Source organism: Hyaena hyaena, unplaced genomic scaffold (genome assembly GCF_003009895.1).
Source record: "Hyaena hyaena isolate Hyena2069 unplaced genomic scaffold, ASM300989v1 scaffold_212, whole genome shotgun sequence".
Taxonomy (NCBI): Eukaryota; Metazoa; Chordata; class Mammalia; order Carnivora; family Hyaenidae; genus Hyaena; species Hyaena hyaena.
In genome coordinates, this window is record NW_024080845.1 from 1,698,857 (window position 1) to 1,769,543 (window position 70,687).

Consider the following 70,687-nt stretch of genomic DNA (forward strand, 5'->3'; position numbering starts at 1 on the left):
CGTTGGCAAATCCCAGGCATCCTGTCCATTAAGCAGAGCACCTTTCCCCAAACTGGATGGGCAGGGGGAACCTTGTGACTCTTCCCCTTTCTATCTTGGTCTGCCACCTGCTGGTGAGAACCAGAATTACAGCTGCTGGAGAGCCCTCCCCCTTACCTGCCCTTACCTTCCCCCTCCTCAGGAGGCAGAGAGGAGTGACTTCTGGGTGGGGAGAGGGTAGGGAGATATGAGCCCCAGACTCTGAGGCCGTGAGTAGCTTGCAGAGATCCCTAAAGGCTTGTCCCCCCCCCCCCAATGGTGAGAAAAATCAGTTCTCAAGTCTTCTTCTCTGTTTTACTCCCTGAATAACTGCGACTGGTCCCCTTTGTTCCATGGCTGTGTGCCTCCTGGTCCAGGCCGCCTCTCAGGATGATACAGCAGCCTCCTCACCTGGCCTCCTTTTCTCCACTCCCTTCTCCATACAGCAGCCAGGAGGAATTCTCAAACACTGCAGATCTGATCATGTCATTCCCCAGCTCCAACCTCTCCCTGTGTCTCCATAGCCCCTTGGACAAGGTCCTGGCCCCTTCCCCCAGCCCACAAGGCCCTTAATGCTGTGGCGCCTGCCTGCTCAGCTCTGTTACCCGTCCCTGCCTCTTTCAGGCCTCTCCACCTTGCAGGCCTTGTTCATGCTGCTCCCAGACGTGGCCTCCGTCCCCTTTGCCCGGGGAGCTCCTGCAAATTCCCAAGGCTCAGTGTGGATGCTGCTTCCTCCAGGACCCCTTCCTTGATCCCACAGTCTTTTGCCCAGCATAGCCCTCATCAAGTCATATTGCCTTTCGAGCTGGGTGGAGTCTGTGTCTGCTCTTCTTCACTGGGGTATCCCCAGTGCCTACCCAGTTCTTGATGTATAGAGTGAGTATTGACTTTTTCAACTCTCTACAGCCAAGTCTCTCTGCCTTCCCCAATCCTGAGCTGAACTGTGGGTCCCTGTAGTGGCCACAATGCCCTGGCAATGATGTTGAGAACCTCATGGGAGTTAGGCACTTTGTGGCCCTCACCCCAGGGGACCCTAGGGGGGCTGGTTCTAGATGCCATCTGCTTGGTGGGTTTGATGGTACAATTGATGGTCATTTGGGCTCCCTTTCATCATCTGGAGGATATGCCAGCCCAGACGTGCCTCTGGTTGAGGGGGAGGGGAGGCGAGAGGGGGCATGACCCGTAGTCTCAGCCTCACATCCTCCAGTGTGCAGCAGCACATGGCCTTTCCTCATGGGGAACTGACCCTCTTTGTGACAATTCCTGCAGGTGGGGTGTCTTGCCTCCTAGCCCAGGCCCAAACTCAGTCCCATCCAGCTGGCCTTGGCTGCTGCCTCTCTTGGGATAGGTCCCCCAAAGCCAACTCTGGGGTGAGGGTTCTCATGCAGGTGATTAAAATTTTTTTAAATGTTTATTTATTTAAGAGAGAAACAGACAGAGCGTGAGCAGGGGAGGGGCAGAGAGAGAGGGAGACACAGAATCCAAAGCAGGCTCCAGGCTCCCAGCTGTCAGCACGAAGCCTGATACGGGGCTCGAACTCATGAACTGCGAGATCACGACCTGAGCTGAAGTTGGGCGCTTAACTGACTGAGACACCCAGGTGCCCCTCAGGTAATTTATTAAGGATTGGCTTCTGGAGGACACAGGTAGGGGAGTGGGGGAGCATGACAGGCGAGGGGAGACAACCAAGCAAAGGGACACTTTCAGGCCAAGTCTCAGCTTCAGTTCGATCCCGTGGGGAGCCCTGGAGTGTAAATTGCACCTCGTGGTTGTCCTGCCCCGAGACAGGGAGGGAGCTGGGCTTTCCCACTCCCAGCTCGGCAGTCAAGCTGTGGACCATCCTGCGGTGAGGTGAACCCTCGCACTTCCTGGCCTCTCTGTTTTGCCCCAGTGAGCAAAGGTATGAACAGCCTGAGGGCAGTTGTCCAGAGAGGAGTGTGGACTGACTAGTGGCGACAGAAACTGGGAGAGGGGACCTGGGTGGACCACCAGCCATTCCACTGTGCTGCCCTTCCAAGCTCCGCCTCTCCAGGAGACGCTGTCCCCAGCTCTCTGATTCACTTCATTCTTCTTTAAAGTGCCATGCGACATATAGAAGGATTAGGAAGAACTTAACGGAGGACCATGGGGGAGAAGAAGGGGAGAAATGGTGGGGGAGAGGGAGAGAGGCAAACCATGAGAGACTCTTGAATGCTGAGAACAAACTGAGGACTGATGGGTGTGGGGGGGAGGAGGGATGGGCATGGAGGAGGGCACTTGTGGGGATGAGCACTGGGTGTTATATGGAAACCAACTTGACAATAAACTATTTATAAAAAAAAAAAATAAATAAAAAGATATTTTCATAAAAAAAATAAAAGTGCCATGCGAGACAGCTTCTAGAAAATACCACAGATCTTCTCTTACAGCCAGGTGGCCATCCCATGTCCTTTCATTTTAAAAAAAAATTTTATTTTTTAAAGTTTATTTATTTCGAGAGAGAGAGAACATAAGCCAGAGAGGAACAGATTGAGAGGGAGAGAGAGAGAGTCCCAAGCAGGCTCTGTTCTGTGCAGGGCTTGAACCCACGAACTGTGAGATCATGACCTGAGCTGAAGTCAAGACTCAGCCGTGTAACCGACCGGACCACCCACGCACCTCCCATATCCTTTTAAAATCGGTTCCAATGCCAAGAGCTCTGCCTAGCCCTGTTGCTGGCCATGAACTTACATAGAAGTCCTTAAAAGAACTGGTTCTTTTAATTTTATATTCTTGCTTGTTGTAAAGAAGATTCTAAAACATACAAAGGTGTCTATGGTAATAATGGACATTTCCTTTCAGCTTTCATTCCCAGAGGGGTATCTGGCCGGATGTTCTCCCACACATTCTATATACATCTTTTGACAACTTTTTTTTTTAAATATTTTTATTTATTTCTAGGAGAGAGAGAGAGAGAGTGTGAGCAGGGGAGGGTCAGAGAGAGAGGGAGATACAGACTCTGAAATAGGCTCCAGGCTCTGAGCTGGCAGTCAGCACAGAGCCCGACGCAGGGCTCGAACCCACGAACCGCGAGATCATGACCTAAGCGAAAGTCGGATGCTTAACCGACTAAGCCACCCAGGCGCCCCCCCCCCTTTTTTTTTTTAATATTTTTTTTCTTTGACAACTTTTGGTGATGTGGACATTTTATCGTATTTGATGCCCACGAGCCCCCGAGAGACTGATGGAATCCCCCATTTATCCAGGGGGAATTATGGCCCAGAGAGGTGAGACAACTGCTCGCCCAGCTAGCAGGTGGAGAGCCGGTGCTCAGACCCAGGCCGGGCTTTCCATCCGGCCACACTGCTTGCACTAGGTTAGACCGAGAAGTGGGTCAGCATAGAAAGCGGAGTGGCACAGTCAGGGTCCAGAGCCTGCGGAGACCCCCGTTCAGCTGGACTCGGTTAGCCCTGTGCTGGGGATGGAAGGGAGACCTGGTTCGGGGGGCCTTTGCTGGCACTGACGGTTGGGTGTGAACAAAATGGGAGGAATGGAGCAAATTCGTTCGCGTATGTGACGCTGCCAGGCATTCTCCACCATACAGATGGAAGGGTCTGGATAAGAGGTGGGGCGGGGGGCGCCTGGGTGGCTCAGCCAGTGGTGCGTCCGGCTCTGGATTTTGGCCCAGGTCAGCATCTGGAGGTTTGTGAGTTCGAGACCCGCACTGGGCTCTGTGCTGTGTGGAGCCTGCTTGGGATTCTCTCCCCACCCCACCCCCTCGCCCTCTCTGCCCCTCCCCTGCTCTTGCTCGCTCTGTCTCAAGACAGAACTTAAAAAAAAAAAAGTTAGGTGGGGCCACCGGCAAACTCCATTAATCCCCGAGAGTGATCTGCACTGGGGAAACGGGGGTAATGGGAGTGTGCGGTGGCTGGGGCAGGGGGGCGGCGGCTGGCTAGGTCCCCTCTTCTCACTTCCTGAGCCAAGCCTGCTCAAAGTTGTCCCATCAGGCTTTGAACACCGATCTTCACCCTACTGCCACTGCAGTCCAAGTCCCAGCCACCATGGCTCCGGGCCGAAGGTTCCCGTGCTCTGTCCCCTCCACCCCAGGCCCTCCCGGCACATTTGAAGCCCTGTCAGCCCCAGGGCCCCGCGGCAATGGTTTACACAGGACTTGAGCTGCTGCTGGTCTGCTGCGCGGGGCATTTGCACCTCTCTGCGAGTTTTGCAGTCTCCCTGGTACACACCGCAGGAGCCCAGGTACCAGTGCTTTCTGTTCCCATGACCCCCTCACTTGGCCCTTCTCGGAGACCTCAGGCAAGGTCTTTGTACATGTCCTTTGGGCCTTACTGTCTCAGGGGGCTCCAGTGGCTGGTATCACGTCTCTTCGCTAAGGACTCTCTGCAAAGCCACAGGCGGGTCCCCTTTCCTCTGTAGGGCAGGCACAAAGTGCTCAGGAACTCACGTCAGCCCTAGCACTAGCGGCGCCCTCCCCAGCAGGCACCGGCAGGATGGGCACCTGCGCACGGCAGCAACCTTGCCCTGGCCAACAGATCTCTGGTGTGTATATTCTACATGGGTTCCTGGGGATCCTTGTGGAACTGAGCTCTACTTACCCACGACTGTACCACGGCTCATAACACCGGCTCCCTTTACCGGCTACTTTCCCTCCCCTGTCTTACTTCCCCACCCCCATTGGTGTTTTCTAGAATCACTTCCCCAGGAGGTCTTCCCTGCAGCCTGCCTGTTCCTCCCAGCCTGCCTCAGCTGGTCCCCCCCCCCCGGCTCTCGATTCCTCTGTCTCTTGTTCAAGCAGCAGGTGAAGACATGCTCCGTGTCCGGTCTTCTGCTCTCTCTAGCCCTGTGGGTCTTACACCTGACGCTGAGAGCAAAGGGTTCATTTCCTTCAGCGAGATCCCTATGAAAGCAATCTCCTTTCCAGCTGCCTAACCTGGTGCCCAAAGCCGTCACTGACCTGTCCCAGCTTGTGGCCCAAGCAAACCTGGCCTGGGCCAGTTCGATCTCAGGGAGAAACACTGCACATCGGAAGGTCCGAATGTTCATTCAAAACCAGCAAAAATAAGATTTAATTGGGCACCTCAGGTATGGGCAGTCTGTCCTTCCTCAGGAGTGAAGACAGGCTCTGGAAAGATCCCTGAGTCTGGCCACCTGGGGTGGGCTGCCTCAGCCCATGAGAGGGGTCTGCTTCCACACAGGGGCGGTGCACAGTGCGTGGGCCCCCCACCCCAGCACTTTCCACAGGCCGCTTGGCCCCTTCTCGTCGCCGCAGCCAGTTCTGACTCCTAGAGTGGCCCAGAAACTTCTTCGGTCCGCAGCCACCCTATGGGATCTTCCGGGGAACACAGCCCTCCAGCTCCAGCAGCTCTGGCCAGCCGTCGTATTTATTTTTGCCTGGGCTGTTCTTTAAGAGCTAGAGAGAGAGAGAGAGAGAGAGAGAGAGAGAGAGAGAGGAGAGTGAGAGACATGGCCCACAGGGGAGGCTGCTAGGGATTCACACCTGGATTTTCATTGTGCTTTAAACCCTCACGCCTTCACTTACTTTGTCCTGTCTTCACCTCCCATGGGGAAGTGGTGGTGTTGGATATACCCAGCCCATTTCACAGGTGGGGAAGCTGAGGCTCAGAGGCACTACAACTTGCCCAAGGTTTTACAGAGGGGATCAGAGCTCAGTCACCCCTCGGCGCCCTGGAGAGGAGGTGGGGATTACCAAGCGTGGGAGGCGGGTTTGCAGAGTGTTTGCTCCTCTGCCAAATTCTCCACCAGCCCCTCTAGGACACCCCCAAACAATCAGAACAATGAGAAGAAGCATCCTAGCAATTTATGAACACTTACCCTATGCCAGGCGCAAAGTACCTTATGTATTTATTCCTAATGGCAGCCCTAGGAAGGGGGACCATTATCATCCCATTCTACAGATGGGGAGCCCGAGGCACAGAGGCCCAAAGTAACTGCCTATGGCCACTTAGCTGGTAAGTGGCAGAACTACTTTGTAATATTAATTAATAATAAATATAGAGAGAGTAAAATCAGTTAAGATTGTGTTTAAAGTGCCTTGGCTTAGTTTACAGAAGAAACAAATGTAAACGGCAAAGTCCACCAGCGGCATAATTGTGGCTCACCCTAGGAAATGAAAGTAATTCTAGATGCTGCTTCCCTAAAGCCCGGAGCCCCATGTGTGGGAACAAAGGATTGGATGGCTGCCTCCGATTCATTTCTGGGTGATGGGTCCCAGTCAGCCCATCATAAACATCAGGTAAAAGATGGTGTTGACTTTTCTCGACCCGGGTGATTCTCTGTTGCTGTCTTGGCCCGGTTTTGATGAGTTTGGAAGCTGTGCTCTATGAAGAGCAGCGCCTGCAGCCTGAAGCCTCTTCCCTGCGTCCTGCTCCGCCCCACCCCGCACCTCGCACAGGGACGCTCTGGAGTTCTGCGCCCCATGCCTGTGTTCTTCGCCCCGAGGCTATCAACAGAGGGCTCCCTCCTTTTCTCCTCCAGCACAAACTACCATGTACAATCATTTTTTAAAAGTAATCTAACGAGGGGCGCCTGGGTGGCTTAGTCGGTTAAGCGTCCGACTTTCGCTTGGGTCATGATCTCGCGGTTCGTGGGTTCGAGCCCCGCGTCGGGCTCTGTGCTGATTGCCAGCTCATAGCCTGGAGCCTGTTTCAGTCTGTGACTCCCTCTCTCTCTGACCCTCCCCTGCTCACACTGTCTCTCTCTCTCTCCTAGAAATAAATAAAAATATTAAAAAAATAAATAAATAAATAAAAGTAATCTAACGACCTGAATTCGTTCTCCTCGAAACTCACGCATACAAACAAGGCCAGCATTTTCCAGATGAGGCAACAACCCTTGCAGCCCATTGTGGTCCCCCGAGCTGGAGCTCAGCCTCCTGGAGGCTGTCCCTCCCTGCCACCCACGGCCCCTTCCCTGGGGGCTGCTGAGCCTCTTGTCTGATTATTGCCTGGGCCTCCTGCCTGCCTTCCCCGGGCTCAGCCACAGAGATCTTTGTGGAGCGGCTGACCTGGATGACAGGTGCCTCCACATCACAGAGTAGCTCAGACCTGAGCAAGCTGGTTAAAACCTCTCCATGCCTCTCGATCCTGGACTGTGAGATGGGAGCATAATTGTACGTGCTTCATGTGGGAATTAAAGAAGGCGCTGCAGGTAGCTTGTTTAGGTGAGCCGGCACAGAGCAGGTGCTTGCTGAATGCTAGCTAATCTTTCTTATATATCAATCTGTTCTTGTTGCTTTCCCGCTTAAGCCTTCAATGGCTCCCCATTGCCTTCAGGATAGAGTTCACTCTCCTTGCTAGTCCTTTATGGCTCTTAGCTGCCTTCTGGGCAGAACTGAATGTTGTCACTGCCAGGGACTGGGCTTCTTCATGCCCGGAAAGATCTGGCTAGTTCTCCCACATTTTGGAATTGCTCTGAGCTGGGGGTGCACAGATGGGGGACAGGGAGAGAAGGTGCAGCATTTCCCTGTGGGCTCCCAATGCTCCCTTAACTCCCCTTTCCTGCTCTGAGCACTCCTGAGACTCCACTGCTGGGGGCCTCTCACACTCTGCTTGGGGACACCCCTGGGTAGTGACCATGGAGCCACACGTCACGGACCACTCCTGACCCCTTCCAAAGCAGGGGAGCTCTCCTGTGTTGTCCTCTTGATGCAAGTTTACCCTCTCCACAGGGAGCTTAGAAGGGGACAGCTCCTTTGGTCCAAACCTCTCCCTTCAGGCGGGGAGCCTGAGGCGTGCGTCCGTGCGTGCGTGCGTGTGTGTGTGTGTGTGTGTGTGTGTGTGTGTGTAAGGGGTGGGGCTTAGGTTTCCATTGGGACCAGAAGCTAGGCATCCCCCTTCTCTGGGCTCCCCTTTCTGCCCATCATGCAGGCTTCATCTCTTCTTTTCTCTTTTTTCCATGCCTTACTTGCCTTCATCTTTCTTGTCTCCTTTTCCTTCTCCTTTTTGGTACTTATCCATTTATTATGACCCACCTCCTTGAAAAACAGTCAAGGCCACTTCCTGCTCGAGGATTACCCAGTCAGGCCACCCTGACCTCTAGGATTCCCACACTGTTCTTTCCAAGCTATCTCAGTCCTTGTTCATCCATCCCCAGCACCTTCCCCCCAAACCCCCCGCTTCACTGGGACGGGGGGCCCCAGGAACCCACCTGCTCAAAGGGGCTTTTATTCTTGAGGTCTTTGGACCCTACGAAGACCCAGCTATCTCTGAAGCCCAGCTGATTTGCGTAAGAACTGCCCAGGTCGGAGAGGAGCTTCCGGATCTCATTGTTCATTCTGCAGAGGAACAGAGAGCACAGTGAGGTGGAGGGGTGGGGGAAGGGCCAGGTTCTCAGGCCACTGGCCTACAGGCAGAGGGGTGTTCAGGAGGAACAGGGCTCAGTGGCCAGGACTTGGAGTGGCTGGAGAGGTGTTAGTACAACTTTGCTTCTGTTTACAAATATACATGTTTATTTGGAAAATACAGAACATCACAGAGGAACTAAAACTTTGAGTCTCACCCCACTTGACATAATCACTGTAAAATTCTAATGTATTTCTTTTATGTCTCCCCCCACCCCCCGCATATACTATGGGATCCTACCACTGCTTTTACACACTGCTGCTTCTTTTCCCTCTTCATGTTAAAAGGTGAACATTCTGCCATATCCTTAAATTATTTTCTACATCATTTTTGATGCAGTATATCCTCTTTTATGTATATATAATAATACGTCACCTACCAGCATGTGTCATAATTTCTGTAAGCAGTGGCCTTTATAGGACAGGGACAGTGTGTCCGGTTTTTACTGCTGTAACCGAGGCTGTGATGGACCTCTTAGAACATGTGCGCTGTCTGGTTACTTCCCTAGGAGAAGCTTCCCGAAGAGACAGCCAGCAGGAGGCGGGAGAAGACCCTTGGGGCTTGGAAGCACTGGCCTTGCTTCAACCCAAGGCCTGGCAGGTGGAGGTTACCACTTACTTGGTCCCTGGGTCATCGTAGGATGCCACCAGCACCAGCATGCCCACTGGAATTTCTTTAAGGAATTTCACCAGGAGCTTCACATCTGGGGGAGGGAGGAAAGCAGGGTGCCGGTCATTTAGGGGAAATGGCCAGAGGTCATTCTCATTCTCTGCTACTGCTCTGATGAACCAGGAGTGGCCAGCGGCAGGCTGACACTGAGCTCCGTCTGAAGCTCCGGGGCCAGTAGGAGGTGACATCCCCGTGGAGCTGCCCGCAGCCCTTGTCCGAGGGAGAGCAACGTGCACAGAGCAAGGGTATCCTCATTCAGGTGGTTAAGGGTGGATATTGGAATTTGAAAATTCCACAGGCAACTCAGATGTGCAGCTAGAAGTGAGAGACATTGTCCTAAGGGTCCTTGGGGACCTACTCCCAAGGTACGGAGCACAGTCATCTCTCAGGAGCTCTGGGCTCTTTGCATACCCCCTGCGGCCCCCCTCTACACTGGTTAACAACCTAACTTGTCGGTCCTGACTTTAGAGGACACACCCACTGGACCACAGGCAACTCAGGTCACTGAGAGAGAACATTAGCGTCTTACAAATCTCCAGCTTACACCAATGGTCAAGCTTCCCTTTGTGTCTTGAACACCTCACTGCAGTTGCAAAATCTCTGCATTTAACAGAGAACAGGCCTAGCACGTGGGGGAGGCATCAGCCCCCAGCTCGCTTTAAGGACATGGATTTGTTTCCTTTGAGCTTATCTGCACAAAAAGTGGTGACTTAGGACAGTGATATAGTTTCCTTTTTAAGATTTTTTAGGTTTAAAAAAGTGAGCTGAATCAAAGGAAATTACTAATAATTCAGATGGTACTCTGGACACGGCATAAAGTGTGCAGGTGGCTCTTGAATGATTGAGGAAGTGTGGGCAAGACTGGCCTAGTGGGAAAAGCAGGGGTTATAGCTGTCACACAAGGAAGATTAGTAGTCCTGCCCATAGAAATTTTGTAAAGAGTAAATGTGACAATGACTCTGGGCATACAGGAAGTGCACTATAATGGAACTGCAATTATTAGCAGCAACTGCAACATAATTTTGGGGGCCCTGTGCAAACCAAAAATGTGGAGCCTTTGGGGCACCTGGCTGGCTCAGTGGGTATCAAGCAGGTGACTCTTGATCTCTGGGTTGTGAGTTTGAGCCCCACACTGGGCATAGAGATTACTTAAAAATAAAATCTTAAAAAATATGAGGAGCCCTTTGTTAAAAAATTGTTAAGAATTTCAAGATGGCAAAGCCAGAACATCAAACCAAACCAGAGTTTGCTCTCAGCACAGAGCCCCGTAAGGCCACCCTACCCACAGGCCAATGCCCATGAACACAAGCCAGTTCTTGTATTCCCTGGGGATCCCTTGTCCCTAGGGGAGGAATCAAGTCCTGAAAGCCAAGGTCAGCTGCCAACCAGCTCAGTAACACAGAGGCCTGTGTAGTCCGTGACCACAACCTGTCCTCAAATGCTTCTGTTTCCGGGTCCCCATCAGTCGTGGTTACATCCAATTTGATAACAGGGCAATATAAAATTTAGCTTCTTTTAAATTATTTTTTCCTCTTTTCATTCTGACAATGACCTCCTTGCTTCTGAGTCCTGTGGATGGAGTGAGGGAGGAGGGAAGGGAAGGGAAGGGAGAACACTGAATGAGGCCCCCAGGTCCTTTCTCCAGCCAGTCCATGCCACCCCCTCCCCCCCACTGATCAGCACAGGTTCCCATTCAATCTCCGTGTCAGTCTCACGAAGTGGACACTGTGAATCCCCCCTATTTTATAGATGACAGAACTGAAGTATCACCTGACACAAGAAGTGTCACCTGACTCAGCCTGAAGTCTTTGATTCCAGAGACTGTACCTTTTCCATAAACCTGACCCTAGACCATCCTGAACACCTGTGTGGGGAGTGGTCCTGGACAGAGAACAAACGACACTCTCTGGCCCTCGGCCCATAGCCTGCCCCACATTCTTCTCACCCCTGTCTTTGCTCTGTCCTGCACCAGGAGAGGCCTTGCCTGCCTGCATGTGGACACTCCTAGTCTGCCTGTCCAAGCTCTGTCCACACCACCCTCCCCTCCAGCAACCACCATGCCCTGGCCACCCCTCAGTCCTAAGGGTGTGTCTGTGGCTTCTGCCCAAGGGGGTACACCTTGAAGAGGTCTGCGTGGGCCCTGATGCAGGCTTCCGGTCGGCACATCCTCTGGCCTACCTGTGAGGTGGGACTCAGGTGGAGGAGGGCCATCGTAGGACCCATGGGATCCTTTGAAGGCCTGGGCACAGGACAGGGTGCCAGCTCGTGTCTCTAAGTGTGGTCACCTTCCAAACATTCCCAGCTGTGACTTCGGGCACCAGACTCCCATGTGCCACATTTCAAGGCCTCCTTTGTTTGCAAGGCCAAGAGGACTCCCCACTTTCTTGCTGCCTGGCTTTGTCCACCCTGGGCTTGTGTGGTTAGGTGGGCATAGTAGGGTAGTGATGCCCGAGCCTGGAGCTGCCCGGGGGCTGCAGGCACAGGAGATGTGAGAATCTCACAGGAGATTCATCCCCTGTCCTTGGGATGAATGGAAATCCCTGCAGCCTTAAAATATAATACCCTTTACCTAGGAGAGCAAACTGGGCTGTATGTCTTTGTCCTTATGCACACATGCCTGGCCTCCACCTGCCAGCACTGGCAGATCTTTGCCTGAAGGTCTTCTTCCACCTCCAGACCTTCCTTTGTGCCCAGGCCAGAGTGTGGGAAGTGCCGGGGAATTAGGGGAGGGAGCACCCCAGCTCCCTTGCCCTTCTGAGACCTCTGTGAGCATGTATTGGACACTGGCTCCTGAGTCCCAATTGCCCGCAGTGTTCAGCTTGGTGACACATCGTACTGGCTCTCTTCCTTTCCCTGTCTCACTTCTCACTGGTATTTCCTGAGGTCGCCTCCTTCCAAATCAGCTGCTGCACTGGAACCCTTGTCTCAGGATCTGCACCCAGGAGAGCCCAACTAAGATGGTAGAAAGGAATTTCAAAGACAGCAGGATGGCCTTCCACCCTCACCATGCTTCTTTCTGGGTGTCTCCGGTGGAAACCAAAGCCCAGCTTCCTAATACCCCCCTGCTCTCTTGCCACAGGAAGGAACTCAGCGCACCGTGGGACCTCAGGGCCAGCAGAGAGATGCCTACCTCCGGAGTACATGTCGAAACATTTCTGTGTTAGCACCATTCCTGAGGTTCCTGGGGATGAGAGAACAAAACTGTGATTTCCTGGAATGTGTCATCGTGCCTATCATTTTGCAGAAAACGGCTATTCTTTAAGGTCTAAAAATAGACTAATAATGGAGTGGGGAAAAAAAAAGAATAATAATAAAGTCAGGTCCTGTAGAAAGCATGTAGCACTAAGTAGGTGCCCACTAACTTTTGGGCTGATCTTAGAGGTGCAAGAACATAATGGTTGGAGGATCTCTAGAATTGAACAGTATCCCGCCAATCTGGGTGTGTGTTTTGCCTTGCCTCTTCCTAATGCACCACTTAGTATTTTTACCTCAATTTTTGCATCTGAAAAACGGGCTGTAAGAACTAAGCGAGATGTATTTCAAATAGGTAGTAAGCACAAGATAAATTTCAGCTGCAGTAGTAATAGTAATAAAAATAACTACAGTCGTCATCATTATTCCTACCTAAACAGGAAATCTGCAATTTGAGTCCTCCGACTCTGAAAGGCAAAGGGATTAGTGGGCTGAACTGTACTCAGTGTTCTGAGTCTAGTAATCTGAATTGCATTTGTGGGTTTTGCAAAGGGTCCAAGTCCTACAGAAAACCAGGTGTTCTGGGAAAGTCGCAGTTCTCAAGTGCAGCCACTAGATGGGGGTGTTGCAGAGGGGATGGCAGATCTACATTTTCACCACTGGTCCCTTCCCCCTCTGCTAGCTTGTGGATCCGGGAAGAGGGTGGGGATGGGGGCCTGGGTAGTGGAGGCTCTCCTGCTGGGTGGGGAAGTGCACACTGCAGCCCTTACTGGATTCTCAGAGCCACTAGTGTAGGGTCCTTGGAAGGGGGGGGAGAGGGGTCTATGTACACATGAAACTGATCATGTGCATTTGTGGATTTTTCTGGAATTAGGGGGAGGAGGTGCAGTATGAAGTTTCTTAAAGGAATCTCTGCCCCCTAAAAGGTTGATAACCACCAATCTTTACCGATCTTTTTGTGGGCTTATTATACAGATGAGACCCTGAGGCCCTCAGAGTGATGCGTTAGACTTCCCCGCAGCTGGCCTGCAGTAGGTGCTACATAGATGTTTGGAGAGGTTTTCAGTCTAGGGAAGTAAGTAGTTCAGCTGAGTGATTAAGACCTGGAGTCAGCCAGATCCAGGTTCAAATCTCTTGGCTGTGTAACCTTGGGCAAGGTGCCTAACCTCCCTGAACTTCCATTTCTTACCTGGGACGTGGGTATATTGTCCATAGCTCCATTCTAGCATCGGGAGGAGGCTGAATGACACAGCACACCGGGAATGCTCGATGACTGAGCTATTGGTGTTACTGCTGCTTGTGCTTGTCTTTGTGCTTTGTGATGGGGGGGGGGGGGGCCGAGGCCTCAGTCTGAGCCGGTCTCGTGGGACGCTATTTACAGAGGCCTTCTCCCGCAGCGGCCCATTTCAGGGAGGAGACAACCAGCAGGCTGCAGCCAGGACCGGGGGTGGGGGTGGGGGTTGAGGGCGGCGGTGGTGGGGGCGCGAGTGGAGATTAGATGGAACAGCCCCTGTAAACTGAGACTCCTACAGTTCAGCTGGCACAGCCTCCCTGTCGGAAGGGGCCGCCAAGGGAGGGAGTCAGGCCTTGCTCAACGTCTCCAGACTGGAGGAGGCAGACCCTGCCGGGCCCCCTGTCCCTCCCTCCCCTCTTCCTGGGCCGCCTTCTGACCTCCCGCTCTGCTTTAGGCTTTGACCTTTCCCCTGACTCGACAGGGTTTCTTGGCAGAAGGGAAATGTCTCCCCAGGAGCAAAAGGCGTGTCCCACCCTACCCTGTCACTTCCTATGTGTGTTCGTGTGGTCATGACACACACAAGCTTGGCCTTTCCCTTTGTTCCGGGAAGTGGCTCTTAGATTCAGGGAAATGGCCTCCGCTCTCCATCTAAGAGCCAGAGGCAGAGAGAGAGGAGGGTCTTGGCTGGGGCAGACCACCTGGTCCCTACTCCATCCCTGTAAGCCCACTGCTCCTGACATATGTCCCTGTTTCAGGTATGGCTAGCAGCTGGTCTTCCCGCTGGAGATGCAGGGTAGTGAGGCTGTCTGCCTTCCTCCAGGTCTCTCTACCCCCAGCCTCCCTACTTCAAGCTGGAAGGAAGTTTCCGGAATGCAGGGCTGGATCCTCATGCCCTCCTCAAAGCCTTTCTGAGGCTCCCTATTGACCGGAGCTTCAAGCTCACACTTCTTAGTAGAAGGCTTAGCCCCTCACTCTCTCGCCCTGCCTGCCTCCCCGTCTGTACCCATCATCCCTACCCTCTTCTCTGTGTAGCCAGGAAGACCCTGTGTGGCCCCCAAGCCCTCTCCCTGCTCCTCCCTTCTCTGCTTCCTGCACAGTGTTGCCCCTGCTTCGAAGGAGCCTGCCCCGCTTTTTCCCTGGCCCACCCCCGCGATCCTTCAGGCCTCACCCGACCAGCACCCACCTCTGGAAGCTTCCCCTGACTACCCCCATCCCCAGCTATATGTCCCAGCTCTCAGAGCTGTGCTTCCTCCTTCAGAGACACCCCAGGGCCTGTTCTTCTAGTTCATGGCTGACCCCTAATGCTTCTGTACAGGGCTTGGCCCACAGTAGCTGCTGTCAGTACTTGTCGAATGAGTGAATGAAGGTGTGCGGTCAGCTCACGATCTCACATTGCTGTTGGTCGTCCCCCAGGGTTTTGTGTGTGTTGGTTTAGGCGGCACGGCCTCGAGGACAGGCTCATGCTTCATAGAAGGGTATCCTCCCGGGGAGCCTAGGTGGCTCGGTTGGTTGGGCGTCCCGACTTCAGCTCACGCCATGATCTCACGGTTCGTGGGTTCGAGCCCCGCGTCGGGCTCTGTGCTGACTGCCAGCTCAGAGCCTGGAGCCTGTTTCAGAGTCTGTGTCTCCCTCTCTCTCTGACCCTCCCCTGCTCACGCTGTCTCTCTCTCTCTCTCTCAGAAATAAATGAAATGTTAAAAAAAAAAAAAAAAAAGAAGGGTATCCTCCTGGGATAGTTGCTCACGGTGGGGGCCTGGTCGAGAATCTGGTGGTTGGGACCAGGCCTTTTAGACCTTCTGTCCCCACAGGCTTTCCCTCTTGTGCACTGCTGGCCCCCCGCTCAGTAGGAGCTGAGCCAGTGTTGGCTGAACGAAATGTGTAACCACCTCCCCCTCTCCCCCTCCGCTCCTGAGAGCGTGGAGGGGGCTGTCTGGGGGATGGATCAGCAGCTCACCGTTCACCAGGGCAATGTTCAGGCCTCTGCCCACATTGTTTTTCACAGGACTCATGATCCTGAAGAAGAAGAAAAACAAAATACAACAGTCGGTCCCAAGCGTGGAAGGAACACTCTGCTTTCGTGACTCGGGGACTCCACGAGGGCCCACGTGGTGATCGGCAGCAGCCCTGGGAGGCACACAGAAGAATGTGGGCCATCTGCTTTCTCCTGGAAGTGAGCGGTGGGCTGGATTCTCCGAGGAATTCTCATGGCAAGCTTGGACCAGAACAGTCTGCTCAGGAAAGAGAGAAGGTCCCTGCCTGGGGCTCTGAGGTGTTCGGAGTGGGACCAGCCTACGTCCCCCAGCAGTGAGGCCTGGCTGCTGGGATGAAGGCAGAGCCCAGAGCGTTGCTGCCATCCTGCAGAATCGGGGATGGCGGCATGGAGCCCAGCAGTGGCCCTCCCTGCCCAGCACCCACCCAGCCCTCTGGCGCTTCTCGGGAAAACTGTTCTGGTAGTTCTCTTAGATCCAGGTAGTTCTCGGGACTCACCTCACTCTCCCACGCCTGGATCACAGTCATTGAGCCAGGCATGGTCATGTGACCCAGACCAGCCAATGAAACTCAGTCTTGGGCCTTTTGCAGGGATAATTTGGGTAAGAGAAAGCTATCTTCCCAGTGGGGTGCCAGCCTGGGCTAATATGGCTGCCAACCACTGGCCTCCCTCCTTTACATGAAGCAAACCATTTTCATGTCCCCAAAACTGAATTTGACAGAGGAGAACAGAGCTAAAGACGGTATGAGAGGGAGCCCTGATGACGTGGTTTGCAACCCTGGATCCAGCTGGTCCTGAAGCCTGCTGTCTCTGTCACTAAGTTCCTCATTTTGCCTGAGTGAGTTGGAGTTAGGTTCAGAATCCTGACTAAAACACCCATCTCTGGCTTCTTTAGTAGGATAAACTTACTGTCCCCTGGGCCTTTACCACCTGGCTTGGATAATGGGTACACAGTCTTTCTCTCACACCTAAGTGGAAGTTTTGGAACCTGCTGCATCTGAACTTTGGTGCCTAAATCTTGATATTGAACCCTCCCCAGAGGCATCCACGTTTACAGGAAGCCCAGCAGTCTGGGGATCACACAGACCTGTGTTCAAATCCTGACTCTAATGCTGTCTGAGCCTCAGTTTCTTCGTCAATTACAGCCCCACCTCTGGGAGTGTTGGGGGACTGAATGAGATGAAGCCACAAATCATCTCGCAAGATGGAGATGCATCAGCCCAGAGTAAAAGGAAGCCAGTGGAAGATATGGGCTGCCCTCAGGGCCTGCCCCTGCAGCCTCTGACTTTGTGAAGGAATTGAAAGAAAAAAAAGAATCACAAGAAACTTACACCTGGTTTTCGAAGCACATGGTGGGGCCCACAACGTTGGCGGCCCCGCTGCTGATTTTAAAGGCGAAGAACTCTTCTGGGCAGGGCTTGGTGAGGCCACACTTGGTCCTGACCACCGCTGTTGACGGAACAAGAGCAACTTAGTGTCAGCAGCTCAGGGAGGGGGAGGGGAGGGGCCAGGGAGCAGGCGCAGGACGGAGCTCAGAGGCCTCCTCCAAGGAACCTCCGCGGACCTCCGCCTGAGTCAGAGGGACCTGCCCCTTTCTGCACTCCCATGATGCCTCCAACAGTCCCCCAAAGACTCAGGACACTGGCTGTGTGGTCTGACCACCCTAGAATCCATTTTCGGGGTTCCCTTGGAAGCTCCGGCCCCGGTGCAGTGCCTGACTCAGCGCACAGCACCCCAGAACTAGCGTGGAGTGACGAGCGGTGGTTGATAACCAGGGTCGTCATGATGAAGGGGTCTTCTTGAGAACCTCTCTCGAGGACTCCACAGCAGCCTTTTGAGCTCCAGAGGCCCCCTGCTGACAGCCTCCTGGGGACCCCAGCGTGGTGGGTAGGACCCCTTGCCAGCCAGGTTCCCAAGTCTTCGACCTCTTTGCGTACCAACATCCTTCTCTGAGAAATGGGATAAATTGGGTGCCTTCCCCACTGGGTTCTTGTGAGGAATAAGTGGGTAGAGGTGCTCCGGCCATACTGGGTGTTCTTATCACTCACATAATGATCATGCTGAGCACCTGCTATGGGCCGGGCCCTGGGAAACAAGGAACAGACAGGTGGTTCTGACCCTCCCGCTCCGAGCTTAGAGTCCACTGAGGACTCAGTAGGTGGCACCTGTGACCACTGTGGCTGCCATTACGACCTGTGCCTTCCCCACGTGGCCCTCAGAGGGCAAACCCGGGGGCAGGGTGTGAAAGGTGGGAAATGTACATAGGACCCACCCCCCAAACACAGCTGAGCCACTTGGGCCTCAATCAACCCTTTGTGAGCTGGGACAACCGTCACCTGTGCTTTTGGCCTGAAAGGCTTTAATTTATATTCATTCCTGTTTTTTTTTTTTTTTAAACACCACCTGACAGTTGAGGAAATACCATTAGGGAGGACTGGGTAAACAAGCACTTAGAGAAAGTTCACCTGCAAAAGGAAAGCAGTGATTGGGCAGCCCCTCGCTTCCAGCCCTGGGCCAGGCTTCTGGCTGAGCTATGGCTGCTTGGAGCAAACCCACAGGCTTCCTAGGAGAAGCAGGCACAGGCCGACGGCTTGCTGCATGCTGGGCACCGTGGCAAGCACTTTACATTTATTATCTTGTCAAATTGTGCCACTAACTCCTGTGCCTGGCACACAGTAGGTACTGAATAAATATCCACTGAATAAACATATGGAGCCATGTAGGCAGGGTGCTTAAGGTCTCCAGGGAGACTTTATGTGCATCAGGGAAAAGGACCCCTCGGGGGGGGGGGGGTTGGGCACAACCCTGGGCAAGCCCCAGGCACCTGAGCAGGTAAAGGTGCTCTTTCCTAGGAGGAAATGCTGCCCACGCCCGGGTGCCCAGCTGCATTTCAGCTTGCTCGCTGCGTGGGCAGCCCTGGAAGTGTGAGTAGAATGCCTATCCCTGCCCACCCTGCCTCCCCAACCTGGAGTTTCAACACACCCACCTAGTGGGAGTAGCCAGAGCTCAAACCAGGACATTGTCCCCAGAGGGATGGCCAGGGCTGGAGACACCCGCAAGGAGCTGCCCAGGCTTGTGGCTCAGGATAGAGAGGGCTGCAGACGTGGGCCCGGCTCCCCTCCCCGCCCTCTGGAGGGGATACTTCTCAAGAGGCCCAGCACCTGCTTGAAGGGCTGGCTGAGGATAGGGCCGGGGAGGGGCCCGTCTCTCCTGTGAGCCTTGGGGCCCAACCTCTGGCTCCCGGGTCCCTCACAGAAAAGCCAGTTTACTCCTTAGACCAGAGGCTCTCACCCAGGCTGGAGGGATGGTTCCAGGCCCCGGCCACCACCCTGGAGTTTGCCCAGAGCCTAATCAACTGCAGCTAAGGCTGATAAACCTGATGTCAGCAGGGTGGCTTAAGCAGGCTTTTCTGGAATTGATTTTCTGACCATCCAGCCCTCATGGTCAAGCTACTGGATGAAAGGGATGATGTCCAGGGGTCTCAGCCACTGGGAGGCGCGGGATTTGCTCTCGGGGTTTGGGCTCAGAGGTTGCCCTCTGCCAGCCGCCTCACACCCTGAGGCCTGAGCCCTCTGGGAACCGCCAGTGTTGTCACCGAGGGCATGAACCGCCGAGGGCATGAAGCTGAGCCCTGGAGGGGGAGCAGTCAGGAACCATGGTTCCTGCTCTTCTGTAATCCGTGGTGCCACTTGCCAGAAATCTCTCCCTTTACCTTTGCTGACTGTAAAATGAGGGAGTTGGTTTAGATCAGGATGGTCAGATAGCTTTTCTCTTTAGTGTCAGTGCGTCTGCTATTCGAGGCTTAAAGATAAAGCTGCAGAGGCTGCCTGTGTGCCTGGAGGGAAAGGTGCAGAGACTGACCGGTAACGCCGACCAGGCGAGGGGGCAGGGCGGGAGGCAGCACAGGGGCCTGGATCTGCCGTCCCCTAGCAGATGACGCCCCAGCGGGCGTTTGGCACCGAGATGCTCTGACACCACGTCTGCAACAGAATGCGACTCAGGAAGTTTCAGGTCAATGGAGTTGAGGGTGTGGGGTGAACGGTTCGTGCTGATCCATATGGTCTCTGTGCTCTGTGATCCCACAGTGCACCGGGGCTCCCCTGTCCTTCTCAGTCAACATTCTGTTCCTGGAACCACATCCCTCTTCAGTCACTACTACGTCGGGGTGCAAGAAGGTGGATCTGGGGATGTTACCTCTTGCAAGGTGTGTTGAGAGGGTGGGCTCTGGACCCCTGCATACAGCTGTCTTGCCTTGGCCAAGAGATTTCACTTCTCTGAGTTTCAGTTTGCCCATGTATAAAATGCGGATGATTATATAGCCCCCACACGAGGCTGTGCTGAGGATTGCAGGAGGAAAGCTCTGAACACGGGGTCTGGCACATGGTGGGCCGTCCATCATGGTACTGTTCTCATCACCATCCCTGACACCTTCTCCACACTTCGGGAGCTTGGGTCCTGGCCTAAGCCCTGCTCGGACGCATGCAGTGTCCGGCATTTGAGGCCTCGGTGTTCCTGCCTCCCGGTGCCTGACTCTCCAGCCACGGGGTCCCCTGCAGCCCCACACATTCCTGCCCCCAGGCCTTTCCCCCCCCCCCCCCCCCCCCCCGCCTGACGCCTTCCATGACCCCATCTCATTGAAAGGGGGCAGCCCTCCTGCAGCCTAGAACACTCTGTCCCAGCTCTCTTGGCTTATTCAGCACTTCTACTCCAACAGACAATCAACACCCCCTTCTGTTTGCCCCTGGGGGCCCCTGCTACCTGCCCCTGGGGGCCGTTGTAGTGCCCCTGGTACTTGGGAACAGGAGCTGTGAGTCAAGCCTGGGGTCACTATATGATGATAAAAAGCACAGCCCCCATCTTCTGGCCCAGTGGGGGTGACCAGGGGGAGGCGGCTGTGCTCGTCCAGGTGCGGTGACTGGGGGGAGGCAATGCAGACTGCAGAGCGGGGGTACTGGGGGGGGGAGAGTTGAGCCATAGAGTTGAGACTCCATCAGTCGTCCACAGGGCTTGGGGGCTTGGGAAGCAGAGAGCTGGACAGACTCTGGGCACCAAGATGTTTCTAGGACCTTCAGGGTCAGGAGTAGCAGCCCTGGGACATCTCACCCTAAGGCAGAGGCAGGGCTGGGGTGATACTCACAGATCTCCTTGGTGACTAAACCTGTTTGGAGAGAAGACAGAGCTGGTTAGAGGGGAAGTGTTTGGGGGCGCCCCCTGCTGGAGGCCGGGGCATGGGGTGTGGGGAGTGGCGTTGGCCTGGCCAAGGGATCCTCCTCCCCTGTGGGATGTCCCACCCTTTCAAGGAGCCCTCCCTCACTTGCCACTGACACCCCTTCTCTCTCTCTCTCTCTCACACACACACCCCACTTCCTATTCTAACAGAGCATGTTATTAAATGTATAAAATAAAATAGATTAGAAAGGAAACCAACTGTATATCAATACAAAAATATTAAAAAGTAAATTTGTGCTGTGGTAATATATGTGCTTGTATATTAATGCATTAAATAATAAGATTGGGTGTGTGTGCAGCCAGTCTAGGAACCCTTGAAGACAATGAATGTTGTCCCTTTCAGTGGCTGAACATTCATGGTTTTCAATGGCCACTTTTCTCACTGGTGACATTTCCTGCCATGGTAAGCATTTCTCGAGACTCTGGAGTACGTTAATGCACTTCTGTATATTCTGTAATTAAGTGTTTGTCCCTGACTCAGACCACGAGTGAGGGCCACATGTTAGGTTCCTAGGACCTAACACGGAATAGTTGCTCCATGATTGTTGCTTGGAGGTGTTGATTCACCTCAGGTAGCTGAGTTCTGGGGTTTCCCCTCTTTCTCTCTTTTTAAAAATTTTTATTTATTTTAATAGAGAGAGATGGAGACAGACACACACACACACACAGAGAGAGAGAGAGAGAGAGAATCCCTAGCAGGCTCTGTGCTGTCAGCATGTAGACTGACACAGGGCTCAATCTCATGAACCAATGACCTGAGCCAAAATCAAAAGTTGGACACTTAACTGACTGAGCCACCCAGGCACCCCTGGGGTTTCCTTTCAAACACTGTTCTCTCTCTCACCTCAGGTTTGGGCTCTCTCTTCTGGAGGACACCCCTGATCTCCACTCCTGCTCTGAGCCTCCTACACTGACCTGGGTCCATCCCTTCCCAGGCCGGCAGCACGGCCAAGTCAATCTTCATAAAAGCAGTGTCCAGGGACACGTTGGCCTCCATGCATCTATATAAATCATTGATGTGCGTGTGAGCCCTGCTTGACAAAAAGTATATGCAGTGAGGGATCTTGGAAACTCCTCTGTGGGGTGACTGGCTTCTCACAGCTGTGAAGCTATGAGCTAGCCTGGACCACTAGAGGTTATTATGTTTGACTGTGTCAATGGAGGTGGTTCTCTGAATCCAAGGAGAACAAATTCAGAGGCATTTTGTTCTCTCCTTCCTTTGAAGGAGTTTGGACCTGGGAAACTATGGTTCCCATTCCTCCTGACATCTACAAGGGGAATCTTTTCTTAAGAAAAGAAGGCGATGAAGAAACGTGCACCACGCCATGAAACGTAAACCACATCATGAGGTCATGTATGAGTCCACTCTGCAACCAAACCTTGGACTACCTCATGGGCCATTTGTGTAGATTATATGAGATTGTGGATGTAGGTAACTGGTATTCATTACTTATCCATCATCCACCCATCCATCATTCATTCACTTATCTGTCATCCGCTCATCCATTATCCCCCAATCCATCCATCTATCCATCCATCCATCCATCCATCCATCCATCCATCTGTCATTCATTCACCAAGTCCATCACCCATCCATCCATCCACCCACCTATCCATCCATCCATGCATGCATGGAAGTGCCAGGTGCTGGAGAAATGGATGTACACAAGATAAAATCCTCAACTTCAAGAAACTTACATTCTAGGGGATGGTGATAGGCAATGACCAAGTAGGTGAGTAAATAAACACCCTAATGACAGGTGATAGTGAAGCTCTGAAGGAAAGAGGCTGACATGGGAGGCAAAAGTAGGATGAGGGGGTATGGCTGCAGGTGGGTGTTCAGAAAGGCCTCTCTGAGGAGGTCACATTTAAGCAGAGATCTGAAGTCTCTGGAGCTGGCTGTAGGAAGATCTGCATAAAGAGGATTCCAGGCAGAGGGAACAGCAGCTGTGGCTGGAAGCTTCTCAATGCTCCCTCTCTCCCTCCGTCCTTCCTTCCTCCTTTCCTTCCTCCCTCTGTCCTTCCTCCTCTTTCCTCTTTCTTCTTGGAATCACATTTCCAAAATGACCCCTTGATATAGGCACATGCTTTGGCCAAGGCTTCAGAACCTTTCTCTGTTCCCCGTGGGCTCCAGCCTTCCTGACAGCCTCCACCCCCACAAAGGCTGGGGCCCTGAAGGCACCCCACAACCATGCCATATCTGGCTATCTCCTGGGTCACCCATGGATGGAGGGAGGACTATATCCTTGGCCCCACCTTGTCCATAGGCCCTACCCCCCAGAAGTGGGCCCCACTCACCCAGCCAGCGGGGCAGACGGATAGTTTTCATGTTTAAGCTGATGTAGCTGCGAATAAAGATCCACGTGGTGATCAGGGCAAAGATGAGGGCCAGGAAGCGAAGCACACCTGCAAAACAAGGAAATAGTGCCATGAGGCCACATCGCAAGGCCATATAGCAAGACTGCAAGGGAGTCATTCCCAAATCCCCCCAGGAAGACCATGCCAGGCCCCCTCCCCCCTGCCAAGAGACCCTATGTTGTAGCTCCAGATGGAGGCCCACACCTTGGACCACTTCAGGGGACCACGTGGTGAGACCACACCTGAATCCATGCAGTGATCAAATGGTGAGATCATGCTACAAGATTACATGGCAATAACTTCCCAAAGTGGGTCCACTGGGAGAAAAAGGCAGAAATGCACCTTCCTGGGCTCCCCTTAGCCTTCTGGAAACAGAATCATTAGAGGTGGGGCCTGGGGATCTGCACTGCCGAGGGCGGAGAGGTGTGTTGGGAAAGCAGTTTCTACTGCAGACAGCCCTCAGAGGTGGGCACCCCTGCAGGACTCAGGGGGGCTGTGTCCGAGGCCCCGGGCATCCAGTTGCTGCTGTGTGGGGTCGGGCAGACCTCAGGCCCTTTGGGGAGGAGCGCCTCAGTCACAGAGGGGACATGGCTCAGCATCCTTGCCTCCGAGCCCGCAGCTTGTTGGGAGAGATGTGACAGTTGTCACTGGTAGGCAGCCTCCAGGGTGGCTTGGGGCTGGTCTCCCATGTCTTCCGTTACTCCCCCTGAAAGCCAGCACAAATAGCCACACAGTGCTGTCGACAGGAGCATGCACGGGCCTTGCTGGCGTGGCTTCCCTGGCCTCACACTGCTTCCGCGTCAGTGGGAAGCAGACCCACACACAGGGTGCCCCGAGTCCCCTGTCCTGCTCTCTTCCCTTTCCATGAGGGTCAGAAGCGGGCTCCACTATGCCTCCCGGCTCAGGGACTCCGGTGGCCACGCTCCCATCAGGCCACGTTTCTCTAGCCCCATGCCTGACCTCCATGTGGCTCTGAATTCAGCTCTGTGGTCTCATGCCGGTTTCTGGCTACTTGGGGTAGGGGAGAAGACTCCCTGAATCCTGGGGGGCATGGCTCAGGTCCGTGGGGGTCCCTCATCTTCTGGGGCGCAGTGTGGTTGTAGGCACCCAGAGTTCTCCCTGGGTATCAGGTCACATTATACATCCATATTGTTCGAGCCACCAGGTGAATGGCTTTTACATACGTTATTTCAATTCATCCTCGTGGTAAACCTCTGTGTTAGATACTATCGATTATGCCCATTTTACAGATGAGGAAACAGGCTCAGAGAGGTGGTCACTTAGCTGGTAAGTGACAGAGAGGTGGAGTTTGAACCCAGGGAAGTAAGCAAACTCTAAAACTTGTGCTCTTCCTCACGGCTATTTGGGAATATGGATGAATTGTGTCCATTTCTTACTTGGTGCCTCAGTTTCCCTATTTGTATAAACAGGGTACAGCATGAGGGCATGGACAGAAGACAAAGGCTACTCCTTGTGCCCAGCCCCATGGTGTGATGATTCTAGAACAGCCCTCCTTGAGACAAATATTTTGTCCCTAATTTCCTATCAGGACCAGATATTTCCAAAATAGGGTCAATCCCTGTAGATCCCAGCCAGAAGGGGCCGTCGTGTCTCAGCCTGGAGGCAGGAAGTTGCCTTCTCCCCACTTCCAGGCTCCCCTGGATGAGTTTCCTCCCGGAATTCTGGCCTGACCATTGGAGAGCACACATGGCCAAACAGCCTCGGAGTCTAGGACTGTCTGCACTGGTGAGAGAAAAATGAGTCCCAAACCAATCTCAGACCTCAGCCTCGAGCCTATGAATCTTCAGAGCCTGGCCCTACCTGACAGTCTCATCTTGTCCAGGCGAAGAGCGGCCTGGGGTCAGTGTTAGCCTGTGGAGAGAAGGAAATCAAATTGGAAGCTGGCATCTGGGGTCTGAAAACAAATAAGACTGACAGTTAGGGACGGGTACCTCGAACAGAGGAGACCACAGACCTTTCAGTTTGGTTCCTCACCATCTGCCATCTGTTCCCTCTCTGCCTCCACCTCTCCTTCACTTTTGCCCCTAGAACTTTATTCAATTCAACATGTCTTTTTTGAGTGGAGAGATTGGCTAGTGGAGGAAGGCAGAGGGCTGGCGTATCCCCTCATCCATCCATTCATCCTGCCTCCCTCCTTCCCTCCCTTTCTCCCTCCCTCCCTTCCTTCCTTCCATCCATCCAGGCAGCTGAGAGACACTGAGCTAGCCAGCCCCAGTCAAACCAGCAGGAAAACAGAAGCTCATGTGACCTCTGCTCATGTACCAAAACGAAGGGTAGTGAGAACTCTCGCATTACAGGCGAGTTTGCACAGGGCGCTATATGTGCATTTATTCCTTTAATCCTCACACTCCCCCATTTTAGGGGTAGGTAGACCAAGACTCACTGTGGTTAAGCCCGGGATTATCCAGCTTGTAAGGATCAGGCAGAATTTGGATGCAGGTCTCCACTGCCCACCCCCACAGGCCCCCCCTGCCAGTGCCTTTTGCCTCAGGGGAGAGTTGAACCTGGGGTTTCCTCCCTTCTTGAGCCCTGGGAAGGGGGATGGTCACCCTTGGCCCCACCTCCTTCCGCCTGTGCCACCCCCACGTGCTGGGCAGTTACCGGTGATTTGGTGGCTTCGAAGACCTAGTCTCCAGTGATGGAGGGAGGGGAGGGCAGGGCTGGTGGTAATTGTGCCAGGTCTCTGACCCCCCGAAGCCCGCTGGAGGGGCTCTGACCTCAAGGACTGCTCCCACTACTCTTCCTGCCCCTCCCCACCCCAGAATCTTCTTTATCCTAAGACTCTATCTCAACAGACGTGCTCTCCAAAGCCCAACTGCCAAGGACCCGGAAAAGAGACAGGAGGCTGGAGGCCTCCACGGAAGCAGTTGGGCTGGGTCAGTCCTTGACATTTAAACAAGAGCAAATGCAAGCACAAATCCGCATTTCCTTTTGATAAGTGAGTAAGTATAAAAAATGCCCCGCCCCCCTCCCTCCCCCCCCAACTCTGGCCCTGGCCTCCAGGTCCTTGCAGGGGAGAGAAGGGAGCTGCTGCCTGACCCGCCCACAGAGATTTTGTGAAACTCTGACTTCCTGAAATTCAAATGACCGCCCCCCCTTTTTTTCAGATACAAAAGCATATTATGCCTTTTTGAATGCTCATAGGGTATGACGTACAGTCTGGGAGCCCAGGCCCTGGGTGAGGTTGTCAGGACATGCTGTGGGGTCCCCGCGTGCAGAGGCTCTAGAGCAGGGGCCAGACCGGGTGCAAGGACCCGGCCGGTCCGAGGGATGAGGATTCACAGATGGACAGACGGGTACTGATGTCCACAGACAGGGAGTCAGAGACCGAGCTTGGAGAGCGCAAGGGGGACGGGGACAGGGAGATGGCAGAGATTTAAAGGCGGAAAGCAGGAGACAGGGGCAGAGGGAAAGAGCAAATCCTCAGGACATGCACTTGCGCGGATTCGGAGGGAGAGAGACACAGTGCCATTCAGGCAGACGCACGAAAGGGAGGGCAGAGACAGAGGCACATACCTGGGCAGGGGGCTAGGCCCCGGCTGGCACGTCCGTGCCAAGGACAGGTGCTGGCTTCAGGGCGCAGGTGGGGAGGGGCGGGGGCAGCGAGGGCTCTTCCAGCCTGATGTGTCCGCGCGGCACCTGCAGGGCTTTCCTGTCCCCCGGGTCCCCAGCCGGCTCACCCTGGGCGCCCGTGGGTGCTCTGGAGACCCGAGCTCCGGGACTGGCCCGCTGGGGGCGGGGCGGGAGGAAGACGGGCACTTTGGACTGCTACGCCCCCGCAGGGTGGGGCAAGAATTCCCTCCGTGGCCACCCAAACCCAAAAGTCTCTTTCCTACTTGTTCCTGCGAGAACGTCTGTCGCAACCTGTTATTCAGGTTACGAAGCTGTGGGGCAAAGGCGCGGGGAGAAAGGTCTTCCTGCCCTTGCGCGCAGGCTTGAGGCCCAGGCACCCATGTGGTGGCCTCGGGGTGGTATGCGGTCACAAGGTCACAAGGTCAGCAGGGCGGCAGGTGGAGGGTGGAAAGTAGGGGCTAGGGGAGGAGAGGTGGAGAGTGGGAGGGCAGGGCCCCTTGTTCACCCTCACTGTCCTTGAGTCCCTCCCTTCACGCCCCTTTGGACGCTGCCCTTCTTTTGCATAAGCCCCAAGCACGCTTTTCTTTTCCAAGGCAGGCCTGTAGGCCTCGCGCAATGCTGAGCGGACAAAGTGCTCCATGACTATTTTGGGACTGAATTCTTGCATAGCCATGAAAGGTTACAACAGGTAAAGTTCAGAGAGGGCAAGTGACTTGTCTAAGGCCACACAGCCAATTGTAGATTTCCTTTCTGAAGCGTTCATGGGAAGGCAGGCTGTGCGTTAGGCAGGGGTGTGTGGCTACGAGCAAGACACACTCTGGAGGGTTCCTGGGCCTTTGCACTGCTAGCCCCGTCTGTACGCCGTTCACCGTTCCTGTGCATCTTTGCCTGAAACTCCTACTCAGGTCTCAGCGTAGGAGTCACTTCCTCTGGGAAGCCTTCCTGGACCCTCCACATCAAGATTAAATACCTATGTGTGGTCCTGGATGAGGGGACACCCACCCCCACCCTGTCATAAGGGGCTGGTCAGGCAGAGCACTGTGACTTCTTTGTGATTGATTCAGAAGGGGGCATGTGCCCCATGCAAGGCCAATTAGAGTTTTTTCCTGGGACAGATATGTGGAAATTGGGGCAAGAGGAGCTATATTTTCCCTGGTGACTCAAAGCTAGACATCTGTGAGTCTGGGGCCATTCTCCTACATCACACCCTACTGGGGGCAAGTCCTGCCAGAAGACGTAAATGCCAGGGCCGAACAGCAGGGCGTGCTTGAGAGAATCAGGAGGAAAAAGCTCGTATTGTCAGGAGGGAGGCTGTGGCTTCGGGTCCATTGGACACACCTGGGTTAGTTACTCAACACTTGTGTGTCTGGGGCATATCTCCCTGGGCCCCCGTTCGTCCTTTGTAAGATGAGGGTGATGCTATGGACGTGTCCTGAAAGGGGTGTCAGGCAGGGAGGCTGTCTGCCGACAGGGTTTGGCTGGCCTGATGACACCCACCCTACCCATCCTCCCTGCTGCTTCCTCGTAGCACGCCTCCTTGGCCGGCTTCTATTCCTACGTTTACTTTTCCTGCGAAGTCCAAATGCCATCACAGACTGCTTGTTTGTGACATTTCTTAATGGCCCTCTAGAGCTGGGAAATCAACTTCTTCCTGTTTCCTGGAGCCCCCTTTACTCACGTGCCTTGGGGCTCAACCTTTGAGCTCTGTCCCAGAGACAAGATGAACAGAGAAATGGTTACTCTCTGCCCAGTCTAGGAGGACTGAGGAAAGCACCTGGATGGAGAAACAAGTGGGTATTTCCCCTGCGTAGTCCCTGGGCTATAGTCCCGAAAGCTCGCAGGGTAAAGGTCAAAGCAGTTCAGGTGGCTTATGAGGCCTTGCATGATTTTAACCCTGGCACGAGATTGACCTTGCAGAGCTCATCGTCTGCTGTCCCCACTTCACATTCTGCTCTAGACACTCAGAGCCGCCCTAAATGAGCTCTGTCCCTCTCCAGCCTCACACATGCAGTTCTCTGTATGCGGACTGCCCTTCCCTGACTCATCCATGTGGGCAGCTCTTCCTTGTCCTCGGGTCCTTAGCCAAGCAGCCCTTTGTCGTTGGAAAGACAGAACTCAGAAGCCATTTCCTGGTTCATCCCAAGGATCCAGGCTCAGCCAACAGTCACTCCTGAATCAGCCCTAAGCCGCAGGTAAAATGGGAAGAGCACTGCGAACGTGCTCTGCATTTTCCCTGACTTGGGCATTAGCCACAGGTTCAACGTGGCTCTCTGTTTTTCAGGTTGTTTCTAAGGAGGCATGAACTTGAGGCCAGATACGGGGCTCAGAGAAATCAGATTGTAATTAGAGCCAGCTGTAGCTTTATGGCTGCACTTGTATTTGCTTTAGGCATTCAGCTTTTCCGGCACCTGCTGGCAATCAGGTTTCTTCCTCTGCCCAGAACCATACCTCAAATCCTTGCCCAAATTCCAGAGGGGGGAAAAGCCCTGTTAGATACACTGGGAGAAGAAATGGCAAACACATGGGGTGTCCGCGGTAGACACCAAGGACCCATTGTGATCACGGCTCCAGGGTGGGCCCCTAATCCAGTATGACCGGACTTTTTCTTTTTTTTTTAATGTTTATATATTTTATCTTGGGAGAGATGGGGGAGGACGCAAGCGGGGAGAGCAGAGAGAGAGGGAGAGAGAGAATCCCAACCAGGCTCGCTGCTTTCAGCACAGAGCCCCACACGGAGCTCAAACCCATGAACGGTGAGAGCATGACCTGAGCTGAAATTGAATCAGACGTCTTACCAGGTGCCCATGACTGGCATTTTCCTAAAAAGGAGCAGTTTGGATGCAGACACCCGCACAGAGAGTCATGTGAAGACTGGGGTCACACTGCCGTACGCTGTGGGACTTCCAGAAGCTGGGAGATGGGCTTGGGCAGCTTCTCCCCAAGCACGGCCAGAGGGAGCATGGCTCTGACAACACCTTGGTGTCGGACTTCCCGTCTCCAGGACTGTGAGGCCCAACACATTTTCGGCAACCCAGGCTGTCTCGTAACAGGGGCCTGATCTGAGGCGCCACCCTCGCTATCGCCCACAACTCCACCAAACGACAGGGCCTCAGCAGCCTGTAGTAACCCGTTGGACACAGCACCCTTTATGGGGGCTTTCCCTCCCCTGTCTCCCTATCCATCCTGTCCCCTGCCGCTGGCATCTGGGACCACTCCCCAGATAAACTACTTTCCTTGAATCTTTATCTTAGGGTGTTCCTCTGAGGAAACCAACTCAAAATGGTATAAGAATGATCCATCCTTCCCTCCCCTTGGGCTTACCCATGTGGGGATCCTGGCCGCCCACAGCACCACGCTTCTGCCTGCTTCTGACCACGGCTCTCCTGGAGACCTAGCCCTGTGGTGGGCTCTCTCTTCCTCCGCTTTCAGGCCCACCTGGGGAGCCCCTTCACTTTCCCATCGCCTCTGCCTGGGAGTGACAACCCGTGTCACCCCACCGCAAGGAGGGTGAGCCCTCTCCAGCTACCTCCACCTCTTCCGGGAAGCGTATTTTCCTGACTTTCCTTCTTGCCTTAACCCCAGCCCCTGGGGAGCCCCTCCCTGCGCCTCCATCAGGACAGAGGGGCCAGATTTTCTCAGTGAGCTCTCGACAGCGAAGTTCGCTTAAGCTCATAATAAAAATAATAAACTATCCACAAAAGAATCCAACTGGCTCCCACTTATTGAGTGCTTACTGTGCAGCTGGATTGGGCTAAGAATTTTATGTATCTTTCTGGCCAAATCTCCAGGGCAACCCCGTGAGTTGGACACTATTGTCTCCTCTTCTTAGCGGAGGAAGCTGAGGCCCGAAGGGGGTGAGGGACAGGCCCATGGTCTCACAGCTGTGGTGGCAGAGCCGAGATCTACACCATCAGCTGCAGGTGACAGGCCTTAGGCGGACTCACACTCACCAAATCCCAACAAGGCAGGGAACTGGGTCCGAAGGGAGTTCTGTGTGCCTCGGAGTAAGGCTTGACTCGTGAAAAAGTAGGTATTTTAATTGGAACTCAAAGGATAATTAATTCTACACCAAGAAAGGGTCCTAACCTTGGGCCACCGAGGGCTCCCATTTTCCTTCATTTGAGTGACTGAATCTCTGGGGCAGGGATGGAACATACAAGAATTTGTGGAGCCGCTTCGTGATCCGTGGCAGATCTAATGAAGCAAGCCCAGCACTTTTTCTGGCCGAGATAGAAGGGGGCTCAGACTCACTCCCACCAGTGTCTTAGGGCTGACACATGAGACTTGTCATCCTTGGAGTGGGGACTTCTCAGAGGGGGGAAGGGCCAGCTGGACTTGGAGCTGGGTCCTCTTCACAGCATGGGCGTTCCGGAACCAGAGGAAACACACTGGGTGTGACGGAAGCCTCTCTTTTGTCATGGACAAGACTGAGACAGCACATGGTCATGACCTAAGCAGGTCTGAGGCTTCTGTATCAGTATCTGCTTGATCAGGAGTTATTTGAGGATCTCTGTGACATCTTTTTTTTTTTTTTTTTTTTTTTAAAGCCAACCCAGTCATTCATCCTACGTTTCCCAAGGCTCTCTTCTGTGCCATTACCATGCTGGGGGCTTGGGACAGAGCAGAGAACCAAGTTCTCACCTTCTGGAAATGCACAGCACAGCTGGGAGGGACAAGCATGTGGAAGGTTACTGTGTGGTGGGCTAGGTGCTCTGGTAGGAGTTCCTCCAGGGGACCTCTTGGCTAGGAGGCTATCAGAGAGCACTTCCTGGAGGAAGTGGCATCTAGGCAGATAAAGTTCTCCTGGAAAGTGTTCCAGGCAGAGGGAGCAGCGTGTGCGGAGGCTCAGAGGAGGCAGAACCTGATACTCTTGACGGTAGAGACTAAAGTGAAGGGGGAAGGGGATTATTCACTTGGGCCTTAAGGATAGGGCTAATGTAATGACCTTGAGCATTGTTCTGAGGGTGATGAGGGAGCCACGGGAAGAATTAGACAGGGCCAGTGATAAAATCCTTAGCTCAGTGTGGAGAAGGGAGCACCTCCTCCAAGAAGCATTCCCTGACCCCTGGCTCCTGGCTTTTCAGTGGAGAATCCTGCCATAAGGCACCATGTCATGCTTCATGGTCAGCCTGATTTGGAGGCCAGCTTCCTCTCTAGGCAGTGACGCTTGAGGGCCTTCTTCATAAGGTCCCTGGTGCTAGCGCCAAGGCACATAGTAGGTGTGCAGTAAAATGTCATTAGAAGGAAGTGAGTGGCTGGCTGTCTGGGAAAGAAATTAAGGGAGAAAAGATCCCAAACACACCAGAACTTGCTCCCTCCATCCAAGTGGTTTCTTCCTTTACCCCACACTCAACAGTACTCTCCAAAGTGAACTCTGCCCAGAGGATGGGCTTGGACTTTGGAATCTGAGTAACCCTTTCTGGGTTGGCAAGCTCAGGCCATTTTCCTCATCATGCTTGTAAATTCCGTGGAATTTGTCTTCCAAGGGAGGGAGTGCTATCTGCTCTTCCACAGGCTTCTTTCTGTTCGCCCATGTAGGCAGGGTTCCTAGTGAGGGACAAATTCTGCACGCTTGGGTGTGGGTGGTGGATGCCGCAGGCGGCGGGGAGGGGGGTCCACAGGGCCTGAGGGAGACATTCAGCATACAGACAAGAAGACTAAGGTTGGGGGACATGACGGAATGGAAAAGAAGCAGAGACACGAAGAGACTGAAACTGACAGACATATTGACAGACATGTGGTCAGGCACATGTGCAAACCCCTCCCCCCAAGAGTCAGGTGCTGCTAAAAGTCTCACAAGTGTGACCCTGCCCAGACCTGGTTGCCACTTGGCCTGAGTTTCCAATCATCCCTGAAGCTGTCGTGAATCCTGACCATGAGGCCCCGGCCTGGGTGAGGTAATCAAAGGAACCAGAGCCTGCCTTTCATCCTCTAAATGGTCCTTCTTGTAAACTTCTGGTATTTATAGGCAATTATTGATCATGTTACCAATACGAACAGATAGAAACCGCAAATAAATCTGTAAACAATAAGGATGGTGGCTTGAGCGATTTGTTCCAGTGACATCTATTTCAGAAGGAAATAAGCCTATTATTTCCATTATGCCCTGTTTTAATTTTATTTATTGATTTTGACAGTCTTCTCCAGCTCCGGCCGGTGGTAGAGTTACTGGGCCATGTACGGCTGGACAGCAGATGCACGAAGGCATGAGGAGGCACTGGATTCTGAGGCCTCTTACACCCGAAGTTCCTGGGACGCTTCCCAGAGTGAGACAGAAACACATATGCCATCAGCTGCTCTGAGCTTGCTCATTTTAACTAATTTAATCCTCAGCAGCTTACTGAGGAATTGGGGGAAACTGAGGCACAAAGCCTCAGGTCACAGCTGGTAAGAGGCAGAGGAAGGAAAGGATCCCAGTGATGAGCCCAGGAGCCCATTTTGCACCAGTTTGTCTGACTCGTCTAGCCAGGGCTCAGCAGTTTTCTGCAAAGGACCAGAAGAAATAGTTGGGCTTTCTGGGCCACATGGTCTCAGTCATAGCTACTCAACTCTGCCACTGTAGTGGGAAAGCAGCAGTAGCAGCAGTATGTAAATGAATGAACGGGGCTGTGTTCTAATAAAATTTTATTTATAAAAACAGGTGGCTGCTGGATTTGGCCATGGGCCTTAGTTTGTCCGACCCTGATCTGGGTGTTGCACCCTCTTAGCCCAAGGCGGACATGAACACTGGAGCTCCCTTTCCTGAGCTTCAGCCTGCCTGGGTTTGGCTCAGCCATTGGTGGCAGAGAAGGAAAGTTTCTGTGGGATAAGAGATGGTTCCTACAATTCTGTCCCTCATTCTACCCAACAGCCTGTGTGTTCCTCAGGGGTGGGTCCACCAGCCCCCTGCTTGCTTAGGGTCCAGCCGCCTGTCCTTGGACTTTCCTCCAAATTCACCTGACTAGATGATCACCTGAAGGCACCTCGTTCAAGGCCCAGCACTCAGGAGGCACCCAGGAAATGGCAGCTCTAGTCATATTTGCGCCTTCAGGTTTGCAGAGGCCTCATCTGGCCCCGGGGATTTTGCGTCTATATAATGTGGTAGTGGAATGGAGGCTTTGGAACCCCAGCTGGGCTCTGTCATGGGGCTGTGGATACAGTCCTCTCAGCTTTGGTTTCCTTATCTGTATGTGGTCACCACAACCTCTAATTTAGTAAAAATTAAATTCAAGAATACACCCCAAGCCCAGCACCTGCTATGGACAGTGACGGCTGCTGAGCAAGTAGGCCCCCTTGCACTCTGCCTTGCCCCTGTGCCTCTATCTTTCCTCCCAAGGAGACAGAAATCACTCCAAGAATGAGAGGAAAGTGGGCTCTGGATAGGGAATGGATTCCTCCAGGCCCTGATAGAGCAGCAGGAGAAAGGAGTAGGTCGTCTGATCAATGCAGCCCTTCCTCCTCCTGGAGGGGGTGGGGTAACCTCAGGGTGTGGGGCCTTTCTCCTCCTCAAGGGGATGGGATAATGTCAGGCTATGGGGCATCTTTGAGTACATTAACCAGAGAGGATAGCTTGTGCCACCAGAATTTCTCTTTGCTGAGAGTCTGGCTGTATGTCGTTGGAGAGAACGACTGTATTAGGGTGGGACTGTCTGGAGCATCCGGGTTCATCCGCTGAGCCATGGCAGGCCTGCTGGTGGCCCATCTGAATCACTTCAGAGGGTCAAGCATGACAAAATTCACCTCAGACCCAGTGGGCAACTCTATTTCTTTCCATGAGGGATAGCTGGGTCTTGGCCTCTTTGATTAATCAAGATGGCGGCCTCCACAATGAAGTCAATGGGGTTTTGAGAAGGCTTTGGGAGAAAAATCCTCCCTACGGATGTGTGGGATCCAGACATTTCTAAAGGAGAAACAGTCTTAATAATAATCATAATAATGGTTCTAATAAGTATTAATACTGTTAGTTGGCCAATTTGGAGCCTGGTGTCCTTTCACTTACTCTTCCCAACAATACTGTGAGGCAGATTCTTTCACTGACTTCATTTTACTAGTGAGGGGCTTAGAGAGATTAAGTGATTTGCTCAAGGTCACCAAGTGGGGTGACTGATGCAATCTTGCCATCCATTATTTTAGTAACTGTGATGAAATGAAGCAGGGGTGGATGGAGCTGGACTGTGGTGGATTCCTGCTGCTTTGGCCGTCTTTCCATCCTCCATTTTCCCTTCCTCTGGTGCTCACCCTGATTTTCCTTTGAGAATCAAACCCCCTTCCTCTGCTCCCTGCTGTGCAGGGCTGGCCACATTTCTGGCTCCCAGTGTGGCCATGTTGCCCAAGCCTAACTCCATTTCTTGGTCACAGACATGGGCAGGCAACCCACGCTGAGGAGATCAGAGCCCTCACAGGGCTTGTGACACACTTGGCTGGAAAGAGGCTCTGCCTTTCTGCTGGGATTGCTGACTTGAGATGTCTTAGAACTGGCGATGCTGATGGGTATTGGCCACTGTGTGGGAACACCTTGTCTGAGAATAAAGGCACATGGAGGGAAGGATCCCAGAGATACAGTCAGAGTGCTGGGGATGTCATGGAGCTTCTAGATACAGCCTTGCCTGAAGGCAGTGCATCTCTGGACTTTTCCATATGTGAGCCAATATAGATCCTTCATTTGTTGGGCTGGTTTGAGGGTTTTTTTTGGTTTTTGTTTTTGTTTTTTGCTTTTTGGGGTTTTATTTGGTCACTTGTACCCAGAGGGTACCACCTGATACATAAGGATTTTCTCATTTTCAACCACAATTACAACCACAGACAGGTGAGGCAACTTGCCCAATGTAACACAGCCAGAAGAAAGGCAGAGCTGGGACCCAACCTCCAAAAGCGATGCTCTTTCCGTGACATCTGTATCTTCGTCTCCCTGTGCTATGCCCTTGGGGAGCAGACCTTGACATTCCCACCTCTGTTTCCCAGGGCCTCCCAAAGCAGGGGTTGGTAACAAGTGTCTGCCATCTCCACGAGGCCCACGCTGTGGGACAGCAGGCTAGCTAGCCGGCGGCGTCACCCCCGTGCGGGCTGCTTGCTGCCCACCAGTATTAAACAGGCTGGCCTCACCCGGGGAGGAGTGCCCAGCCCTGCTACATGTTGGCAAATCATGGCTTCCAACATTCCCCGCCCCAGGAGGTAACCCTCGGCTCTGCAGGCTTCCCAATTCCTATTGGAAGCAGTTGTGAGGCCTGTGTGTAAACACGGCGGGGGGCTCAGAGAGAGGGGTGCAAATGATGACTATAAGGCAGAACCCCAGTGGCGGCTGCGCCTCCTCGCAGGAGACCCGCCCGTCTCATGTATCGGGCCGGAGCGGCATCCGGTGGGCAGTGGCCAGCCTGAACCGGGAGCTGGCAGCTGCGCTAGAGCAGACAGACAGACGGACAGACGAGGGCAAACACTGGGTAAGTCCTCCCCACAACTATGCTCAGCCTGGGCGTGAGCACGGCGCCACCCTCACCTCCCTTTGCCAGCCCCTGCCCCCTCCCTGCAGGACTGCCCCCCCCATCCCTCCTCCCTCTCCCTCTTCTCTTAGATTCTGCCAAAGGTTCACCTCCCCTGCCCTCCTGCTCCGGCTGGCATTCCTCAGCAAATTTATGCTCAGAGAAGTCTGTCCTGACTCCTACCTCCTTTATGGTATGTGTCCAAAGCATTTCGAAATGTCTGTACAAATTGTTTTTTACTGGATGACTAGGGCCATACCTGTTTTTAAAAAATCCTGTCTTGTTAATCATCATATCCTTGTTTAACTGCTGTGTAGCAAGTGCTCAGTTAATGCTCACTGAATCTCCTGTACCGGAGCTCTTCCAGCCACGGACTTTGAATCCACCGCAGGGAGAGGCAGTGGTGCTTCGTGCCGGGGAGCATACGTTTTGCAGCCACATTGCTCAGGCAAGTTATTGAATCTCTGTGCCTTTGTTCCTCATCTGCAAAACGGGAGTGATAATGGTACCTACCCCACAGAGATGATATGAAGATCAGATAAGCCCTAGATAAGCTACAGGGCCTGGCACATAATAGTTGCTCCTTTATGTGTTTTTGTGATTATTATTCTAGATGCTTATTATTCTAGAGAACTACAGGGATTAATAGGGGATAGCCAGGCTTTCACTCCCGTTTTACAGATAAGAAAACCGAGGCTTAGTGAAGGGAAGGGACTAGCCTGAAATAACACAGCTAGAAAATCTCTCACACACCTTTGGGGCGCCTGGGTGGCTCAGTTGGTTTAAGTGTCCGACTCTTTTTTTTTTTTTTTAATTTTTTTTTTTTAATGTTTTATTTATTTCTAGGAGAGAGAGAGAGCGTGAGCAGGGGAGGGTCAGAGAGAGAGGGAGTCACAGACTGAAACAGGCTCCGGGCTCTGAGCTGGCAGTCAGCACAGAGCACGACGCGGGGCTCGAACCCACGAACCGCGAGATCATGACCTAAGCGAAAGTCGGACGCTTAACCGACTAAGCCACCCAGGCGCCCCATTAAGTGTCCGACTCTTAATTTCAGCTCAGGTCAGGATCTCAGGGCCATGAAAATGAGTTCTGCATTGGGTTCCATGCGGAGCATAGAGCCTGCTTGAGATTCTCTTTCTCTCTCTCTCAAAAAAAAAAAAAAAAAAAGACCACCTACTTTGTTGTAAGTTTTCAGATTGTTATTTTTAGAGAAAAATGAGATTTGGGGCCTTCTTTGTTCATTCCTCAAATATTGGTGTGGCTCACGGTTGATGCTCAAATGTGTGTGTGTTTTTTTTTTTTATATTTTTATTTATTTCTAGGAGAGAGAGAGAGAGACAGCGTGAGCAGGGGAGGGTCCGAGAGAGAGGGAGTCACAGACCGAAAGAGGCTCCAGGCTCTGAGCTGGCAGTCAGCACAGAGCCCGACGCGGGGCTCGAACCCACGAACCGCGAGATCATGACCTAAGCGAAAGTTGGACGCTTAACCGACTAAGCCACCCAGGCGCCCCTCAAATGTGTTTTTTCAATGAAGAGATGAATGAATGAATGAATGAATGCCAAGTGGCCCCTGTGGTTGAGGGAAACAGCCTGCAGTGCGGTGACCAGATCCCTGGCTTGCTTGCCCTGCCCCCTCACGTTCCTTATCTTCCATCCACCCTACTTCTATTTTCCTTTCCCTCAATAATGTGGACCCAGAAGTATAGCCCTTTCCATGCTGGTAGAAACATACCTGAGGGTTCAAGGCTCCCACTTTCCTGCGTCAGTGGAGAAGATGAGACGTTCCAGTTGGTGCTTTGGGTCCCTGACCCAGCCAGCCACCCTCCTGGGCCAGCGGCTGAGAAAGGCCAGCCCGCTGCTTCTCAGAGGGGCTGGGACCTCCCAGGTGGCTTCTCTGTGCAGCGGGCCCAAAGGCAGGGACACAGTGGCTCACTGGCACCCCGGGTGGGCCGGCTCCTTCTGGCCCTGCCCTCCTGCGAAGAAGCCTGCGAAGAAACGCTCCCTGCCCTGCTAAACAATCTTCCCCGGAAGGAGGAAATCAACCTAAGGGCTCACCGGGAGGAAATGAGTCCAAAGTCTTGCCTGGTTGAAGAGCAAGGCCTGGGCTGTGAGTGTCTCTTCCCCACAGATCTCTCCGGACCAGAGGAAGTTCGGGTGGGGTTTTGAACAGCTTAACCAGGAATGAAATATCACCATCATTGTTTGAGAAAGCAAAATAAAACACAACATGACACCACGCCCCAAAACAAACCAACCCCAGGCCGGCACCCTTTCCAGGCCCTGGGGGCGCAGAGGGGACGTCCAGGGAGTTAGTGGAGCACTGTTACCTGCTTTGAGGTTCTAGGCCAGATGGGTGCTGCTGCAGGAAGCAGGCATGGGGAGGAGACACACACTGTGGGTGGGGGAGGTAAAGGCCACTAAAGAGACTGAGCCTGGATGACAGACAAGGGGCCTCCTTGACCAGGTGCAGGGAGTGGTCTGCGGAGAAGGTTCTGGATCTGGTTTGGGGCACAAGTTACAAGTTGAAGCTAGAGGAAGGAGGGAGGGGGGAGAACAGAGAAGGGCCAACAGGTGGTAAAATTTCAGCACAACAGTGAATGCAGTCTTAATTCTCTCTCTCTCTCTCTCTCTCTCTCTCCCTGGGACTTAGTGTCCCCCACTCCCCATCTTGCACCCCAAGTCATGATCCTCATTCCCAAGAACCTTTTCCCTTAGGGTCAGTTCTTTCCCAGCAGGCACCACGTTCCATGTAGGCTCCTGGGTGTCTTCCTGTGTGCTGGCAGAGGGTGTTGCTCTAGTTGGTGATTTCCACCCTGTTTCCAGAAAGGATGTGCTGCCTTCTTGAAATGAATATCCAAGGACATGAGGTCAGATCGCTGGTCAGAAGATAAAGTCACATGTCCAGGAGCTGGCATGAAGGAAGAGCGGTGGCTGCTGGGTGAGGCGGTTCTGGGGTCTGGCAGGTCCCCGGGGAGCCAAGGTGGGGGTGGCTCTCCTGCGTCCTGACTGATTTTAGGCCTGGCCTTCTGTCTGCTCCTGCCTTCTGTCTACTCCTCTCGGGCAAGTAGTTCTGGACAGTTCTGTGCAGGACTGGTGTCTTTTCATCCTTCAGGCCTGACCTCCTGTGTGGAGGCCCCTCTGCCTTGCCTCCCAAAGTAAACTAGTGTCATTGAATTAAAATCGTAGTAAGTTCAGTGAGGAAAACCCTAACAGAGAAGAGTAAAGAGCATGAGAATGCCTTCCAGCAGGTGATGGGGTGGAACTGGGAGGCGCTGTCCTATATTCTAGGGCTCTGTGGAAGGACCAGCCACCAACGCCGTGTCTTTATCATCTTATAGTTTGCTAGGTCACAATCGGATGGGTCTCCCTGGGCTAAAATCCAGGTGTAGGTAGGACTGTGTTCCTTTCCGGAGGCTCCATGGAGATTTCATTTCTCCACCTTTTCCGGGTTCTGGAGGTGGCCTGCTTTCCTCGGCTCATGACCCTTTCCTCCAACTTCAAAGCCAGCAGTGACGCTTCTTCCTTCTCTGTCTTCTGCTTCCCTCTTCCACTCTTAAGGATCCGTGACGACGTTGGGCCCACCCAGATACTCCAGAACACTCTCCCTGTCTCAGGGTCTCCTGAGTAGCAACCTTAATTCCGTCTGCATCTTTCATTGCCTTTTGCTGGAAAGCAAGGGCACCTGTTTGCAGGGCTCTGCATTTTAGGACACAAGCATCTTCAAAGGCTGTTTATTCTGCAAATATTAGGTGCAATCCTGTTTCAGTTTCTTTATAGCACTTACAGCAGCCTGAAATGATACTTCTTTTTTCTCTTTCTTTTTATTTAAAGAGAGTATGAGTGGGGGAGAGGCAGAGAGAGAGAGAGGGACAGAGGATCCAAAGCAGCATCCATGCTGACAGCAGAGAGCCTGATGTGGGGCTTGAACTCATGGAGTGTGAGATCATGACCTGAGTCGAAGTCAGATGTGCAACCCACTGAGCCACTCAGGTGCCCCTGAGATGATATTTCTTCAATATTTGTTCCCTTGTCACCTGTCTTGCTTTCCTGGAAAGTGAATCCCTCCAGGGCTGGGACCTTGTTCGTTCTACTCACTAGAACAAGGCCTGGTGTCCAGCACATGCTCAGTAAAGGTTTGCTGAATGGATGAATGTCAGCTCATTTCTGCATTGGTGTCAATACAGACAGCCCTGGCCCAGGGGCCAGAAGCTGTGACCCCTACTCTACTCAGAGCATCTGTGTGACTCTGGGCCTTCTCTCCCCTGCTTTGGGTCTTGGACATCCTTGCAAAAGCCTTGGGGGAAAGAGAAGGCCCGGGGCAGTCTCTTCAAGGGCTTCACATCTTGGAGGAGTTAATAACCTTCATGAAATCATTCTCTCATTTTCCTTCCAATGGCAAAGCCCTCACTGAAGCATCAGCCTGAGCAGGCTGCCCAGGGGACATTCTCTCCCGTGTTCACTCCGAGAAGAGCCAGCTGGGTGTCAGCACTGGGGCTGGTTCCTGTGTGCCCCAGGGGCTCCCCCCAACCCCCGCCCCCTGCACAGTCCGCAATGCAGGTGGACAACGTGGGCTCTGGCTCACACGGGCCTGGGTGTTGCCTGACTCTGCTCCTGACCTGCTGGGTCCCCTGTGCAGGTGCCCTTCCATTTTCAAGCCTTGGTTTCCTCTTCTATGAGGTGGAATAGTTCTTATGTCACAGAGTAGTTATGAGACTTTGTTTGAAGGATGTGGCCCATAGTGGATCCTCAGTAAACTCCGTGATTATAATGACTTCTTATTAGTGTAATATCAGCTGTGACTTGCACTTTGCTGAAAGAGCCAGGATGCCTTCTCTCTCTGTCAGATGACGACACAGGAGGGCTGGGCGTCAGTGTCAAAGTCTGGATTCAGGCCTTGGTAAGGGAGCTTAAACGTACAATTACTGGGGTGTGACAGTTGATTCATTTCTTTGGGGAGCGTTGGTGCTGAAGGCTGACCCCAGTGACCAGGAGGGAATGGTCCGCATCCCTCCCACTGCTGACGGGTGGGCCCTGGCTCCGGGGCCAGCATGTGTTCAGGGGAGCAGCTATAACACCACAGCTTATTTTTTTTTATCTAATTGTAAAAATAGTATAGTCCCATCATGGAAATTTTGGAAAACACCGAACAGTGTAAAGGAAAAAATATCAGGCAAATATAACCTCTCTTGGGAACGATGTTAATATTTTGCCTCCTTTCCTGCCCTTGATTGTTGAATGGAACCCTTCCTGTCCATCCGATTTTGTGCCCTTCTTCTTCCCTTAGCATTACAGCTGAGGTATTTCCCACATCACTGAAAACCCGTACGTGGATTTCTTAATGACTATCGCATGTTACAAAGTGCTACCTTCATTTACCCGCCTCAGCTGCTGGGCGTTTGATCATTTCTGTGTGTGTGTGTGTGTGTGTGTGTATGATAAATACACTGCAATGAATTTTTACAGGTGTATCTTGTGACCTTTGCACACCTTTATTTCCTTTTTTTTTTTTTTTTTTAAACAGGGGAACAATAATTCCAGCCTTCCTTTCCCATGAGGTTTTATGAGGCAAAAAGGAGAACACGGATATGAAGGGGTTTTCAAAACCGTGGGGGAAAGAGCTGTCCAGATAGAAGCCTGGATTTTGAGCACTGCCTCTTCAAGCACTGTGTCTTCAAGGTGTGTGCATGGGTGCATGAGTGTCCCTAAAAAGTAGGAGGATTAGACGAGTGTGGGTCTGGGGATAATAGCCGCAGAATCAGCATTTATGGGAAATTTCCTACCTGCACGGCACTCCATTAAACAAGGTCCACGCATATCTGAATCATCCTGAAACAACCCTCCAAGGGAAGTCCTATTATTATCTACAGTTTATGACTGAGGAACCCAAGGCATAGAAAGGTGAAATGGTTTGCCCCGACAACACAGCTAGTGAGTGGGAAATTGGGGAGCAACACGCTGCCCACCCACCAGCACCCCCAAGAGCTGCAGCGGCTGCAGAACACGCAGGACCCCCCAGCGCTTCCTGAAATATGGCGCTTTTTAAAAATGGAGCATAGCCCCGCGTTCCTGGCAGGCAGAGAAACTAATCTGAAGATTATTTCCCCAGAGCTGGGGTCGTTTCTGAATTAGAATGTTTCGTTCAGAGAGGAAAAGCCCAGAGGAGCAGAGCCCACCCCCGGCACGGGATAAAGTGGCAGAGCTGTGTCCGGGCTGTGTATCTAAGTGTGGGTCCGCATTGTGTAAGTGTGTGTGTGTTTTGGGTACTGAGAAGCATGCGTGCATGTGTGCACAGGGGTATGCAGATGTGTGTGTTTGTGTAGGCTGTATTTAGCCTTCTGGGTGCCCAAAGACAAAAGAGTTGGTTTACTAATGAAGTAAATGTTCACCACACTGATTTTTCTAGTTCTAATCTTTGAGAAGAAACTGGACCAGGACATAGGCAGGGATTTCTGTGTGTTCCCTTCAGCATCAAATCACCAGCATGTTTTCGCAGCAACCACAGGGCCTTGATAACAAAAGGAAGCCAGGTGTGTGTCGAAGCCAAGGGGAAAAGGCAGAGACGTTACTATGCCAAGTGGCGCCGCCAGAAACTACGAATAATTTACAGTTTTCTTCAGCCTCGTTAATTGACCAAATCCGATGTGGCCACGTGTGCCTTGTGCCTTGATCTGCTATGTAATAAAATCAGTGCCTTGGCATGAGAGGCACAGCTGAGGACAGAATACTAATCGAGTTAGAGATTCTGTTTGCAAGCATTAATAATTCCTTCCTTCATTCATTTCTTTTAGGGCTGCCGCCGTTCCTTTGAACAACAGCAACGGCGACAGAGAACGGTGGGCGCCAGGACTGGTGCGGGCTGCTGGCATAGAAGCTCGTGGGCTCGGAGCCCCGGGCCAGGCAGCCTGGCCAGACTGCACCGCTCAGGTCTGTGGCTCTGTGTCAGGGAGAGGGGACAGCAGGATCAGGTTAGAAGTCTGACGTGGCTCTAGATCAGGGGGTCACAGAGCGGGAGCCCGTTCTGGAGGCTCCTGGGGAAAATTTGCCTTTTTCCCTTTTCCAGTTTCTAGAGGCTACTTTCTTGGCTCTCGGCCCCTTCCTCCTATTCACGTGTCTTCCTCTGACTCTCTCCTCCCCTCTCCCACTTAAAAAAAATGTGTATTTATTTTTGAGTGAGAGATGGGGCACCTGAGTGGCTCAGTCAGTTAAGTGTCCAACTTTGGCTTGGGTCATTATCTCGCTGTCTATGAGTTTGAGCCCTAGATGGGGCTCTGCCTTGCTCTCTCTCTCTCTCTCCTTCTCTCTCTCTCTCTCTCTCACTCTCTCTCTCTCGTCCTTACACGAGTGGGGAAGGGGCAGGGAGAGGGGGGGACAGAGCATCTGAAGCAGGCTCCACCCTGATAACACAAAGCCCAATGTGGGGCTCCAATGCTTGGGACCGTGAGATCATGACCCCGTCTGAAGTCAGTTGCTCATCCGACTGAGCCACCTAGGCGCCCCTTATCTCTCCCCCTTTTAAGGACCCTTGTGATTACATTGCCCCCCCCCCCCGGGGATAATCCAGGATCATTTCCCTATTTCAGATCAGCTGATTAGCAACTTTAATACCACCTGCAGCCTCAACCCCTCTCTTTGCCACCTAACCTAATGGAATTTATAATATTTGAAATGGGAAAATCACTTCAAGTGTTTTAGGAATTAGAAAAGTAAGGCTCCTCATGGTAAAATATTCAAAGCAGTGCAGAGGTGATAAAATCACCATTTAAAGGTCCACTTTTACCTACTCTTCATAATTTCTAAGTATCCTTCTAGAATATTCTATGCACACACAAGCATATATATGTGTGTGTCTTCTTTGTTCTCTATCTCTTTTTCTTTCTGTTTCTCTCTCTATTTCTCCTCTTTCTTGCCTGCTATCTGGATGGCCATCCATCAATCCACTCACTCATCTACTCAGCTGGTATGAATTTTACTTCTACACCATGGGTATAAGAATTGTCATAGTTCTGGGGCACCTGGATGGCTCAGTTGGTTGAGCGTCCGACTTCAGCTCAGGTCATGATCTCACGGTTCGTGGGTTCGAGCCCCGCGTTGGGCTCTGATGGCTAGCTCAGAGCCTGGAGCCTGTTTCGGATTCTGTACCTCCCTCTCTCTCTGACCCTCCCCTGCTCATGCTCTCTCTCTCTCAGAAATAAGTAAAACATTAAAAAAAATTAAAAAAAAAAAGAATTGTCATAGTTCTTTATTTTTCCAAATCAAGTTAAATCTCACTCCAAATCACTTGTCAGCATGGTGAGAACTTTAGTATTAACCATAATTCAACTTCAGTACCAGCCGTAATTCTGGAGCTCCCTTCATCTTTCCCAGTTGCCCACAAACAAGGGCGAGGCCCTCACTCAACATTTAGTGATGTTGCAGAAACAGGATCTGGCGCCTCCTTTTCTTTCCACGTAGCCATAAGTTTCTAAACAGTGTTCTGCGAAGGATCTCAATTAAACGCTGCAAAGAACTAGACACATCTAGATAAAAGGCTGCAAGAAATGCAGCCAAGTACCAACAATGTTGTCTCTCAGAAGTGGGATTATGGTGATTCAAATTTTCTTCTTGGCCCAACTCTTCCCCCACCCCCACATTTTCTATACCTAGTAGATATCACTTTATAATCAGCACAATAAAGTTTATCGTCAGTACTCTGCGTTGCCTGTCCACTGGCCTTTTCTTTCAGTTGAGTGGACCACTCCCCAAGACCACGGAGTCCTTGGGTGGGGTCCTCCTTGGGTGGGGTCCTCCTTGGGTGAGGGAGCAGGTTTAAAAAGCAGATAAACCCTTATAATGCAAACTGGAGACTGTCCTGCTTTTTAAGCTGTGGGGTGGGCTTGGGTGGAGCGGGGGGTCTGATTGCCTGTATAGCCACCTCATCACTTTTTTATTGGTGCTCATAGCTATTGTCCTTTCATTCCAGAGGGGAGGGCTCACCCCTCCCAGCTTCTAGGCAGCCATGCTGGCTCAAACCTGCCCTTCTGCTATGAGGTCTTCAGGGCCTATAGGGGACGTGGGTGTGAGAAGTAAGGGAGATGATTCATTTTCAGAAATACCAAATGAAAGCTGTGCTGTCCAGTTAATGATAGGTTTACAACCTATTGGAAATATGTATGAACCCTCCCCACAATGGAGTCCCAAACCCTTAGACACTTCACTCCCTGGCTCTTCTTCCCCTCTCCATTTAGTGGGCTTATTTTCTCAGGCTTTGCAATGAGCATGTGCCGAAGAATAAAGGGAGGAGGGACTGAGAGGCTCAGTGTCACCTAAGGGAATGTACATTTGTTCCAATCAGACTACTTTTGCCTTACATGGGCAAAGGTGACGTCTGGGAGAGGCTGTAACCTTTGTAGTGTTCAGTCAATGAGGAACCAGGGGAGGGACGAACGTGCTAGGAGATAAGTTTTCTGTTGTAACTGCCCTGAGTGTGTCTGTCTGTCAGACACCTGCTCTTGCAAGAACATTGATCCCTCCTTTGACTGGGTCAGTGGGCTTGTGTCTCACAGGGGGAAGCACAAGGCCAGGGAGCCATGGCATGAGAAGGGTGAGCTGAGCCTCCCTCCTAGGCGCTGGGCTCTGAGTGGGTGAGGCCATCAGGACGTGGGCTGGCATGTCTGGAGAAAGCAGACACTGAGCACATTTGGGAGTTTCTTCATTCTGATCGTCTTCAGCACCTTTGGGATGGGGGGGGGAGGTGGTATGATTTTCCCTTGTGGCATTCATCCAATTAGCTGTCCACCCACAAATATTCAATGAGTACCTTCTGTGGACTAGACACCAGGCCTGGAGTGCAACAAAAAGCCAAAATAGATCTGCTTCCTGACACAGTCTGGTTGCCAAAGGAGGGGCTCTGCTGCTTGTCTCTTACTGTCTTCCTTGTTCTTTGCTATAATTCCCACCCCTAGAATATAGTAAGGACTCCATAAAAATTTGTGAAAACAGTGAAAAATTTGTTTCTTGTTAGCTGGAGAAAGCAGTCTAACAGCAAAGAAATCTGAAAGCCGAATGAAATGGAAGAATTTTTTCCCTAGTTCTTATAGACGCCTCCTCCTCCTCATCGTCATCATAATGGATATGAATGAGGCCATATGTTTTTCTGTCATGCTCACATTTTGTCTTCACTAAGATGGCAGGGAAAGATCCAGCCTCACGCATCACTGTAATATGCATGTGGTCCATTTATCTGGGTTCAAATCCTGGTTCCAGCACTGATCGACAAGGTGAGCATGCTTGGACAAGTCACTTCCTCTCTCTGAGTCCTGGTGTCCTCCTTTGTAAAATGAGTTTGATAAGACAGATATTCTCATTGGGTTGTCATGAGGATTAAATGTCATGAGCCTGGCTCATAGCCGAATGCTTCCTCTGTGTCAGCTGATGTCTTTCTTTGTGAACCTTGACCTTCTTTGTCGGAGGTCCTGATGGATGCGGAGGACTTGCTGCCTCAGGTATGTGGCCCTATCTCACAGGCCACGAAGAGTTCTGGAATCAGGACTCAGACAGGGAACAGCAAAGGGAACTCATTGGCTGACAGCTTTCTAAATGCCTTTTTTCTTGCATTGAGCTGGGAGGAGATGCAATGTTGGGCCAGCCTATGCCCGGCCTGGGGAGAGGCTGGTGTGGGGAGCTGGTGTCTTACCTTAGTCTTTGAACTACACCCTTCCCAACCTAGTTGAGAGCAGTGACCTGAGTCAGAAATCACCTGTCACACCCCTTCGGTTAGAGAGAGAAACCACTCTCTGCTACTGTCTCATGTCTTCATTCACACTTTGACGATTGCTTTGAACTCACTGATAGTCATCTCTTTCTGTTTATACCAGCCAATGTGCTAACAGAAGTTCACAACCAGCTCGTCAGAAAAAAATGTAGGCACATCTACACATACCTAGGTTTACTATATTGCACTGATATACAGCAAACACACATTTTTTTTTTAAGGTTTATTCTTTGAGAGAAAGAGAATGTGCATGTGTGTGTGGGGGGGGGGTGGGGAGGAAGGGGCAGAAAAAAGGAGAAAGAGAGAATCCCAAACAGGCTCTGTTCTGTAAGCATAGAATCGGATGTGGGGCTTGAACTCATGAACTGTAAGATCATGACCTGAGCCAAGATCAAGAGTCAGATGCTTAACTGACGGAGTCACCCAGGTGCCCCTCAAACACACATTTATTATTACATACGAATAACATATACAATACTCTTTCTTATAAATTTCATATGGCCATCGACTCTCACAGAATGCTTTCATCCATTTTTGCCTACTCTTGTTTTAGCCAATTTATGGTTGCAATTCAAGCATGATTTGACAAAATTAGACTATGAAAATGTACTTGATCACTTTCTGATTCAGCAAAGAGGTCTTTTATGTCATTGAATGAGCAAGTGTGGTTCTGTCATGAACTTTGATGTTTTCATTTATGTTAATAAGTAAGGTGAAGGTGAGACACTAAAGACGTCTATCAAAACTTCACTTGATTGTCAATGATGTGAGTGACTTTTTTGCTGAATTAGAAAACAGGTTTTGAATGCTGGAAGACCATTTCTTTGATTTTTATTCAATTTAAATGCAATGGCTCCAGCACACGGCACATTTAATGTTTGCAGCATTGTTTTTTTGTTGTTTTGGGTTTTTTTTTTGAGAGAGAGAGAGAACATGAGTGAGGGAGAGGAGCAGAGGGAGAGACAGAAAATGAATCTTAAGCAGGCTTCATGCTCAGTGCAGAGCGTAACATGGCCTTGATCCCATGACCCTGGAGTCACGACCTGAGTTGAAATCTAGAGTCAGATGCTCAATTGACTAAGCCACCCAGGTGCCTCTGTTTGCTGCACTGTTAACATTTCTCCACTACTTTCTTAAGGTCAAGGGTCTAGACTATCAACAAACAAAGCAGTAAAGCTAGCTCGTATTTGTACTGGTTGCCAATTTTTGTGGTACAAACACACACACTATGGTCAGTCTGAAGCTGCCATTGTGAAATCACTAATCGTGGAGTTGGGAAGACACACACAGTAGCACACCACTGTGTGCATTTCCCCCATACACATACAATATCTGCCTACTGCTTCATGAGCATAGCTAGAAGTAAAATGTAGAAAAATAATTAGGAACTGCTGGGTTTTGAGTCTTTATTACTGTTTTAAAATATAATTTATTTAATTTGTAATTTGAAATAGTTTAACATCTAATAGTGGCTGTGTTCAACAATTGACTCACAAGATTACTGAAAATTGAACAGTTGGCTCTTGGGAGGCAGGACAAGCTGGCTCCAGGTGTCCATAATCTGAGTGACACTTCAAGCTGAGCAGGTCCTTATCCATCTCTGGCCACAGCACGTAGCACGGTGCCTGCCTCCCTGGCAGCTCTCTGTAACCATGAGTTGATGAGAGACTGACTCGCATTATCTGTCCGCCTAGCCTGTAAGCTCCTGGAAAGAAAAACAATATTATAGTCACTTTGAATCCTCAGTCCCCAGCACAGAGCCTCATACATTGTGCATGTCATGACAGAGTTTACACCCTGAAGAGCACCTGAAATGCTTAGTCTGGGAGCAGAAATGACCCACAGCAGGGCCCTCAAGCAGGTACAGTGGGTTGATAAATCTCTGGTTACTATTTCCTGGGATTAGCTCATGTCACTGCCTGTGTTAGTTGTCTCTTTGCTGCATAACAAATTAACGCATACTTAGTGGCTTAAAAAAACAAATAGTTATTATCTCAAAGTTTCTGTGTGTTAGGAGTGGACACAATTTAACTGGGTCTTCTGCTCAGTGTTTTATAAGACTATATTCAAGGTGTTATATGGGTTGCATTCTCATCTGGAGGCTCAGTTGGGAAAGAATCCATTTCCAAGCTCATTCGTGTTGTGGTATGACTGAGGTAGTCACATATTTCCTTGAGGTTGTGTGACTAAAGGCCCCAGGTGTTTGCTGGCTTGGACTGGAGGCTGTCCTCAGGTCCTAGAGAATGTCCACTGTTCCTTGCTATGCAGGCTTCCTCACCATAGTACTTCATCAAGCCTACAGGGAGAATCTCTTGCCTCAAGGAGGGTGAAATCTCTGTTTTAAGGCCATTCACCCAATTAAATTAGACCCACTGAGATAATCTATCTTTTGATTAACTCAAACTGATTTTGGACCTTCAATCAGCAAAATCCCTTCATATTTGCCATATTCTTTTGGCTTGAAGCAAGCCGTAGTTCCCATCCAAACTCAGGGTGAGGATTGTACAAGATATGAATACCAGGAGGTGGAGGTCATTGGAGGTCACCATAGGCTCTGTCTGCTACACTCCTTTGCATTCCTGTCCCCAACCCCACCACGAAATAAGACTTTGGCTCTTGAGAAGAGTCAGCCAGTAATCCCTGCATTCTCCTACCTTAGAACATTTCACCTTTCCCTTGTTGAGGTGATTGAGCTACGTAATTGTGGTATTTATCTAATGCTGATGTTGGGCCCACAGGAGGAGCCAAGTGGTTTCCTTGGTGCCAAGTCTAGTAAACCCAGATACTTTCCCCTGAGGCAGGTCCTGAGTGTTCCATCATGTCAGGAGGTCTCGGGGAAAGAAGAAATCGTCAAAAACAAACACCTCAGGCTTAGTAGTAAAGGTAGTAAAGTAGTAAAGGTAAAGTGGCAACGAAACTTCCTCTTGATTGGGCTGCCATGCTGAAGAGAGAAAATTGTGAAATAATGCAGTGGAAGGCGTAGGCTCCGTAACTCCACTGATATGTACTCCAATATCAGGAGGGGAGAAAACATCTAACCTTACTTCCACTGGGCCACTGGAGAGGGTTTATGGCATCAGTGAGTTCCATTGGTTTGGATTTTTAATAGCAACATCCTCCAACGTTAAGGAGGGCCAGACCTTGAAAAGGGAGAGTTGGTATCCCTCATAACTACCTCAAAACTGGGGAGGGGGGCGTTGCCATTTTATCCAATGCTTCTGCAGTAAATACTTATTGGTCCCCAATTCTACACCAGGCTCCATGGGAGGCAAGGGTAGAAAACAGGCTTGCACTCAAGGAGTTTCCAGTCTGGTGGAAAGTCAACAGAAGAATCATTCGACATAAAGTGTGTAAAGTACTTTGAAAGAGACAACGTGAGAAAAAGAAAAATAATATAGCGAGTGCTATTTTAGATGATATGGTCTGGGGAGGTCTTCAAGAGAAGTGACTTTATTTAAAAATTGTTTAAAAATGTTTATTTATTTATTTATTTATTTATTTATTTATTGAGAGCGGCAGAATGTGAGCAGGGGAGGGGCAGAAAGAGAGGGAGACACAGAGTCTGAAGCAGGCTCCAGGCTTTGACTTGTCACCTCAGAGCCTGATGTGGGGCTCAAACTCGTGAACCACGAGATTATGACCTGAGCCAAAGTCAGACGCTTAACCAACTGAGCCAGCCAGGTGCCCCAAGAAAAGTGACTTTAAAGTTGAGATCTGAAGATGAGAAAACCCTAGGCACTCTTTAAATTTTTTCTTTTTTTCTTTTAACTTTTTAAAAAGAATGCATATTTATTTTTGAGACAGAGAGAGACAGAGCTTGAAGTGGGGAGGGGCAGAGAGAGAGGGAGACACAGAATCCGAAGCAGGCTCCAGGCTCTGAGCTGTCAGCACAGAGCCTGATGCGGGGCTCGATCCCACGAACTGTGAGATCGTGACCCGAGCCGAGGTCAGATCCTTAACCGACTGAGCCACCCAGGTGCCCCTCTTTTATTTTTCTTAAGAGAGAGAGAGAGAGAGTGGGAGAGAGAGCACGAGCAGGAGAGGAGCAGAGGGAGATGGAGAGAGAGACTCTTAAACAGGCTCCACATTTACTGTGGAGCCTGACATGGGGCTCAAGCTCATGACTATGAGATCATGACCTGAGCTGAAATCAAGAGTCAGATGTTTAACTGACTAAAGCCAGTCAGGCACCCCATGCCCAGTCACTCTTAATGGGGGGAAGAACATTCTAGGAGGGACCAGAGTAGGCAAAGTTCCAGACTGATTAAGTTCTGAGCATGGTGATTAAGAAGGAAAGGGGTGCTAGGTGAGGGAGGAGGTGTCAGATAATGAAGGTGTATTTGGGAGACGGGATTGACAGCATTTGATGGGTTGGAACTGGAGAATGAGCAGAAGGCAGCTATCGTGAATGGCTCTTGGATATTCCCATGAGAACTGAGTGTAACCAGATACTGAGATGGCTTCCCAACCCCCATATTCCTGTAACCTTCCTTCGGTATAAACCAGTGGTGTGCTGGTTAACGGGTTCCCTGCTCCTTCCATGAAAAGCCCTGATTTGTGGCACTTGCTGATTTCTGTGCTGTACGTACTCCCACCATGGCCAACTTTGAGCTAGCCACCAGCTTTCAAGAACCCTGCATATTTGATTACAGAGCTGGTAGGAGCTCGTTCCAGCACACACAAACCACCGCGAGGTCACAGTACATTCTTCTCTAGGGAGCAATTCACCAGGTGGTGGCTTTGAGGCCTGCGAGAGCACCTTCCCTTCTCTGTCACCTCTGTACCTGTTTCTTTATATTTTCTTACAGCCGTCTGAGGTGGCAGCCACAAAGGAAAAACTCACCATCTCATTGCTGACTGCTCTCGGGGAGCTGTTCCATAGGTTTAACGACAATTGTCTAATTATGTCTTAGACGCTCATTCCAGAAAAAGCTGATAGATAAATTAGTGCAATTAGTTGGTCTTTACAGAGCATTTGGGAAAACCCAGGCTGTCATAACTCTAGTGTAGAGAGTCTAGTTGAACCTGTTGCAAATGGAGAGAAGCAGGAAGGAATTGCAGCCTAGGAGTCAGCCCAGGCCAGCTTCTGATTCTGCCCCACCGAGCCCTGCTCCTTGAATTCCCTTGGATGCATGATGATCCTTTAACCTCAGCCTCGACATGTTCCAGGTCAGACCCCCCCAGCATCCTCCACAAATCAGTTTCTCTTCAGCTTTCCCCCTTCTGGTGAGCACCCCACCATCATCCTGCGTGTCTCAAGCTCAAGATCTTGGAGGCAACTTTGACCCAAGTTTTCTCTTGGCCCCCACGTGGAATCCATGTTGTGGTATTTCTCATGCCTGTTTTTCTTTTCTTAAATTCAAGTTAGCTAACCTATAGTTTAATATCGGTTTCAGGAGTAAAATGTAGTAATTCATCATTCACATGTAACACCCAGTGTTTATCCCAACAAGTGCCCTCCTTGATGCCCATCCCCCCAGCCCACGTCCCCTCCAGCAACCCTCAATTTGTTCTCTGTATTTAAGAGTCTCTTATGGTTGGCCTCCCTCTCTGTTTTTATCTTTTTATTTTGCCTTCCCTTCCCCTATGAGTGAAATCATATGATATTTGTCTTTCTCTGACTGACTTATTTCACTTAGTGTAATACATTCTAGTTCCATCTCATGTCCGTGTCTTTACCGTCATGCTTGTTGCCATTCTTGGAACTTGAAGTCTCCAGCATCTGTCCCCAGGTCTGTCTCTACTTCTAGTCCATTCTCAGGAGCCCAGCAGCCCAGACTTCCTGCACAGCCTGCAGGGCCCAGGGAGGTGGTCCCCACCTCTCCAGCATCAGCTCATGTCACCGGCTTCTGGTGCTCTTGCTGCAACCGGAGGAAGTATTCAGTTCCCCCACGTTCCCACGTTCTTGCCTTTGCACATTCTGTTGGCCCTGCATGGAACACTCTCTCCTATTGGATCACTTAGGACTTGTGGTGATAATAAATTAACCTGTAGATTTCAGTCACTTACCACATTGAAGTTGATGTCTCACTCCTGTGAGGTGCAGTGTGGGTTGGGTGGTCCTTTTCCCTCTGGAGAGTAGCCCCCAGGTCATCCCAAAGAAAAGAAGTTGGAGGAGGTGCTTATCTTTTTTTTTAAACTTATTTATTTTGAGAGAGAGTGGGGGGTGGGCCGAGAGAGAGGGAGAGAGAGAGAATCCCAAGCAGGTTGCATACTGTCAGCACAGAGCCTGACCTGGGGCTCGAACCTACAAAGTGTGAAATCATGACCTGAGCCAAAACCAAGAGTCGGACACTCAACCGACTGAAACACCCAGGCACCCCACTGAGGCACCTGTCTTTTAACTGACTCAGTGTGGAAGTGCCACCGGTCATCTTCGCTCATCCTTTATAGACCAGAATTGGTCACATGGCTCCAAGCTAACTGCAAGGGAGGCTGGGTAATGTAGGGGAGCACATGGATGCTTGGTGCCAAACCCTTCTCCTTTTCTGACCCATTCTTCAGATCATTGTGTCACTTTCTCCGGGAAGCCCTCCCTGATGCCCCAGCACTGGGTCCAAGTTTCCTCCTATATGTGTCCTATGCACACCCTTGCCCTAGCACTCATTCCCCCGAATAGTCCAGTTAGAGCCCATCCCTTGCTTGGGTAGCTGTGAGCTCTGCATGGCAGGTACCTGGTCTGTTTCTTACTCTAGGCTGCCTTCCCCTCGCTGCTCAACATGATGCCTGCCACACGGCAAGGGTCAATGCATGATCCCGGAGTGGATGGCCAGTCCTTACCTCGGCATCCAGGGCTCTCTGGGTGTGACCTGGTCCATGTACTTCTCTCTGAGCCTCTCACCCAGCTGCTCTGGGTTTTAGGTCTTTCGTGCACTGTATGGTGCATAAGCCCTCGGACTTTCTGTCCGGCAGCTCCGAATCTGATTATCAGCTCCAGTATTTACTGGTTATGGGACCCTAGACAAGTTACTCCCCTGCTCTATGGGTCAGTGTGCTCATCTGTCAAATAGATTCCATTGTACCTATTTTGGTGAGGGGTCAATGAAATATTGCTTTTAAAATGCATCATCATCAGTACAGAGTACAACAAATGCCATACTTCACAGATTCTCAGATCTTTTTTGCCTTTTAAAGCCTATCTGAAATCTGATGCATCTTAACAGCGGTTGTTATGAAAACACTGCATCATTATTCAATTCTTGGCTTTTGCTCTTGCTTTGAAATATCGGTGTGTCTTAGATTATACGACATATGAGAGCTAGTAATTATTAGCTATTATTTTTGCCTCCTAAAATGACCTCCACCACTGGTAAATTTTTACCTATGGACATTTCTCTCATCCTTCCGATCCTTTGGATTAAAAGGAGTGTGAAAATTTGAGAGGGTATTTTCTTCTTGGGACCCTCTAGTGGGGCACTTGTTGTAAATTTTGCAGTCGAGGTGTCTCCTCATCCAAGAAGCCTCCTGGCTTCTCTCACATGCACCTGTCTCTCTTCCTTTTGTTTCTCACCGAGTAGCACTAACCAGAGTCCACCTTGGACTTTACACAAAATTAATTTACTAAAAGTAGTCACACCTACTTTTTAAGCACTGACAACGTGCTATGTTCTATACAACGTACTGAATCCTCACAAAGTATGAGACAAGCATCATTTATTTTTCTAAAATGTTTTATTTATTTTTGAGAGAGAGAGAGGCAGCGTGAGTAGGGGAGGGTCAGAGAGAGAGGGAGACACAGAATCCGAAAGAGGCTCCAGGCTCTGAGCTTGCTGTCAGCACAGAGCCCGATGTGGGGCTCGAACCCACGAACTGTGAGATCATGACCTGAGCCGAAGTTGGATGCTTAACTGACTGAGCCACCCAGGCGCCCCAGGGACAGGTATTATTTTTAAGATGAGAAAATTGAGGCACAGAGAGGTTTGGTGATGTATAAAAAGACACACGGCCAGTGAACAGAGGAGCATGCTTGACTGGGTTCTATCTGATAGGAAACTCCACTAAACAGCCTCTCATATGTGCCCGATTCATCTCTTGGTGGCCCATGGTCCACAGCACAGAGCCGGGGCCACCACACAGCAGGTATTTGAATCATCTTGTTTGCTAGTGAGCAACACAGGTCATCTGGGCTCGGCGCCTTAGTACACTTAGCAATGTAAGACCTCAGTTCTTATATCAAAAACTGTATTAGAATCCTCTAACTTTTGGCCCAACGAGAAACATTTTTCTTTTTTATTTTACAGCCTTTGCCCTTCCCAAAGCCATCATTTGATCGTTGTTCCCATTGTTCCCTTTTGAACAGCCCCCCACCCACACCTAGTATGCAATCACAGTGCGTCTCGATGCTCCCATTCCGGGTAGCTCAGCAGCCTCTCTGAGACAGCAGCTGGTGCCGCTGGATGACTGCCCAATAGCACAATAAAGGAAGAGCACACTTAGAGTTACTGAAACGCTTAAACGTACCATTCCACTCCCCTCCCCAACATATGCTAGGAGCTGCTTCGGAAAGCCGATGGATACAGCCCTTAGGGTTGTTGGAGAGGCTTTAAAAAAATCTGTGGCCTCTTCTCATGCACTTGTGTGCATAGAAAACCAGCCTTTGCCCATGTGCAGCAAGAAGGTGCTTACAAAACTGGACGATGATGCCAGATTCTCTCCTCGGGGATCAAGGGGACAATATACTCGTGTTGTTACACTTATTAAAAAAATGGCCTTTAGGGGAGCCTGGGTGGTTGAGTGTCCAATTCTTGCTTTCGGTTCAGGTCATGATCTCATAGTTGTGAGTTCGAGCCCCGTGTCGGGCTCTTCGTGGACAGTGCAGGAATGCTTGGGATTCTCTCTCTCTCTCCCTCTCTCTCTCTCAAAATAAATAAATAAACCAAAAAATTTAAAAACGGTCTCTAGGGGCAAGTGTAATGGGGACGCCTCACCCCTCAAATGAAGCCTACTTCCCAGCAGGAGGTTTTGGTAAGCACAGACGAGGTCTCAGGGAAGAAAGGAAATAAAGAGAATGAGCATTCACAAGTGCCTTTCATGGTGGCAGCAAGATGGTGTAGGAAGTAAAGGCACAGTCTCAGGGCTCGGTCAGGAGCCCTGGATGATCTGTTGCCCAAACAGGCTGTGGAATTGAACCTGGGCTTCCATTGGCCAAGGCTCCGGGCTCAGGCAGAGGCAACATTGTCCCTACCTTCTCCTATTATTCCTTCCTTTTCCTTACTTGCTTCTTGGTCTTCCCTAGCCATTTCTTCAGGGGTTTGTTGTAGGGGAGACGCGGCTGTGACAGGTGAGGTCCCTTTGGAGCAGTTTGTGGGTTTAACTTTGCTTGAGGCTTCCCACTCCGGCCGGAGCCTTGTGAGTGCTTCGTAATTTTAGGGCTCGTGAGAGAATGTATCTTTATTATTTTCCACTCTTCGCTGGGTGTTGCTGATTCCTGGAGGTGTTCCCATGGAGGCTGGATAAACTCAGGACAATACAAAGAAAGCTTCTGATGTTGGTGGAGTGTTGGGAGAGAATGAGGTGGGCTCTGGGTCCATCCAGACTCTGACTTCTATTTACCCTCTTGTTTCTCACCCCCCAGGATGGTGTTTCATCAGGCTGTGCTGGAGATGAGTATTTCCTGACTGTCTTTCTTGCTAAATTCACCTCTGACCCCCCTGATCTGCCTCCTTTACACCTGACACCTTCCCCTTTTCCACCCAGGACGGCTTCTGTGTTTGCCTTCCCAGTTCTCAGAGCTTTTGTCATATACACTGTCAAGAAAAGGTGGGGAGAGATCGCCAGAGAAGAAGGGGAAAGGAATGTAGCTGGAGAGGCTGAGTTGGAACATGGTATAAAGAGCCGGGATGTGGGTGAAGGAGGGAGAGAGGAAAAATGTCCTCGAGGCTCGGGGGCAGGGGTGGAGGTGTGGAGATGTCTGCAGAGGCTGCTGGCTGTGAGAAACTCTGGGAGGAGAGGCTTGATGAATACTTGGGAGTGACTAACTGACCCCCCTCTCAGGTTTCCTGAGATACACAACTAAAAAGATTTCTTTAAAAATTTTCTTATCTTACACGGAGCTCCTGTGTGGCTCAGTTGGTTAAGTGTCTGACTTTGGCCCAGGTCATGATCTTGTGGTTTGTGAATTCGAGCCCCGCGTCAGGCTCTGTGCAGACAGATCAGAGCCTGGAGCCTGCTTCGGATTCTGTCTCCCTCTCTTTCTGCCCCTCCCTTGCTCGTTCTCTGACTCTCTCTCTCTCAAAAATAAATAAACACTAAAAAATATTTAAAAGACATTTTCTCTTAGAAGCTGGACCGTGCTTACTTGGGTATGACTCTGCAGATGGACCAGGGAGGCCCCTGAACAAATGAACATTACAAAAAAAATTTCATTGCCTCTATTACTCCAGAGTCTGTGCTAGGCAGGTGCTGGGGGAGCAAATATAATAAGAAACGATCCATGCCTTTGAGGACATTTTGGAATCCATTAATTCTGAGAAGCTATGATTCCAAGATTCTAAAATTTCAGAATCCCATTTTGCTGAAATTCTCCAAAATTGCCTCAAGTGGGCCGGGCAGCACATATCTGCCCTTGAGTCAGGGAACAGAATTTCTGGGACAAAAGACTTGGTGTCGCCTCTTCTCTCTTAGGAAGAGCTTGGGCTCTGCAGAGGTCTGATACCAAAGTCCAGTTGTCTGGGGGATGATCCCTGTCTCCGCCTCAGAGGATAACTTTTCCCAGGACAGAAAACTCCCTGTGGTCCGCCCATTGCTCTGGCTCCGTTTCTGGTCTTTGTTCCAGCCCTGTCTTCCCTCTTGGCTGCTTCTCTGTGCACACTTGGCCATAAGCACACAATGCTTGAAATCCACTGCCTAGTCCAACCCTGACCTAAATCCATAAAGAGCTAAGTAAACTCATTACCTTGAGACCTGTTTAGAGTCTCTGTTGAAGGATGATAGCTTTTAGTTTAAAGCCCCGGACCTTGATGAGAAATGTTGTTCAGAGAAAATATTGACTAAGGTTTTGTCTCTATTAGACAAATTACGTGTACACTGACTTGTGAGTCTTAACCTTTTAGGGAGCAGCAAGAGTGCAGAGATGGCAGCAGATGGACAGATGAGACCTGAATGAATGGGTGTGCCCATTGTCTCTTTTTGCTTAACATTAGTGCCTTTCCAGTTCCCTGAAGTTTTCACTCATCTGTCAATATTTCGGTTTATGTCGCAAACCTATATCTGACACTGGTCTGCTTTGGACTGCCATTTGCTAGGAGTGATGATCTTAGCCTCTGTAATTCCATTGGTTATTAATAGTCACAGTTAACAACGGCCATTCCTGATATTTGATTATCACTTTATGCACAGCAATTTTACTTTGCATCACCCAACTTGACCCCTGTGAGGTGGGAGGTAGCATCGCCAGGTGGTTAGGAGTAAAAACTTTGGGGTAGAGAGACCAAATCCCAGCTTGACTCTTGGCTAGCAGTGGGATCCAGAGCAAGTTGTTTGACCTCCTCACCAGCTTTTAGGTGTATTTAGTGTAACTGTATTCAACTTGGTACATGGTGCATGGTTGAGGCTCACCATGCAGGAACTTCCCAGCATCATTGTTCCTATTTTCCAGGTGAAAGTGAAGTCAAAGGGCTTGCCCAAGTCAGATACTTCCGGCTGAGGGTTCTTTCCTCCCCCTGACGCTCCCTGACATCCCTCCTTGGAGATGGGCACCAGTGTAGCCTGATGCTTCAAATCCTGCTCAAGGGATGAGGTCAACACTCACCAGCGCTTTGAGGGGTTATCTGTTCACGCCCCCCAATGGGATGAAATACGACGTCGGGTGATGCATAGACTTTGCCTTTCCCAGGCCCTGGCCAGTGGTTTAGTTTATCCCCATGTCCTGCCAGCTGACCAAGGCCAGCCGGGGCTTAGCGGGGATCCCATTCCTTATGCTACGATTGGGAGCCAGTTCTCTTTCTTCCTGTTCTGCTCCCTCTATCTATGCCCACACCTACAGAGTGTAAACATGAAGAACAAATGTTTGAGAGGATGCTTGTTCACAGAGCTGGATGGTTTCAGGTAACAGGGAGTAGTCATTACCAAATAAAGCTCTGTCATAATTTCCTTACATCAAACACGTGTTTCATGGCTGGGTTTATCATCTTCTTCACGCACAGCCCTCCTATAGCAGAATGAGGGGCCATCCAGGTTTTCACAAGGGCTTAGCTTTCCACCCTGGCTGCCAACTTGCACTTTTGTTCATGGACTGAAGCAGAATGAGACAGGAAGAAACCAATGATGTTGGTCAAGGGTGGACTTTCATGTAGCTTTATTTATTTATTTTTTGTTTTTACAGGCTCGACTCTTCTTGGAGGATAGGAGGCTTTAAAGGCCAGGTGTTCTGGCTGAAAGCAGCATGGAGAAACTTCCAGACGTGTTTGCCACTGGGTGGGAAAGTGCTGGGTGTGCCCTCATTCAACCCTACGTGCGGTGATGCCCGCAAATCAGGCTTCCTTCTTACCCCAAACACAGCTTAATCCAGGGGGCTTTTCACAGGCCCAATATGCTTTACATGGTACAAATGGGCTTCCAGAAAATGTCTCCCTTGACCCAGGACTATTTTTAAAGAAGAATATTTTTATCTCTTTTTCTCCTTCATAAAACAAGACATACTTACTGCAGAAAATTGGAATTTAAACGCCTAAAGGAGAATTAAAAGCTATGTGGCCCTGCCCTCCAGAAAAATATCCCTGTAAACATGCCCAAACTGTGTCCCCTCCCCTGGGCGTTTATAACACACCCACGTGCTTGAAACAAAAAACGGGCAAAGTTGGGAATTTTAACCAGCACAGGGCTCAGCCACATTCTGATGCGTACGTGTGCCCATGGGCTAATGCACACGTTAGATGTGACCTTTTGGTATGAGGATGGACATCATTTCTTTCAAAGCACTATTGGCGCATGCTCACATACGTAAATGGAGTCTGCTGTTTGACCTTTGGCAAGGTCAGGGTCACAGCTAGAGGGAAAGAGGATGGTAAAAGGGCCGGGAGGAGGGGAGTTAGGAAACACACTTCCTGTCTCGATGAAGAACACCTGCCCTTCGTCTGTTCCCGAAAGAAACCTCAGTACGCGGTCACTGCCTGCTCGGGTGAGGCCAGAGAGGCTGGAGCTCTGTCTTCCACCTGTCCAGAATCTCCAGTGCATGGAGGAGCTGTAAGTGTCCTGACAGCTGAAGTCCTGTCCTGAGGGACTAAGGACAGTTCATTTAATTAATGACCGTTGAATGGGGTTATATAATGCCCCAGGTGGCGCCTGATAGAGTAAGAGCCCTCTCATCCAGAATAATGGAGACCTGCAGTCCGAGGTTAATCAGAACATCAGTTCAAGTGGAGAATTGGCTGGAGGGGTCAGAGAGCACCCTGAGAGCCACAGAGAATGTTCAGAAAGCCATGGGCAGTCATCGCTGTGCGCCTGAGGTTGTTAGTTAATGGAGTGGGCTGGCTGCGGTGGGTCAGTGACTACAGGTTTCATGGTATTATTATCCTCATTTGACTGATGAGGAGACTGATGTTCAGAAAATGTAAATGGACACTTAAGCTCGAACACCTCTGTCCATGTTAATTTAGCTCTTATTTTTAGAACCATCTCTTCTTTTGTATGTTTCCTTCCTTCCTTCCTTCCTTCCTTCCTTCCTTCCTTCCTTCCTTCCTTCCTCTTTCTTTTTCCTGAAATAGAGGAAGACGCATGTCATATATAAGTGCCTATAGTGTGCCTGGCACTTTAGACCTTACATATCTAATTCTCCCATCAGTACTAAATTTGGAACATCATTATCTCCATTTGCCAGGGACGAAATAGAAAGAGACATTCTGTGACATGGCTGAGGCCCCACATTTAGTAAATGTATCAATTTCCCAATTGCTGCTATAAAAAATTATCACAAACTTGATGGCTTAAAATAACATAAATTTATGATCTTAACAGTCATGTAGGTCAGAGGTGGACCACAGGTCTAAAGTAGGAGTTGGCAGGAGTCTGTACTTGTTCCTGGAGGCTCTAGGGGAGAATCTGCTTCCCTGCTTTTCCCAGCACCTGGAGGCCACCTGCATTCCTTGGTTCACGGTCTCCTTCCTTCATCTCCAAAGCCAGGAATGTGGCATCTGGCCGACCCCTTTCCCGGTCCTCAAGTTTTTCTCTCTCTGCGCACTGCTGGGAAAAGATTCATGGGATGAGGGTTGGCTCCACCCAGGTAATCAGAGATAATCTCCAACCTCCAAGTTCGTCACGTTGCATTTTCAAAGTCCCAGTTGGCATACAAAGTAACATGCTCACAGCTTGTGCGGAGCGGATGTGGACACCTTTTGAAAAGTGTAAGAGAAGAAGTTGGGATTAAAAGTGAGTTTGGGGCACCTGGGTGGCTCAGTCAGTTAAGCATCTGACTGTTGATTTTGGCTCAGGTCATGATCTCATAGTTCATGGGGTTGAGCCCCGTGTCGGGCTTTGCACTGACAGCATGGAGCCTTCTTGGGATTCTCTCTCCCTCAAAATAAAGAAAGAAACATTTAAAAAGGGGGCTCTGTCTGTCTTAAAATTTACTATACAAATACAGTCCTTTGATACCTCATTGTGGTATCAAAGGAGGGACACATAGACTAATTGAACATAATAGATTCTAGAAATAGGTTCACACAAGTATGACCAACTCATGTTTGACAAAGATACAAAATGGCAGGATAGTCTTTTCTATAAATGGTGTTGGTACAATTAGGCAAAAAGAAAATCTTGACCTAAATTTCATGCTTGTACAAAAATTAACTCAAAATGGATCCTGGATCTAAAGGTAAAGTGCAAAACTATAAAACTTTTAGAAGAACATCTTTTTTTTAAATTTATTTTTTAAAAATTTTTTAATGTTTTTATTTATTTCTAGGAGAGAGAGAGAGAGAGACAGTGTGAGCAGGGGAGGGTCAGAGAGAGAGGGAGTCACAGACTGAAACAGGCTCCAGGCTCTGAGCTGGCTGTCAGCACAGAGCCTGACACGGGGCTCGAACCCACGAACCATGAGATCATGACCTAAGTGAAAGTCGGACGCTTAACTGACTAAGCCACCCAGGCGCCCCTAGAAGAACATCTTTGTGACCTAGGCTAAGACAAAGAGATCTTAGACATGACCCCAAAAGCAAAATCCATAAAAAAAAGAATTTGAAAAATTGACTTCATCAAAATGAAAAGCTTTGCTTTGTGAAAGTCCCTGGTAAGAGATGAAAAGACAAGGAACAGGAAGAAATATTTGCAAGTCAAACGTCTGACAAAGGACTTGTATCTGAAATGTACAGAGAACTCTCTAAACTCAAAAGTAAGGAAACAAATAATCCCATTACATATGGACAAAAGACTTGAACAAACATTTCACCAAGCGAGGATACAGATATCAAATAGGCACAAGAACATATGTGCAGCATCACTTGCCATTAGTCAAATACAATTTAACACCATAACGAGATATTACAACACACCTATTAGAATGGTTAAAATAAAGAAAATGCTGACAATACTAAGTGCTGACAATACTAAGATGCAGAGAAAGTGGATTACAAACACATTCTTGGTGGGAATGAAAGTGGTACAGCAACGCTGGAAAACAATTTGGCTATTTCTTATAAAGTTAAGTGTATGTTTACCATGCGACCCAGCAATTGCCCTGCTGTGTATTTATCCCAGGAAAATGAAAACATTTATTCACACAAAAGCCTATACACAAACGTTCAGAGCAGCTTTACTTGTAATATCCGGTAACTGGAAGTCACCCAAATATCCTTTAACAGGTGAGTGATTACACAAATGGTGTTAGATCTGTACAACAGAATGTATTTAGCAATAAAAAGAAATGAAGTGTTGATACAGGCAAAAACTTGGATGGATCTCAAGGATATTATGCTGAATGAAAAAAAAAGGTAACCATAAGTAAGAAGTTATGTATTTACATTTATATAACACTCTTTTGTCATAGTTTTGCCATAATTTATATGACAGAATTTTAATGATGGTTGCCAATGGGTTAGGAGTGGTAGATGGTGTGATTATAAAAGGAAAGCCTGAGGGGGTTTCTTCATGGTGACAAAACAGTTCTTCAATACGTTTTTTAAATCAGTAAAAAAAAAAAAAGACAGTAATAAAATTTATCACCTCATGCAGTGTCTGTTGACAAAAAAATTTAGGAGTGACTAAGTGGTCCTGGGTCATGGTCCCTCATAATGCTACAGTCTTCTAAAGTTTTGTTTGGGGCTGGAGAATCTGATTCCAAGGGGGCCCACTAGCATAGCAGACCTGTTCATACTAGATGTTGGCAAGAAATCTCAGTTCCTCATCGTGAGGACCTCTGATAAGGCTGCTTGAGTGTTCTTGCATCATCGCTTACATCTTCCAGAACAAGTGATCCAGGAGAGATTAAGGTGGAAGCTGCAGTGTCTTTTATGAGGTAGTTTTAGATGTCACACGCCGTCATTTCTGCAATAGCCAGTTGTTTATACACATGAGCACTATTTAGTTCTATTCAGTGTGAGAGGGGATTACACATGGCATGAAAGATTCGCTGGGGACCATCCTGAAGAATGGCTACCAAAATCTATAAAAGAAAGAAATTATTGAATGCACATCTTTAAATGGATGGTGTTTTTTCTTAAAAAAAATTTCTTTTTTACATTTATCTATTATTGAGAGACAGAGAGAGACAGAGCACGAACGGGGAAGGGGCACAGAGAGAGGGATACACAGAATCCGAAGCAGGCGCCAGGCTCTGAGCTGTCAGCACAGAGCCTGATGCGGGGCTTGAACTCATGAACCCCGAGATCATGACTTGAGCTGAAGTCTGTCACTCAACCGACTGAGCCACCCAGGCACCCCAAATGGATGGTGTTTTAAATGGCTAAGTGCATGACCATTTTCTTTTCTTTTCTTTCATAGTTTATTGTCAAGTTGGTTTCCATATAACACCCAGTGCTCATCCCCACAAGTGCCCTCCTCCATGCCCATCTCCCCCCTCCCCCCCACTCCCATCAGCCCTCAGTTTGTCCTCAGTATTCAAGAGTCTCTCATGGTTTGCCTCCCTCCCTCTCCCCAACTATTTTTCCCCCTCCTCCCCCCACATGGTCCTCTGTTAAGTTTCTTCTGTTCCACCTATAAGTGAAAACATATGGTATCTGTCTTTCTCTGCCTGACTTATCTCGCTCACATAACACCCTCAAATTCCATCCATGTTGCTGCAAATGGCCAGATTTCATTCTTTCTCGTTGCTGTGTAGTAGTCTGTTGTATAGATAAACCACATCTTCTTGATCCATTCATCAGTTGATGGACACTTAGGCTTTTTCCATGATTTGGCTATTGTTGAGAGTGCTGCTATGAACATCGGGGTACATGTGCCCCTGTGCATCAGCACTCCTGTATCCCTTGAGTAAATTCCTAGCAGTGCTATTGCTGGGGTGCATGACCGTTTTCTAGAGGCTGTACCTGTCTTCTTTTCCAAAGCAGAGGCATGATTCTGGAGTCACAACTTCCCCATTCTTTCAACAGATATTTATTGAACACCTACTCTGTGCCACTAGTTTGCTTAGGGCCTTTGCAGAGGGACCTCTGCCAGAGAAGCATGTGCCAGAAGTACACTCAGCACTTTGTCAGACAGATAAGCTCAGGCAGAAGTACTCCGTTGATTCATGACCAGATCAGCATATTTGCCATTCATCCTAATCATTCTTTTAAGTAGGGGCCTCAAAAAATCACACCAGGCTGAATAGCACATCTACCGTTTGTTTGTTTGTTGGATAAATGACTTCATTTCACGTGCTTTGCTTAAACGGATTGACTCTCTTCTCCCTCCTCTCTCTCTGGTCATAATTCTTTCTGTTCCCATTTCAGGTGAAGACAGGTGCCCTCCAAACCACACTCCTCACATTTATCAAAGCTAAATGGCTTCCCGCTTCCTTCTCCCATATTTTTAAAAGCAAGTTCCTCTTACCTTATTCAGAGAGACTAACCTGAGCAGGGAATTTGATTAACACACAATTTATCTCTTCTCTCAGGTTATTTATGCCTCAGTCAAAATTCTTAGTTGTTAGCAAGAGGCAGACTCTGGTCATCTTCAGCATAAAGGAATTTATTGGAAGGACATTAGGGTTTTCAGAATTGATAGGTGGCTTGAGAACCAACCTAGGAAATGAGCGAGAACCAAGGGCTTTCTGACGGCTAGGCAGCAGGCGCGACGTGGGCAGTGTGCTGTTGTGGCCGCTGTGATACGGCACCTTCATTTGCTCTTCCTGTTCTTGCTTCACAGCTTTAAGGTTCAAAATTCTGGGAAACAATATCCATTTGGCTTGGTATATGTCTGTGCTGGCCCCAGTCTCCAGGGAGGGGAATAAGCAAAACTCGATCCACATTGTCAAAGAAAAAAAAAAAAAAAGAAAAAAGGCATAGGTTTCTACAATTCAGTAATTAGATTCACTAATTCTCTAAAAGAGTCTGGCTGATTTGTGGCCTTGCCCTTCAAACTGAAGCTCTCCACTGCTCAATGAGGAGTCAATTACTTCACAGCCCTTAGGATGCACCCAAGCCTTGTAGTTCCCGTAAATGAGCCCTCCACCATCGGCAAACACACTTGGGAAGTGTTCCAATTGGGTATTCTGGTAATTTACCAATAATCATCTCCTAACGTCTTTATTACAGAAAAGTAGATGAATGTAGCACGAGCAGAAAAATATTGATTGCTGCTCTCTGGAGTTTTAATATGAATATCTGATTCATAAATTAATTCTTCATTTTATTAATTACAAGAGTGTGGCAGTTTCCCAACCCAAGCTATGATGCTGAAGATTATTGTGACTTTCTCATCAGCAATTTTAGGTAAGGATTCATTAGAACGAAGTTCTTTCCCTGTCCAGGTTTTGTGTCCTGCTCTATCTAGCAAGGTGCCTCATGCTTGCCTGGGCTTGTGGTTACCTTTTTATGGTCCTTCCCTAGTCCTTTGTTCTCAATCTATTTGCCAACTCTGGCCAAGTTTTTTATGAGCGTCTTCCTCAGGCTGGCCTGGTTGACCTCTACCTTGCCCTAGGAACCTTATTTAGAAAAAACATTTGGCTCTAGTTGGTTAAAGGGCCTCTGACTGTCCAAATGTCTTTTCCTAAAACCTAGCTACAGCTAGGCACGGAGCAGGGGCACCATTAATTACTTGTGGAATGACTGAAAGCGCGAGTAAGTGAACAAATGCTCACTGTTTTTTCAAGGATCTCCCACAGGGACTATCCTGTTGCATGTTTTAAAACAACTCCAGATGTGGAGAAAAAGTAGCCTTTTTGATTAGAAGCTCAGGTCCTGGAGCCAGACAGAATCCTTTCTTTGCTGTTTACAAGCTATGTGATGCAAGGCAAATGAACCTACCTCTCTGATCTTGTTTCTTCATCAATAAAACGGACAGAATCAGATTCTCTACCTCCTTGGGCATACTTTGTGGTTGTCTTGGGCAGAGGGCAGGACCAATCTCTCACAACCCAAACCTGACTCAGATGTTGAGATCACCGATGCCACAGATGTACCAGAAGGATATGAACATATTTATTGCATCATGAAATGTTCTAGGCGAAGACAGGGCAGGCTCCTAAACTGGTCTGAAAGTGCTTTGAAAGGGCAGAGCCACTGGCTTTTCCTGTGGCCAGGGGATGGAGCTGGAGTGAGTTGCCATACATGAGCAGGAGTTTGCATGGTTTGAATTTCCCCTCTGGACCAAGGGATGGAGTAGCTGAGCTTTTATTGGCTTGTCCAGGTGTAGGGCAGAGGGAAATGGGTAAGATGGGAGCCTGAAAGCCATCAGTGAGCAGATATAAAAAATGGAGACTGACTCTCTATTATAGGGTTGCTGTGAGAAAATATCTGCCTAAAGCACTTAGCACAGTAGAGGGCTAAATATTTAATAAGTGGATTTTATGAATGCAATGGTTGATTTAATTCTCTTAGGAGCTTTTGCATCTACTATCTATTTTCCTCTTTATAACAACCCAAGAAATTGAGACTGGGTCTGAAGTAGATCTTGTAGAAAGGTCAATAAATGGTAGCTGCTGACCTCGCCATCACCATTCCCAAGCCTTTGCCTTGCCATCATCACTATCACCATCATTATCATTACCATTACTATTGCCATCAGCTATTGCCATTCTTACCATCGCGACCGCCATTACTATTGCCATCTCCATCATTGCCGTCACCACCATCACCACCACCATCGCCATCACCGTCATTACCATTGCCTCTGCCGCAATCATCGACGTCATCACTGCCATGATCACAGTCTCCACTGGCACTGTCGTCACTGTCGTCACAAGATTTCTCTTAGACTGACCACTTTCTTAGGTTGGAGAACTCAATTTTCTGCCTTGTTGTGCACCCAGTGACATTAGCTCTCAGTAACAAAAGCCACAGGCTCATGTAGCTTAAGAATAAGGACTTTCGGGGCGCCTGGGTGGCTTAGTTGGTTAAGCTTCCGACTTTCGCTTAGGTCATGATCTCACGGTTCGTGGGTTCGAGCCCCGCGTCGGGCTCTGTGCTGACTGCCAGCTCAGAGCCTGGAGCCTGTTTCAGAGTCTGTGACTCCCTCTCTCTCTGACCCTCCCCTACTCATGCTGTCTCCCTCCTAGAAATAAATAAAACATTTAAAAAAAAAATTAAAAAAAAAAAAAAAAGAATAAGGACTTTCATCTCTCGAGGAGCAGGAAGTCCAAGAAGGGTGGTTCCCAGGGTCTCAAAGACATCTTTAAAGACGCTGGTTCTTTTCTTCTTTCTGCTCTGTCATCCTCCTTGCATTTACCTGGTCCGTGGCTGGTTCCTCAGATGGACAGCAGATCAACGTTCACACGCAGAAATGTGCGTCTGGTAGAAAAGGGGACTGTTTCTTTCATTAAGTGTTTTGTTTATTTGTTCGTTTTTATTTATTTCTATCAGCAAGTAAAATCCTCTGCTCCTTTACTAGCATCTGGTGGGTAGAGGTCGAACACGCAGCTAAGCACCCCTCAACGCACGGGGCAGCCAGCCCCTCCGCCACCTCCAACAAAGAATTATCTGCCCCAAATGTCAGTAGTGTCAAGACTGAGAAATTCCTATCCATATAATTAACTGGCAAAGAAAACAGGCACGCCTCTCAACACTACCTCACAGGAGGGGGCAAGATGGCGGAGAAGTAGGGAGCTCCTTACATTTCGCCTGCACCCATCTCTCAAACAGAGAAGGCCTGAAGTCGTAGGACACTGAGCCACAGGAGTTTGGGAAGAGAAAGAGACAGAATACACTGGGAAGGAAACCTCAACACTACCTCACAGGAGATGTTTACTCTCCCTGTTTCTGTCTCTGTCTCTTTCACACAGTCTTCTTCTTCTTTTTTTAATATAGTGTCACTTTATAAGTGAAGAGAATTATGACAGAGACTGAAGAGACGGCATTTTATTTCACTGTATCTCTGTCCTCTAACACCTCAGTGCTCACAGCCTGGGGCCTCTGGTGCCCCAGCATAAAATCTGTGAGATTTAAACGTATACTATGAGATGCCTTATAAAACATACAAAATATGATCTGACAAGGCCCTTTTCCAACGCCCTATTCTGTACAAAATCTCCAGGCAGTAATTCAATTTCTGGGCCTTTCTCCTATTAAAATAGGTATGTGATGCCACCCGGGCCCTGGACCAAAGCACAATCTTGTAGTTGGCACTGGGCATTTCCTTCTCTGGCTAATGGATTTTATTTCACCAAAAGTGAGCATTAAAGAGCTTCAAAGGAGACACCATTGTTTTTGGATGGTTCTGTTTACCCTGGAAAATGTGAGACATCACTGTGTGATGATAATAACCATTAAGTTTGGGTTTGTTCTGGGGTTAATGGATTATTATAATGCTGTGGGAGATTATTTTCCAATAAATGTTAAATTTCATTTTTTCCTGAGCCTCTCTCTCTTTGCCACATGTTCAGTGTTTTCTTCTTCTGCATAAAAGATATTCAAAGTCCAGAAAAACGCGCTGCTAAAACTTGCTGTGTTTTATCATTTCTGACTCTCTCTTTTTTTTTAATATCCCACATTAATTATAAGTTTGCTTTGGAGAAAAGGAATGATATTAAGTATCTTTCCTCAACAGAAGAAGCTTGGTGAGCTTTGTGGATACTTCTTTCTGTGGGGCTCGCATGCATTAAACATCGGCCGTTTCCACAAAATTCCCAAGTTCATCCTGGTGGATTATGGTGGCTTCGGTCGCTGTGGGATCCTTTTAAATTCATCCTTGACTTATTGTAGCAGCAGAGAATTAATCTGTTAGGCTGACAGGACTGTCTCAGAAGGGCGTTGGGCGCCAGATCCCTCTGTCATGTTGCCAGCAGTTTCGGGGTGGCGGCTTACAGTTTTCAAAATGGGTTTGAGGAGATACACAGCTTTCCATGTGACTTCTTCCCCTTATCGGATCCCAACTCCTGCCCTCTGACTTGTAATCACTGACTGCTTCTGTTGAACAGCCAGAGGCCTAAAGGTCAGTGTTGAGGATGAGACAAACCGAATTCGCTCCGTGAATGTCGATGGAGCACCCGCTATGGTCCAGCGCACAACACAGGACCCCTGAGGGTCCTGACCCCAAGAAGGTCACCATCCATATTCTCCCAGAGTCTCTACGCCTTAAACTCTCGTTAGCCCCTGGGTGCTGAGATAACACAAAGACTGGCGTGTCCAGTCAGACTTGTGAGAATCGGAGGCCTTTCCTAGTATCCAACTTAACTGGCAATTTAAGGACACAAGTTATTGCCAGGCAGGGGGGAAGCCGGGAGATGCTGGCCCAGTGGAGTCCCCAGGCCCCCCTCTTGCCACTTAGAATGCTCCCTCCTCCACATGTAAGAAAGGAAGTCTCTGAGCAATGCCTGTGGGGTGCAATGCTTACATGTGAGAGCTATTTTGGTCACGAAGCATTCCTATTTTACACTCCAGTGAGTACAAAGGTTACACGACATCTTCTTGGGTGTGGCAGCCAATGGGTGGCTCTGAGCTCCTCTGAGAAGCCTGTCCTGCTCATGCGAGGCGTGAGAGAGCAGCCAGCTGCTGAAAGTCTTTTTAAACTTGGTTCCGCAGAGAGAAGAGACTCAAGCCAAGGTCCTGGGGCTCCAAGGCTTTCCATCACTGTTCTTGTGTATCTCAGTGGGTTACAAGTTCAGACTCTGGAGTGAAAGCACCATGCACCCTGTACTCCTCACCAGCTGCAGTCTTGCACATGCTCCTGAACCTTTAGAAATCCAGAAAGATGAAGGACCCTGCCAGTCTTTTTTCAGGGTTTATTCTGGGCCAGGTGCTGGGTTCAGTGCTTTATGACTCAACCTAATCAAATACTCCTCGCACCCCGCTGGGGCGGGTCTCCTCATTATTCTCATTTTGCAGACAGGGAAACTGAGGCCCAGAGAAGGTTAAGTGACTTAGCCATGGCCACATATCTTAAATGTAAAGAGGAGGTGGTCAAAGCCAGACACACTCTTGACCAGGGCATGTCAATCACACACTGCGTTTGATTAGAGAGGCTCTCTTTGCAAAAGTGGGTTCATCAAACTGCCATTTGTCATTTCCAGCCCTTCTACCTCCCCGCATTAAAGAGTGTGAGCTTCCAGGGGGCGCCTCTTCATTTCCTATCCTATGGTGAGTGAACGGTTGTTGTAAGTAGAAAGCGAGGGTTTTCAAACAAGTTGAAAGAAAAAGTGTTGAGAGGGGGGAGGGGGGATGGGCATGGAGGAGGGCACTTGTGGGGATGAGCACTGGGTGTTATGTGGAAACTAATTTGACAATAAACTATTTGTAAAAAAAAAAAAAAGTGTTGAGAGTCTAAGCAAAGAATTGAG

At 50.0% G+C, this 70,687-nt stretch overlaps 1 protein-coding gene across 4 annotated transcripts; it reads right to left on the minus strand.

Moving 5' to 3' along the window:
- Positions 1–5,032: 5,032 nt before the first annotated feature.
- Positions 5,033–38,092, minus strand: FAM3D (FAM3 metabolism regulating signaling molecule D). 4 transcript variants are annotated; one of them, XM_039242466.1, is made up of 11 exons: positions 37,807–38,092; positions 26,564–26,776; positions 24,848–24,898; positions 22,967–23,074; positions 20,577–20,597; positions 16,771–16,888; positions 15,404–15,462; positions 12,154–12,204; positions 8,973–9,057; positions 8,161–8,287; positions 5,033–5,404 (listed from the first exon to the last, which is right to left on the minus strand). In XM_039242466.1, exons 3-11 carry the CDS (start codon positions 24,858–24,860, stop codon positions 5,315–5,317), a joined length of 672 nt encoding a protein of 223 aa, XP_039098397.1. In that variant the 5' UTR covers positions 24,861–24,898; positions 26,564–26,776; positions 37,807–38,092; the 3' UTR covers positions 5,033–5,314. The 4 variants fall into 4 exon arrangements, with proteins under 4 accessions (XP_039098397.1, XP_039098398.1, XP_039098399.1 ...); XM_039242467.1 differs by lacking the exon at positions 26,564–26,776; XM_039242468.1 differs by lacking the exons at positions 26,564–26,776; positions 37,807–38,092 and adding an exon at positions 25,649–25,796.
- Positions 38,093–70,687: the final 32,595 nt, after the last annotated feature.

Bases quoted from the DNA above. Each gene is read 5' to 3' on its own strand.
- FAM3D (XM_039242467.1), bottom strand. The intron at 16,889-20,576 runs GTGAGTATCACC...TTCCGTCAACAG, and splicing joins TTTAGTCACCAAGGAGATCT to CGGTGGTCAGGACCAAGTGT. The intron at 5,405-8,160 runs GTGGGTTCCTGG...CTCTCTCTCTAG, and splicing joins ATAAAAGCCCCTTTGAGCAG to CTCTTAAAGAACAGCCCAGG.